Source organism: Scyliorhinus canicula, chromosome 15 (assembly GCF_902713615.1).
Source record: "Scyliorhinus canicula chromosome 15, sScyCan1.1, whole genome shotgun sequence".
NCBI classification, from domain to species: Eukaryota; Metazoa; Chordata; class Chondrichthyes; order Carcharhiniformes; family Scyliorhinidae; genus Scyliorhinus; species Scyliorhinus canicula.
The window spans coordinates 139,719,078-139,788,131 of record NC_052160.1 but is presented as its reverse complement, the minus strand read 5'-3'; the positions used below and the strand labels follow the sequence as shown (position 1 = coordinate 139,788,131).

The 69,054-nt window shown below is 46.8% G+C and overlaps 2 protein-coding genes across 2 annotated transcripts; one reads left to right on the top strand and one right to left on the bottom strand.

Moving 5' to 3' along the window:
- Positions 1–13,266: 13,266 nt before the first annotated feature.
- Positions 13,267–28,469, top strand: LOC119978021 (pepsin A-3-like). Its single transcript, XM_038819347.1, has 9 exons — positions 13,267–13,425; positions 15,373–15,535; positions 17,007–17,124; positions 18,610–18,728; positions 21,848–22,047; positions 23,168–23,287; positions 25,765–25,909; positions 26,145–26,243; positions 28,030–28,469. Exons 1-9 carry the CDS (start codon positions 13,280–13,282, stop codon positions 28,174–28,176), a joined length of 1,257 nt encoding a protein of 418 aa, XP_038675275.1. The 5' UTR covers positions 13,267–13,279; the 3' UTR covers positions 28,177–28,469.
- A 6,814-nt stretch (positions 28,470–35,283) lies between these two features.
- Positions 35,284–50,064, bottom strand: LOC119978024 (pepsin A-like). Its single transcript, XM_038819350.1, has 9 exons — positions 49,984–50,064; positions 48,657–48,816; positions 47,035–47,152; positions 45,848–45,966; positions 41,228–41,427; positions 40,126–40,245; positions 39,167–39,311; positions 38,113–38,211; positions 35,284–36,413 (listed from the first exon to the last, which is right to left on the bottom strand). Exons 1-9 carry the CDS (start codon positions 50,037–50,039, stop codon positions 36,264–36,266), a joined length of 1,167 nt encoding a protein of 388 aa, XP_038675278.1. The 5' UTR covers positions 50,040–50,064; the 3' UTR covers positions 35,284–36,263.
- Positions 50,065–69,054: the final 18,990 nt, after the last annotated feature.

Sequence of the window (69,054 nt, the reverse complement as noted above, 5' to 3'; positions counted from 1 at the left end):
TGTGTGGCTGAGTGTGTGTGTGTGGCTGAGTGTGTGTCTGGCTGTCTTTTCTCTCTCTAGATACTGACTGATCTGCCGCTTGTTTCTAAGATTTATTGTCTTTGTTTGAAATTAATAGCATTTCTTTATTGTCTAAATCGTCTTGTAAAAAAGGTGAAGTCACGGGTTTACAGAGTAGGCTGGATTCTCTTAGTTACGAAGATGGACTCCGTTATTAAAATATTTTATTCAGGCATTTTCATAAAAACAAATCAAAGCAGAAGAAAAATCGTACAAGATTATAAATAACCAATACCCATTCCCCCCCCCCCCCCCCCCCCCCCCCCCCCCCCACCCCCCCGCACCTGCGGGAGATGTTCACAGACTCGCTAGCTAGGGGCACACTGCCACCCACGTTAGCACAGGCCTCAATCTCGCTGATACCTAAGAAAGACAAAGACTCAACGGAATGTGGGTCATACAGACCCATATCTCTACTGAACGCAGACGCCAAAATACTGGCCAAAATCCTAGCCAAAAGGCTAGAAGACTGTGTACCTGAGGTGGTCACAGAGGACCAGACGGGCTTCATCAAAGGTAGACAGCTTACCTCGAACATCAGGCGCCTACTGAACGTGATAATGACCCCCTCCGGGGAGAGAACACAAGAGATGATTATCTCCCTGGATGCAGAAAAGGCCTTCGACAGAGTCGAATGGAAATACCTCATAGAGGTACTGGAGCGGTTCGGGTTTGGAACAGGGTTCACCACTTGGGTAAAGCTCCTATACAACGCTCCCATGGCAAGCGTACGGACCAACAATACCAACTCCCAATACTTCCAGCTGCACAGGGACACCAGACAAGGATGCCCACTGTCCCCGCTGCTGTTCGCACTAGCAATCGAATCGCTAGCAATCGCGCTCAGGGCAGCAAAAAATTGGAGGGGGATCCGAAGGGGAGGCAGAGAGCACAGAGTCTCACTCTATGCAGATGATCTGCTCCTCTACATCTCGGACCCACAAAGCAGCATGGACGGAATCATCGCGCTCCTGAAAGAGTTTGGAGCCTTCTCGGGCTACAAACTCAACATGAGCAAAAGTGAGATCTTCCCAGTACACCCGCAAGGGGGGGGGGGGGCAGCACTAAAGGGGCTGCCGTTCAAACAAGCCCGACACAAATTCCGCTACCTGGGGATCCAAATAGCCCATGACTGGAAAGGGATCCACAAATGGAACCTCACCAGCCTGATGGAAGAAGTAAAAAAGGACCTGCAAAGATGGAACACACTCCCGCTCTCCCTCGCGGGGAGAGTCCAGACGATCAAAATGAACGTACTGCCCAGGTTCCTCTTCCTGTTTAGAGCCATTCCGATCTACATCCCCAAGGCCTTTTTCAAAGCGCTGGACAAACTTTCATTCCGTTCGTATGGGGGGGTAAAAATGCTAGGATCCCAAAGAAGGTCCTACAAAAAACAAAATCCAGGGGGGGGGGCTAGCCCTCCCGAACCAACAATTCTACCACTGGGCGGCAACAGCCGAGCGAGTAAGGGGATGGATCCAGGAGCCAGAAGCCGAGTGGGTACGTGCGGAGGAGGCCTCCTGCATGGGGACCTCCCTCCGGGCCCTCGCCACGGCAGCACTCCCATCCCCACCCAAACAACACTCCAGCAGCCCAGTGGTGACAGCCACCCTCCAATCCTGGAACCAACTGCGGCAGCAATTTGGCCTGACCAAAATGTCGGACAAGGCTCACATCTGCAACAACCATAGGTTCACACCAGCACTGACCGACGCCACCTTCAAAAGGTGGAGACAGGACGGGGGGACACTGACAGTCAGGGACCTATACACGGATGACAGAATCGCAAAACTGGACGAACTGACAGAGAAATTTAGACTAACCGGGGGGAACGAGCTACGGTACCTGCAGCTCAAAAACTTCTTACGAAAGGAGACAAGGACGTACCCACGACCGCCACGACAGACACTACTGGAAGACCTACTGGACGCAAGTATCCTAGAGAAAGGGAACTGTAGCGACATGTATGGCCGACTGGTAGAAAGGGCCGACACCGTACTGGACGTAACAAGAATGAAATGGGAGGATGACCTGGGGATTGAGATAGGGTGGGGACTCTGGAGCGAAGCACTGCATAGGGTCAACTCCACCTCCACGTGCGCAAGGCTCAGCCTGATGCAACTAAAAGTGGTACATAGAGCCCACTTAACAAGAAACCGTATGAGTAGGTTCTTGCCGGAGGTGGAGGACAGATGTGAACGGTGCCAAAGAGGTCTTGCCCCAGACTTGTGGAGTACTGGACAGCCTTCTTCGAGGCTATGTCCAAAGTGGTGGGGGTGAGGGTGGAGCCATGCCCGATAGTGGTGGTCTTCGGGGTTTCAGACCAGCCAGTTCTATTCCTGGGAAGGAGGGCAGATGCCCTTGCCTTTGCCCCCCTGATCGCCCGCCGTAGAATCCTGTTTGGCTGGCGGTCAGCAGCACCGCCCAGAGCTGCAGACTGGCTGTCCGACCTCTCGGAATCTCTCCAAATGGAGAAAATCAAATTCGCCATCCGAGGGTCAGACGACGGTTTCCACAGAACGTGGGAGCCATTCATGCAACTGTTCCGGGACCTGTTTGTGGCCAACGAACAAGAGGAAGAATAGTCGGGTGGCCAAGAATCAGGGGAAAATGGACGGGAATCGGGGGAATGTAGCCGGGGGGGGGGGCTACGGGTTTGTTATGGGGGTTTGTTCGCATGGTTTTACGCTTATTTCTTTTTCTTGTTAATTTATTGTTTTTGTATTGGAGGGGAGGGGTTACTGTTTTTCTCTGTTGTGATAAAAATTTGTTGTTGAAAACTTGAATAAAAATTATTCCAAAAAAAAAATATTGGCTGGCGTGTTTCGATGGTTACCTGGCGTCCGCAAGCAGCCCCCCCACCATGGCACAGAAGCTTCACATCCTCCACTCCAGCGTGGGCATGGCGGCCTACGTGATGATAGGGGAGGAAAAAGATTATGACGCGGCCATGGATAAGGTGAAAGGACAGTTTCTTAAGCCGGTGAGTGTTCGCCCGACATCTGCTGGCTACCAGACAACAGCTCCCTGGTGAGTCCTTAGACGATTTTTACCAGGCCCTCGCTGTCCTGGGGAGGAATTGCTCCTGCCTCCAAGTTTCAGCCATGGAGCACATGGAACTTTTGATTAGAGATGCTTACGTGGCTGGGATGCAGTCAGCCGTTATCCGCCAGCGGATGCTGGAAAAAGACGACCTCAGCCTAACTGAGGGACGGACTCTCTCCACCTCCCTGGAGGTCGCCGACTTAAACGCCCGTGCCTCTGTCCCCAGCCGCACTGCGGCGCCCTGGGCCTCCTGGCACGCTTCCCCACCGCCATCCGCCGCTCCCGACCCCCCTCAGGCCTGCGCCGCGGGACGCCCCGACAAGTCCGCGGGGCCCCGATGCTATTTCTGTGGGTTCGCCAAACACCCTCGCTACTACTCATACCACCAGTTCTCCCCCCCCCCCAACTCTCATTGACACCCCCTCCGGCTTCTTTCTCTGTAAGGGGTGAATGTGGTGGTATGATTAACATAGCTGCCTGCCATTGGTGCAGAACACCGGCTTACCATTGGCCCTGATCGGTCATGTGTCTCTCGGCCGATTGGTTGAGACCAGTCATGTGACGGCTCCCCGATTGGTCAAGAGGCTGAGTTAACCCCGCCTCCAGGGCGGGGTATAAATACCCATTACTCCCGGTGGTCGTCCATTTACTGTAGTCGCCGCAGGGCTAACATCTAGCTGATTAAAGCCATACTTTAGTACAGCAACTCGTCTCGCGTTCAATTGATGGTACATCACCCCCCAAAATGTGTAATAAAAGTCCACCGGAAACCCATCCGGACCCGGGGCCTTCTCTGCCTGCGTCACCCCCATGCTTTCCATCACCTCCCTCAGCCCGATTGGGGCTCCCAATCCCTGTATCAACTCCTCGCCCACCCTGGGAAACCCCAATCCCTCCAGGAACTGCAGCATTTCCTCCTCCTCCAGCTGCAGCTCCGACTCAAATCATCGCCTCCAAAACGCCTCCCCCGGTCCACTCGCAAATCCACCCAGTGCGGCAGGTAGCCGGGGTCCACGATCGCCGGATACGCCCAGCGAACCAACCCCGTACTGCAACGCCCCATCGAGCACAAGAATGTCGACCCAGGAGCAAACCCAGTGCACACGTGAGAAGTTTGAGAATTCCTTTGCCCTTGGTCTCACAAACCTCCACGGGTCCACCCCCTTCCCCGCCCAACCTCCCCCCCTCCCCCCTCCCCACACCACCACCCCCACCCAGGTGCTCCAGAAACCCCTTCATCGGCTTCACCACAGCCGGCACCTTCATCAACATCGGGCTCAACTGGTCCAAACTCGGCTCAATAACTGTGTTCAAATCCCCGCCCCGTCACCCCCAACGCCCTATAATTTCGCAATTTTGCGATTTCGACGTCAGACAACAAAGAACTCCGTCCTTTGTGTCCATGTTTACTGTATAAGACTTCAAAAACTTCCCAAAGATAATTGATCAAAATGTGTGATGCACCATCAATGGACACGAGACGAAGATGAGATCCAAACTTTAATGCACAAGATGTGTGACCGGCAGCAGGCGTACAGAAGAAAGTCCGACTGCCGGGAAGCACGGGTTCTTATACCCCGCCTTGTAGGCGGAGCTACCTACCTCTCAGCCAATCGGCTGAGAGGCACATGACTTCCTCAGCCAATCGGCTGAGAGGCACATGACTTCCTCAGCCAATCAGCTGAGAGGCACATGACTTACCCGGGCCAATGGGCAGTGAGTCTTCTGCACCAATAGCAGCTCACTTCCAAGGTACGTTATACCCCTAGTCATACTACCACATTCACCCCTTGTTGAAAAAGAAGCGGGGGAGGGGAGAAACACGGACATGAGGAAGGGATCGTGTCACGTGAGACTGGTATTATGACTAGAGATGTTTAGGTTGTACCGTTTCATTGATGGCTGCCCACTGACTGGTAACTAATGTGCAAAAGAAAACAGCAACTGTGTACAGTGTATAAAATTGGGGGGGAGAAAAAAAATGGGGAACAGGCAAGGAACAAAAAACACAATAGTCCATCCGCAGGCAGAAGTCCACCAATAGGTCACATCGATTCAATCAGTCGGGTGGGCGCCTTCGATGTCCTGCTTGACCTGCGCAACGGTGCCGGCGACGTCGGAGCGGTGGTCGTCCGTGACTCCGGGAGCGATGATCTTGTTCCTGTGTCCGCACCCCTGGTTGGAGCTAGCGGGGGCCAGGCCGGGGGAGGGGATTTCTGTCCGCTGGGCTGTGGGGGCGTCGGTGGGGCCGGGGGTGGGGGGGGGGGTGCTGGGGGCAGTTGGGGTTGGAGGGGGGGGTCATGGTGCTGGGGGGTGTGGCTGAGAACCGGCGGGTGCCAGGTAACGAAGGGAGACCGTGTCCTGTCGGCCGTCGGGATACTCCACGTATTGCGGGTTCGCATGGAGTAGCTGGACTCTTTCGACCAACGGGTCCGACTTGTGCACCAGCACGTGCTTCCGGAGTAGAATGGGCCCGGGGGTAGCCAGCCAGGTCGGGAGCGGCGTCCCTGAGGAAGACTTCCTGGGAAAAACAAGAAGACGTTCGTGAGGCGTTTGGTTAGTGGCGGTACAGAGAAGTGACCGGATGGAGTGGAGGGCGTCTGGGAGGACCTCTTGCCAGTGGGAGACTGGGAGATTTCTGGACCGTAGGGCCAAGAGGATGGTCTTCCAGACCGTACCATTCTCCCTCTCTACCTGTCCGTTACCCCGGGGGTTGTAACTGGTCGTCCTGCTGGAGGCGATGCCCCTGCTGAGCAGGAATTGACGCAGCTCGTCACTCATAAATGAGGATCCCCGATCGCTATGGATGTATGCCGGGTAACTGAACAGGGAGATGGTATGCAGGGCTTTGATAATGGTGGTTGTGGTCATGTCGGGGCAGGGGATGGCGAAAGGGAAGCGGGAATACTCGTCAATCACGTTGAGGAAATACGTGTTGCAGTTGTTGGAGGGGAGGGGACCTTTGAAGTCCATGCTGAGACGTTCAAAGGGGCGGGAAGCCTTTATAAGATGCACTTGTTCAGGGCGGTAGAAGTGCGGCTTGCACTCCGCGCAGATGTGGCATTCCCTGGTAACTGTCCTGACCTCCTCGATGGAGTAGGGCAGGTTGCGGGTCTTCATGAAATGGACAAAGCGGGTGACCCCCGGCTGGCAGAGGTCCGCGTGGAGGGTTCGGAGGCGGTCCACTTGCGCGTTGGCACAGGTGCCACGGGACAGGGCATTGGGAGGCTCGTTTCGCTTCCCAGGGCGATACAAGATATCGTAGTTTTACGTGGACAACTCGATCCTCCACCGTAAGATCTTATCGTTCTTTATCTTGCCCCTCTGTGCATTATCAAACATGAAAGCCACTGACCGTTGGTCTGTGAGGAGGGTAAACCTCCTGCCGGCCAGATAGTGCCTCCAATGTCACACAGCTTCGACTATGGCCTGTGCTTCCTTTTCGACCGAGGAGTGGTGGATTTTGGAAGCGTGGAGGGTACGGGAGAAGAAGGCCACGGGTCTGCCCACTTGGTTGAGGGTGGCCGCCAGAGCTACATCGGACATGTCGCTCTTGACTTGAAAGGGGAGGGACTCGTCGATAGCACGCATCGTGGCCTTTGCAATGTCTGCTTTGATGCGGCTAAAGGCCTGGCGGGCCTCTATCGAGAGGGGAAACGTGGGGGACTGGATAAGTGGGCGGGCTTTGTCGGCACTTTGGGGACCCACTGGGCATAATATGAAAAGAATCCCAAACAGCGCTTGAGGGCTTTGAGGGAGTGGGGGAGGGGAAGCTCCATCAGGGGGCGCATGCATTCGGGGTCGGGGCCTATCACTCCTTTACGCACTACGTAGCCGAGGATGGCTAGACGGTCGGTGCTAAACACGCAATTATCCTTATTGTAGGTCAGGTTAAGGAGTTTTGCGGTACGGAGGAATTTGCGGAGGTTGGTGTCGTGGTCCTGCTGGTCGTGGCCGCAGATGGTGACATTGTTGAGATATGGGAAGGTTGCCCGTAAACCGTGTTGGTCAACCATTCGGTCCATCTCCCTTTGGAAGACTGAGACCCCATTCGTGACACCGAAAGGAACCCTTAAAAAGTCGTAGAATCGCCCATCCGCTTCGAACACAGTGTACTTTCACTCACTCGCGCGGATGGGGAGCTGGTGGTAGGCGGACTTAAGCTCCACCGTGGAAAAAACCTTGTACTGCGTGATGCTGTTGACCAGGTCGGAGATACGTGGGAGAGGATACGCGTCCAGCTGTGTAAACCTGTTGATGGTCTGACTGTAGTCTATGGCCATCTGATTTTTCTCCCCGGTCTTAACCACCAGCACTTGTGCTCACCAGGGGCTGTTGCTGGCCTCGATAACCCCCTCCTTCAGAAGCCTTTGGACTTCAGACCTGATGAAGGTCCGGTCCTGGGTATTGTATCATCTGCTCCTGGTGGCGACGGGTTTACAATCCGCGGTGAGGTTTGCAAACAAGGATAGGGGATCGACCTTGAGGGATGCGAGGCTGCAGACAGTAAGGGGGGGCATAGGGCCGCCGAATTTGAATGTTAAGCTCTGGAGGTTGCACTGGAAATCTAACCCCAGGAGTGCTGCTGCACAGAGGTGGGGAAGGACGAAGAGCTTATGGTTTTTAAACTCCCTCCCCTGGACCGTGAGGACCGCTATTCAGCACCCCGTGATCTGGACCGAGTGCGAACCGGAGGCCAGAGCGATTCTTTGTTTCACCGGGTAAACGGGAAGTGTGCAGCGTCTTACCGTGGCGGGGTGGATGAAACTCTCTGTGCTCCCGGAGTCCAGCAGGCAGCTTGTCGCATGGCCGTTGAGAAGAATCTTCATGGTCGCCGTGGACAGCGTGCGGGGCCGTGACTGATCCAATGTTACTGAGGCGAGTCGTGGCAGGAACTCCGATTCGTCATCCGGCAGCGAGTGGTCACTTGCGGGGTCCTCGGTGCCGATACAAGATGGCGGCGCCCGTCGGCCGCACGTGGTGGGGGGTGAACAAAATGGCGGCGCCCAGGGGTCACATGTGGCGTCCGGCGCCCAAAATGGCGGCATCCAGGGATCGCATGTGGCGTCCGGCACCCAAAATGGCGGCGCCCGGGATCACTCGTGGGGGCAGCGAGGTCCGCGGGCCGCACAGGGCCCTTGAGGAGCGTGGGGGGGGACCCACGGTCGCTGCTCGGGACTGCAGCGACTGCCTTGGACTGGCAAACGGCCGCAAAATGGCCCTTCTTGCCGCAGCCTTTACAGGTTGCGGTGCGGGCCGGGCAGCGCTGGCGTGGGTGCTTGGCCTGGCCGCAAAAGTAGCAGCGGGGCCCCGTGGGTTTATTGGGGCACCCTGCGTTGCAGGCCTGGGATGGGGAGTCCGAATCTGTGGAGGTGAGGGGGGTCGCGTTCCATGCTGCCCAGGGGGCCGCCACGCGGTCGGGAGCGTAGGTGCGGGCGTTGCGATTAGCGACATCTAGAGAGGAGGCGAGGGCCTGTGCTCCGGCGAGGCTTAAAGTTTATTTTTCTAAGAGTCTCCGGCGTATCTGGGAAGATTGCATACCCACAACGAAAGCATCTCTGATTAAACTTTCGGTGTGCTCGGCCGCAGAAACTTGTGGGCAGGCGCAGTTTCTCCCCAGAACAAGGAGGGCCCGGTAGAATTCGTCTAAAGACTCACCGGCGAATTTCTGTCTCGTGGCCAGTAAGTGCCGAGCGTAGACTTGGTTCACCGGCCGGATGAAATGTCCCTTATGCAAGTCTATGGCTGCATCATAGTCTGTTGTGTCCTCCATGAGCATGTACACGGCGGTGCCAACGCACAATTGGAGGTGATGTTGTTTTTGTTACCTCGCCAGGTGGTTTTCGGCTGTGCTCAAGTAACTATTGAAACACGCCAGCCAGTGTTTAAATGTTGCTGTTGCATTTGTGCGGGCTGAGTCGAAGCTTGAAACGAAGCTCCATCCTTTGAAAATTTGTGTATTAAATTGATGCACCATCAATGGACACGAGACGAAGATGAAATCCAAACGATAGGCTTTAATGCACAAGATGTGTGACCGGCAGCAGACGTACAGAAGAAAGGCCGACTGCCAGGCAGCACGGGTTCTTATATCCCGCCTTGTAGGATATAGCCAATCGGCTGAGAGGCACATGACTTCCTCAGCCAATCGGCTGAGAGGCACATGACTTACCAGGGCCAATGGGCAGCAAGTCTTCTGCACCAATAGCAGCTCACTTCCAAGGTACCATAATACCCCTAGTCATACTACCACAAGGTGAAAGGGAGGGAAAAATTGAAAACAATTGACATCACCAGGACAAAGGTGCTGGGAAAAACATCACACCTAAAGGCTGACAAGTGCACGTCCCCAGATGGCCACCATACTAGGGTCTTAAAAGATTTGTCTGTCGAAGTAATGGGCGTGATTCTCCGTTCTTGTGGCTAAGTGCTGACGGTAACGGAGTATCCGTGGTGTTTCACGATGGAAAATCCATGCGAAAACCTTACCGATTCCGGTACCGGTGAGGGACTAGCACCGGCGCTGCTTGAGAAACCCGTGGAATGCACAGAAAGCAGTCGGAGAATCGCTGGGTCCCGGGCAGCGTATGCGCAGGATTGACAACCTGCAGCAGCGCACGCCTCTACCCCCCCCCCCCCCCCCCCACACACGCACCGATCATGCAGACAATGACGCTGGCCATGCTGGATGCATACCCGCCTACCCTGACCCTAAAGCCACCTTCTGGTCCCCCCCCCCCCCCACGCCTATCCCCCCCAGCCCTAGCAGAAGCACTCCGGCCAGCGGCAGCAATCTCGGCCAAGTGTGGCAGAACGCTGGACACTGTCCTCAGCCAGTAAGTCGGGTTCCTGACGGCTGGGACCACACGGGGCCCGTGCTGTCGGGAACCTGGCTTATTGGAGGCAGAGCATGTTGGGTGGGCAGCTGATGACGCGCCAAATGTCTTGTGACTGCTCGTGGTACGCATCCCGATGATGGCGATTTGGAGTGGGCAGATCATCACAAACCACGTCAAACCTGTGCCTGCCATTCTCAGACCAATCGCCATTCTCGATTTCGGCATCAAGCGACAGAGAATCCCGCCCAATGAATGCATTGGATATAATCTTCCAACATTCCTTAGTTTTGGAAGGATACCAGTTGTAGGATCCCTTCCTGTTGATTCTTTTAGTTCCTATTCCTTTTATTTTGCCTTTGTCATTTTTGGTCCATGGATTGTTAATGAAGATATACCTCTAAGTCGAGCAGAGGAACTAAGGAGCTCAAAGTGTCCAAATAGTACACTGTGCTGTAACGTTTTGTGTGTCAGGCAGAACAACTCAGACTTTATGGCACCCAAGAGAGTGGAGGCATTTGTTTAGATTGGTTGACCAATGGATTGGCAAAGGATAGTATTCTGCCCGGCAACTGACAGCGATTGGTTCCTGTCAGGTAGGGCTGTTTGGAGAGAACCCAGGAGAAGCCATGAGATCCTCAAGGTGGAAGCAGCTCTCTCTCTCTCTCTGCTCTGCTGACTACGATCTGAAGGTAGCAGCTTCTAGACCCTAAGAGAAGAAGCAGTCTCTCTCTCTCTCTCTCGCTCTCTCTCTCACACACTCTCTCTCACACTCTCTCTCTCTCTCTCTCTCACACTCTCTCTCTCTCGCTCTCTCTCCCCGTCTCTCTCTCTCTCACACTCTCTCTCTGTCTGCCTGCTATTCCTGTGAGCCGACAGTGAAAACCATTACAAGCTGAAAGAAAAGATAACTTACCTGAAAGCTGAGACTGAAGAAGTAACTAACTGGGAGACGTCCATCCGACACAAAGACTCATCCTTTTACTCTCATCATTATATTGCACCCCTCTTTCCCCTCTGTGTTTGTTTGTGTGTGTGTGTGTTGAGGTCGGGGCGAGTTAAAACTGGAGGGGGGGGGGGTGTAGGAGATTAGTTAGTAGTTAACCAGCTGCATTTGTTGTTTATTTAATTATTGTGACTGTTAACATGAAAAAGTTAATTGTGAATAAATTTACAAACCTGGTGACTGTAATTACTGGGCAGCCGAAGACCTCGGGTGATTCAAAATAAAAGTTAATTTAAAACGTACTGCAACTCTGGGTCAAGTAGGGCTGGAATTTCCTGCAAACTGGCCCAGGGTGTTGTAAAACAGTGGATTGGAAAGTAAATAATGTAATTCTTTTATTGAAGAAAGGACGGAGGCAGAAAACATAAGAACATAAGAACTAGGAGCAGGAGTAGGCCCCCTGGCCCCTCGAGCCTGCTCCGCCATTCAATGAAATCATGGCTGATCTTTTGTGGACTCAGCTCCACTTTCCAGCCCGAACACCATACCCCTTAATCCCTTTATTCTTCAAAAAACTATCTATCTTTACCTTAAAAAGATTCAATGAAGGAGCCTCAATTGCTTCACTGGGCAAGGAATTCCATAGATTCACAACCCTTTGGGTGAAGAAGTTCCTCCTAAACTCAGTCCTAAATCTACTTCCCCTTATTTTGAGGCTATGGCTCCTAGTTCTGCTTTCACCTGCCAGTGGAAACAACCTGCCCGCATCTATCCTATCTATTCCCTTCATAATTTTATATGTTTCTATAAGATCCTCCCTCATCCTTCTAAATTCCAATGAGTACAGTCCCAGTCTACTCAACCTCTCTCCTAATCCAACCCCTTCAGCTCTGGGATCAACCTAGTGAATCTCCTCTGCACACCCTCCAGTGCCAGTGCGTCATTTCTCAGGTAAGGAGACCAAAACTGAACACAATACTCCAGGTGTGGCCTCACTAGCACCTTATACAATTGCAGCATAACCTCCCTAGTCTTAAACTCCACCCCTCTAGCAATGAAGGACAAAATTCCATTTGCCTTCTTAATCACCTGTAAACCAACTTTTTGCGACTCATGCACGAGAACACCCAGGTCTCTCTGCGCAGCAGCATGTTTTAATATTTTATCATTTAAATAATAATCCCATTTGCTATTATTAGAAAGCAGGTAACTACAGGCCAGTTAACCTAACGTCTGTCCTGGGGAAAGTTCTTGAAAATTATTAAGAGGGCCATGTCAGGACACAGAGAAAGTAATAATCTGATTTATGCAATGGAAAGCATGTTTAGCTAATTTACTTGAGGGTTTTTTAAAGGAAATAACAAGCAAGGTAGATAAAGGAGGACCTGTAGATGTGCTTTACTTGGATTTCCAAAAGGCATCTAATAAAGTGACACAGCAAAGGCCACACCACACAATAAGGAAACATATTATCAGGGTTACAAATTAGCCAGCTAACAAGAAGCAGAGAGTGGGGATAAATGTATATTTTTCGGGTTGGCAAAGCAGTGGAATGCAACAGGGATAATGCTGGGGCCTCAATGTTTTACAATCTACCTCAATGATTTGGATGAAGGAAGCAAAGGTGTGGCAGACATTGCCAGTTTGGCAGATGTCCTTGAAAAATCTTGGTAAGTTGCTGCAGGTCAAGTTGTAGCGAGAAAACAACATAGCCATTGTGCAGGTGGTGGAGACAGCGTCCACCAGGGTGTTTGGCTCTTCTGTTTATCGCATCAATGGCTTTTCAAAACGTGTATCACTCAATACAATCCTTAACAAAGGATTCTGGTGACAAGGACAGCAGGCTCATTCAGAGCCAACCATTGCATTTCTGACCCTTACAGAACAGAAAAAAGGTTATGGAACTACATGTGGTCTAGTCCAATACACGAATCACCAAATCTTAAACGATTGTTGATTACAGATTGTGTGCTCCGTGTTTATACCGTCCTGGTGCCATCTCCACACTGTGAGTTTCCCCCACTCAATGGACAACTTACACAGCAGCTGACCTGCCATATACAAATAAGTTCAATGTCACCCAGACAGTAATTCATTGCTTATCAGTACCTGAGGCAAAATGTACAAGCTCCAACACCCCAAGTAACTACACTAATCATTTCTCATGGGTTTGTAAATAGAGTTTTGATTCCATTATCGGTTACAATTGCATTGATAGATGCCATTGACATTTAATCATGTGATAAATTGTAACTTTCCCAAGTTTGATGTTACTTAAATTGGAAACAATATTTGTTTTTCCAACAAGGTCATCATGATTGACGTTTCCCATTATGGAAAAACTTTTAATTACCTGATCCAAATCTGTCGACCACGGAATGGATTGATCCTGATGACTATAAAAGCAGCAACAACCAGAACCCATTCACATTGGAATTTGACATTTCCTTGTGGTTTCCTTCAACTATTCGAAGAGGCAAAAATGAAGTGGTTGCTCATTGCACTTGCGTGCATTCAGCTCTCTGAATGTATCGTCAGGTAAGGTTTTTATCTATTATAAATTTTGAGTACCCAATTGTTTTCTTCCAATTAAGGGGCAATTTACAGGTCCAATCCACCTACCTTGCACATCTTCTTGGTTTTGGGGATGAGACCCACGCAGTCAGGGGGTGAATGTGCAAACTCAACTTGGACAGTGACCCAGAGCCGGGATCGAACCCGCGTCCAAGGTGCCGTGATGCAGCAGTGCTAACCACTGCGCCACCGAGCTGCCCAGTCAGCTGGGAATTTGTGAGCAGCCTTGGTTTTGAAGTTTGGATATGTGTTGAATGTATCCTCACAGAAGAAAATAATGCTATCAAAACACTTGGTGTTTGGTTTGAACGCTTCAATTATGTATCTCTCTCTCCGACCATTCGGAATGTAGGAACAGGAGTGGGCCATTAATCCCCTCGTGCTGGTTCTGCCAGTCAATGAGATTGTGGATGATCTCCATATAGCGGCCTTTGACTTATTCCCTTAATACTGTTGGGCAACAAAATTCTAACAATCTCAGATTTAAAATATACAATTGATCTAGCAGCCACTGCCAGTTGTGGAGAAGAGTTCCAAACGTCTCCCATCCTTTGTGTGTCGAAGTTTTATCAACTTTCAGTCCTGAAAGGTTCAGCAGCTGTAATCTGTAGACTATTCCCTTAGACCGTGACACCTCAAACAACGGAACTGGTTTCTCTCTATCTACTCTATCTTTTCCCCTTAATATTCTGAAAGGTTTGATCATATTGCTTCTTAATCTTTTAAATTTAAGGGAATGAAACCCTGGTGTGTGCAAGGCCCTCTCATAATTAATCACGTGGAATGCAGGTGTCATTCTGGTAAATCTATGGTGATTGATGAAGGACCCTGAGATACCCTCAATTACACCTCGAGAGAGATGGTTGGTAATACAAAGGCTTTAATTAGCAGAGAACCGGACAGCTATCGAGAAGTGTGTTCACTGCACACTGCCCACTGGACATTACCTTATATATGGCTCCCTGGGGGGTGGAACCGGAGGCGGTGTACCCCAGGGTTCCAAGCCCGGTCTTAAAGGGATCATTACATTAAAGGTGCAGTAACCATTCATCACAGACCCTCCTTCTCAACGTTGCCCCTCGGCTGAGGTGTGGTGACCCTCAGGTTAAATCTCCACCAGTCAGCTCTGCCCCTCAAAGGGGAAAGCAGCCTATGGTCATCTGGGACTGTGGTGACTCTGTCTACCTCTACCTCTAACCTACATCCAAAGATGTGCAGGTTAGGTGGATTGGCCATGATAAATTGCCCTTAGTATCCAAAATTCGATGATTAACCTAGGACAAAAGTTCGGCACAACATCGTGGGCCGAAGGGCGTGTTCTGTGCTGTATTTCTCTATAATTCTATAATAACACTCCGGGTGTGAGGGATTTGAATATCGAAACATGACTTCTACCCCCATGTATTGTAGTCCTATAGACATAATGGTCACCACGAGCCTTTTAGATTATTCTCTGTACCTGCTTGTGACTTGTTCACAATAGTAACAATGCCTGGGTGTTTAATGGGCCAATTTGCTGTCGGGCCCAATGTTTCACTCAGATGTCTGCCCAGTAATAAAATGGCTACGAAAGCTCAGGAAATTGGGCGAAGAAGCTTCCATTAGCTTTACCCTCAGTCCCTTCTGCCAGGGACGTTGCAACCAGCTGCTTCTTGTCGACTAGATTGCATGCACATTATTTATGTTGTAGTCTCACTAAGGCAGCCAATTTTGAATCAGTTTATATATGTACATACATCATATGTTTTCTGTTTATTGTAAATGCTACTTTTGTTTACCAATCACAACATAGTACACAGAAGGTTATAGCTTGTACACATGAAACTGAAAGGGGTAGAAAAAGAAATTTGGTTTGATTTAGAATGACGTATCTGCCTGAATGTTGATCCATTTTCACTCTGATCCTTGCAGAGTGAAACTCTTTAAGGGTAAATCTGTCCGCGATGTCTTGGCGGAGCGTGGTTTACTCGAGGAGTTTCTGAAAGAACACAAAGACAATCTCTACTCAAGATTCCGTGGAGCATCCAAGGGGCAGTCGTTCGCTTCAACAGATTCACTAGTAAACTACCTGGATGTAAGTAATCTGTACTGTTTTTAAAGAAGATCAGTTTACAGAATAGAACTGAAAAAGTCACATCTCGGTGGTGTTTATTGCATTCTGCCCTTTATTAACACTGCCATGTGTACCTGAAACCCAAAAGTGCAGCAAGTGTTGAAGTTGGTCATTTCGCGATGGATATATATTAGCACAGCCCTGAGGGAGTGCTGCATTGTCAGTGATACCCTCTTTTAGAATGGACATTAAATCAGGACCATGTCTGCCCTGTCACATGGATGTAAACAATTCCAAGCCACCTTTTGATGCAGTGCAGGGGAGATCTACCCAACAGTTATCACTGTACCAAAGTTACTAATAAAAATCTGCTGGTCATCACAGTGCTGTTTGTGGGATCGTGCTGTGCGCAGATTGGCTGAGCTGAGATCGGCCATGATTCTATTGAATGTTGGAGCAGGCCCGAGGGGCTGCATTGCTGACTTCTGCTCCTCATTCTCTTCATGGAGAAGTTACAGCACAGAAGGAGGCCGTTCGGCCCATCTTGACCATGCCAGCCTGAGGACACCCAGGTGCCCTTTCTAACCCCACCTACCTGCACCCGGTCCATAGCCCTGTACCTTACAGCACTTAAGGTACAGATCCAGGTAATTTTAAAAAGAGTTTAGGGTCTCTGCCTCCACCGCCAACCCGGGTAGCAAATTCCAGACTCCCACTACCCTCTGCGTAAAAAAGTTCTTCCTCGTGTCCCCTCTACACTTTCTGCCACTTATCTTGAATCTATGTCCCCTGGTTCTAGAATTCTCCACGACGGAAAATAAATCAATCCTGTCCACTCTATCTCTTCCCCTCATAATTTTGTACATCTCAATTAAGTCACCCCCTCAGCCTTCTTTGTTCGAAAGAAAATAATCCCAACCTATCCAATCTCTCCTCCTAGCCATTCTGTCCTGATTGTCATCATGATTCTTACACCATAACAGTGACTACACTTCATAGATACTTTACTGGGCTAAGTGTTTCGGGATATCCTGAAGTTGTTCGGTTTAAATACACAATTTCTTTTGTCATTACCAGAATCATAGAACAGGTAATGAATCTGATTAATTCAGTTTCAAAATCTCTAATGAAACTGACAATAGCCACTCGCCATTCCGACACATTTATTACAAAGTTTTTAAGCTGCCTCACTACGTGAACCTGTGGAATATTTGCTAAAAGTGGCAGCGCCACCTTTCAAAATCTTAGTTTGACATTTGAAAACCAAAGGAGTTTGTTTTAATTAAACTCTGAGGACAGGAACATTTTAGCTGGTTGGAAATGGATGTAAAACTGGTTCCCATTTTGGTTGGTTAGTATGCACTCCCTAAATTATTCTTAGAAAGCTCCAAAGATTTAAGCAGGTCTGACGTGCATGAATCTCTACTGCACTTTACTATCTGAGAAACAGACACATTCCTAATTATACATTTTTCTTCTAATTTCCTGACAGCTGTCGTACTATGCAACAATCAGCATTGGGACTCCACCTCAGAGTTTCATTGTCATCTTTGACACTGGCTCTTCAAACCTTTGGGTTCCATCGAATTACTGCTACAGTTATGCCTGCAGTAAGTACTTCCAGATAATAGCAGAAGTTCTCACAATAGCACATGTTGGCTTTTTTTGAACGCATAACGGTTTACAGAAGCTTGAGCTGATACAGTTATTCTTCTTGACTTAGAGTTGCTTCATTGTGAGCTGATAGTGCAATTGTTAAACCCTGAATCTCCACTTGGCTGGGTGGGAAGCAGCTGATCGGAGAGGCGGGAAAACTTCAAATGAGCAGCACAGAGAACTCCTGAGATACTGTCAGGATTCAGCGGGGAGAGAGGAGCAGCAGCGGGGAGAGAGGAGCAGCAGCGGGGGGAGAGGAGCAGCAGTGGGGGAGAGGAGCAGCAGCGGCGAGAGAGGAGCAGCAGCGGGGAGAGAGAGGAGCAGCAGCGGGAGGAGAGGAGCAGCAGCGAGGGGAGAGGAGCAGCAGCGGGGGGAGAGGAGCAGCAGCGGGGAGAGAGAGGAGCAGCAGCGGGGAGAGAGAGGAGCAGCAGCGGGGGGAGAGGAGCAGCAGCGGGGAGAGAGGAGCTGCAATGGGGGGAGAGAAGCAGCAGCGGGGAGAGAGGAGCAGCAGCGGGGAGAGAGGAGCAGCAGCGGGGAGAGAGGAGCAGCAGCGGGGAGAGAGGAGCAGCAGCGGGGGGGGGGAGCAGCAGCGGGGAGAGAGGAGCAGCAGCGGGGGGAGAGGAGCAGCAGCGGGGGGAGAGGAGCAGCAGCGGGGGGAGAGGAGCAGCAGCGGAGAGAGAGGAGCAGCAGCGGGGAGAGAGGAGCAGCAGCGGGGGGAGAGGAGCAGCAGCGGGGTGAGAGGAACAGCAGCGGGAAGAGGAGCAGCAGCGGGGAGAGAGGAGCAGCAGCGGGGGGAGAGGAGCAGCAGCGGGGGGAGAGGAGCAGCAGCGGGGGGAGAGGAGCAGCAGCGGGGGGAGAGGAGCAGCAGCGGGGGGAGGGGAGCAGCAGCGGGGGGAGAGGAGCAGCAGCGGGGAGAGGAGCAGCAGCGGGGGAGAGGAGCAGCAGCGGGGGGAGAGGAGCAGCAGCGGGGGAGAGGAGCAGCAGCGGGGGGACAGGGGCAGCAGCGTGGGGGAGAGGAGAAGCAGCGGGGAGTGAGGATGATGGGTGTGTGTTAGACCCAGTCCTATAGCAAAGCCCGGTCTCCAGCCATCTCAGATTTCCCTCACATTGGGCCAACTTCTCGCTCTGTTGGGACCGTGTGGAGGTTGTAACGACCACCCCATGTTAAACGAATCCACACACAGGCATCTTCACCCCAACCCTACCCCACCCACCCAAACATTTATCCTTGACCCTGAGGGACCAAGAAGGAATCACCACAACCAATGCTAGCTTTTTATTCCATATCTATTTTTAATGAGTTGAATTTAAATTCGTCAGCTGTTGTGCTGAGATTTAACCATATCTCTGTACCATTAGTCCTGGTCAACCTGTTGTTATATTGAAATGAACAGAATCATCTACTGAAACTGAGTGGATAAAATGTGTTTTTCTTGTAGAGGATCATACCAAGTTCATTCCACAAGACTCCTCAACATTTCAGATGGGCGAAAAATCTGTTTCCATTCGATATGACACTGGCAGCATGACTGGTATACTGGGATATGATACTGTCAGAGTAAGTCAAACTAGCTGATTGCCCATCTCATTGCCCCGATTGAATTCAGCTTCATAGATTGTGTTTCTTTATCCTTTTGTTGGATGTGGGCATCGCTGGTTAGGTCAACATTTATTGCCCATCCCTAACTGTCCTTGAGCATCTGACCGACGAACAACTGCCTGCCCTTTGTATTTCAGCGTCCTTGAGTTATGATGAAATGAAATGAAATGAAAATCGCTTTTTGTCACAAGTAGGCTTCAAATGAAGTTACTGTGAAAAGCCCCTCGTCGCCACAATCTGGCGCCTGTTCGTGGAGGCTGTTACGGGAATTGAACCTTGCTGCTGGCCTGCTTGGTCTGTTTTAGCCCTGTGCTAAACCAGCCCCTTTTAGCCCCTTTTATACACAAGCAATCCATTGGCTTTTCTGATTGATTTTCATACCTACCTACTGGCTTTGAATGATTTGTGTTGTTGGGCTCCTGAGTCACTCACCTCTACCATTCTTAATTCCTCACCATTTGGGAAATATTCTTTATCTTTTGCCAAACATGCCCACACTGAACTCAGAATGGCCATTCACTTATTCTATTTATGTTCCTTTGCAAGAATGACCTTCTACTTGCACTGCGTACTGTCACTCCTAACTTTATGTCATCAGCAGTCTTATACAGTGATCAATTCCTTCATCTGAGTCATTTTTGTAAGGGGGCAATGAAGAATCCACACCATGTTTTAGAGAGAAACAAAGCTTATTTTATTTAACATAGTCCCCTACTGGGCCTTCTGTAGTCGGTGCCTGACTGGCCGACTCTATTTATACAAAGACACATGGTCCTTGCTAAGGGTCCGCTGTCTACTTATCGAGGGAGCTCATATTCTACAAGCTCCACAGGACAGTCGATCATCCCTACCCCGTGAGACCCGCGTGGGTTATAACAGTCATCATATGGCAAAAAACTGAGGTCCCAGAGCAGATCCCTACCACATTCCACCTTCCACATACATATCCTTTATCTCCACTCTCTGCATCCTACCTACCAAACCATTTCTAACCAAAGCCACATGTCCATCTTCAAAGAGTGGTCTTACTTTTGCCAATAATCATTTGTTTGGAACCTTATCCAATGCCTTTTGAGGTGCCCCTGATGTAAAATCGCTATTATCTACCTTTATCTACCCTTATGGTCACCATAGAAACCATCCTATCGGGCTGCATCACAGCCTGGTATAGCAACTGCTCGGCCCAGGACCGCAAGAAACTTCAGAGAGTTGCGAATACCGCCCAGTCCATCACACAAACCTGCCTCCCATCTATTGACTCCATTTACACCTCCTGCTGCCTGGGGAAAGTGGGCAGCATAATCAAAGACTCTCCCACCCGGCTTACTTATTCTTCCAATTTCTTTCATCGGGCAGGAAATACAGAAGTCTGAGAACACGTGCAAACAGACTGTAAAACAGCTTCTTCCCAGCTGTTACCAGACTCCTAAATAACCCTCTTATGGACTGACCTGATTAACTCTACACCCCTGTATGCTTCATCGATGCCGGTGCTTATGTAGTTACATTGTATACCTTGTGTTGCCCTATTATGTATTTTCTTTTCTTCCCATGTACTTAATGATCTGTTGAGCTGCTCGCAGGAAAATACTTTTCTCTGTATCTCGGTACACGTGACAGTAAACAAATACAATCCAATCCTACTCAAAAGATTTGGCAGGTTTAGACAGATATACCTAACCTTTAATAGAGGCACATTGGCTCTCTCTGTCCAGTTCAGATTTGTTTAAGTGCTGGGTCACACATACCATAGTGACAGACAATAACTGGGTGCACTTTGAAAGTAACTCATTGGCTGGGAAACATTTTGGGATATCTAAACAATTTCTGAAGGTGCAGCATAAGAAGAGGTTTCCTGGGGCAGCACGGTGGCGCAGTGGTCAGCACTGTTGCCTCACGGCACGAGGTCCCAGGTTCAATCGCAGTCCGTGTGGAGTTTGAACACCCCCCCCCCCCCCCATGTTTGCGTGGATTTGGGCCCCAGAAGCAGGGTAGGTGGATTAGCCATGATAAATTTCCCACTAATTGGAAAAAATTAATTGGGTACTCGAAATTTATTAAAAAAGAATTTTCTCTTCTTCTTTAATTTGCAAACATTGTCAAGTCCACAATCTTTGTCACGTTGCCCTACTCGAGCTTTTGAGGCTAGTGTAAGAGCACGTAATTAGAATTGACGAATTCAGTGCAACTGCCAACTATGGGTGCACGCCTGATGCATGTGGTCATGAACTCGGATGCCACCTGGGAGTTTGGAAGGTTGTTCGCGTTCCCCCTGACATCTTCTCCATATATTGTGCGACAAAAGCCAGTTGGAGTCCAGAAATAGTTAAAGTCAGAATATCGTTTATTTACAGTGTGCAAGGGAAAGATTCAAGTCACAAAATTTCTCACTGAGCAGTTGCAATAACACACATTTATACACAATACAGCTTCTTGTGGGTGCGTACCAAAGGTTATTTTGACTGCTCTTGGCCTTCAATGTGTTCCCATTGAGCACATCCCATCATATTCTCACAGCTCGTGGGAAAGTGCGAAATGTTAAAAATAAACAAACACAGCTACAGTAACTTCATCGCTAACAAAACGTATCGAGAATAATGTGTAAGATAAAGCTTCTGGACAAATACAGCAAATGAAACAGCTTTCAAAAATGTATCTCACTTTACAACTCAAAGTAATCGTGCTCACCCTTTATTTCTCACATCACATATCTTCCTCAGCTCCTGGAGGAAGACACGACGTTCCGGAAACTCTTTAAAACTCTTCAGTGGGATGGGTTAGTGGGGCCCACATCTGCCCATTTAGAGACAGCAGTGCCTCACCTCACTCGATACATTAGTGCCCAATGACTGAGACATAGCAGCAGAAACCTCCAGAACAGAGTGTTTATGTCCCTATCTTCACATTCCAAAGACATTCACCTAGTGAGGAGCAGCCTGAGGCTCTATACCTTCCAAGGTCAATTTTAAACAGCAGAGACCAAGAAGGTGGCAATACCCTAATGTGTTCATATGTTAACTTGACCTTCTTACAGGACGATCTACTGTAAATATTTAAACTGTCTTTTTTTCAATTAGGTTGGCAACATTGATATCACCCACCAAGAATTTGGTTTAAGTATCACTGAGCCTGGCAATTTCCTTTACTACGCTAAATTTGATGGAATTCTGGGATTGGGATATCCAAATTATGCCGTATCAGGCGCCACAACTGTTTTCGATAACATGATGTCCGAGAATCTGGTGGAGCGGCCTCTCTTTTCTTTTTACCTGACTAGGTGAAGTATTTTTTAACATTCACTGATGAATCCCTTCATAAAGAGCTTCCAACATAACCTGCACCAAACTTGCCCTTTTCTTCAACCTCTCTCTATCAACACTTGGATTTTTCTCTGGCATAATTCAATAGGCGATACAGCATTGGGAAATTAAGTAATTGGATGCCCGTAGACAGAACTCCACCCCCCCATCTGCACTGCAGCAAAGTTTCTTCCAGCTCCCTGCCCCATCTGTCAGGGATTTTAGCTGCCTGACTGTCTGTCACTCCGTGTATTCAAATGATGGTGGGAAGGCCGGGGTCAGGGAAACCAGCCAATTTCCCTCCGTTCTGCTTCGGGACCATCACCAACAGGGAATCCAGATATGGCAGCAGTACATCATGGGGCAGAAATAGGAAGCAATAAAAGCTCTGTTGGCAGAGTGAGGGCGAGCAGTGGTCCCTTTGGGCTCATCGTTTCTCCTGGAAGGCCACAGCTCAGTTTGAAAAAAATATTTGATGTCTTTGAATTGCTTATGCCCCCTTTAAGAATCCCCTTCTGTTTTGCTCCAGTTTTCTTCCCTGGCTTAGCTCTGACTATCATTCTTCGGCCCATCCCGCCACCCTCGGCAGTGAACCCACTCTCGAATTGATTCCATCCATGTAGACTTTAATGAATAGAATCCTATGCAGCACAGAAACAGGCCATTCGGCCCATTGTGCGTGTGCTAGCACTTTGAGGGAACTATCCAATTAGTCTAACTCCCCTGCCCATCCACCATAACCCTTTTCCCAACATATGCCCAATTCCCTTTTGCAATTTACTCTTGAATCCGCTTCCATTTTCTGCCCAGGCTGTTCCCCATTCCCCATCACAACAACAAATCAAATAAATCTGACCAGATCACGATGCAAACATTTAAAACCTTGTGGATTCACACTGTGCTGTGGTAGGATATAGTTGCATCCTACACTTTAGTTGTCAAATTCTCCAGACATTCCAGCAAGCTTTCCAAGAGGTTAAGAACAATTTTCAGGCACATATTTGACAAAAGGCTAATATGATGTGATCGTAGAAGCTGACAGAAATTCTGAACCTGCATACTTCCAGATTTAATTCATTTTTAACCTTTGATTTACAGAGAAAACGGTCAGTCTGGAAGTGAAGTTGTATTTGGTGGAGTTGATCCAAACCATTTCACAGGTCAAATTAACTGGGTTCCCGTCACCGTACAAGGATACTGGCAAATCCAACTCGACGGGTGAGTAAATGCCTATTAACAAATGTTACATGTTCGCGATAGAATTCAGCTGCAAAAATGTGATTTGTGCCAAAACAATTTCCAATGGAAAAGAGGCTAAATGTTGCACAGTGCTTGCTGGGTCGTTTAACATTACAGGCGTGTCAAAGAGAAATATCAGGAATTAGCTGGGAAATGCATAATCCAGAGTTATTCAGGTTCAAAGCAAGTACTGGCCTGTACTCCCTGCTCCATTGTGATCTCATGGACTTCTGCCCCTACCTCCTGATGATTCTCTACACCTTCCCTATCCACCTGATTGGACGATCACGCAGCATGATCAATACCTATCTCACCCTCAACCCCCCCTCCCCACTCAACAGATATTGATCCAACTGCTTGTAAAGACAACATCCCCAATTAATGCCGGGGCTGCTTGAATGCAAGTCAACTACAACCAGGTTTGTTGTGCAGTTTTGCCACACAGCAACATCCAAAGGCACTCTGAAGGTTAAGCAGTGGATGAAGTGATGAAGGATTAGATTGGATTTGTTTATTGTCCTGTGTACCGAGGTACAGTGAAGAGTGTTTTTTTGGAGCAGCTCAAACAGATCATTAAATACATGAAAATAAAATAAAAGAAAAAGAAAATACAGAATAGGGCAACACAATGTCCACAATGTAAATACATAGACACCGGTATTGGGTGAAGCACACAGAAGTGTAGTATTAATCATGTCAGTCCATAAGAGGGTCATTTAGGAGTCTGGTAGCAGGGGGGAAGAAGCTGTTTTTGAGTTTGTGCATGTTCTCAGACTTCTGTATCTCTTGATGGAAGAAGTTGGGAGAGTGAGTAAGCCGGGTGAGAGGGGTCTTTGATTCTGTCGCCCGCTTTCCCCAGGCAGCGGGAGGTGTAGATGGAGCTAATGGATGGAAGGCAAGTTTCTGTGATGGACTGGGCTGTGTTCACGACTCTCTGAAGTTACTTGCGGTCTTGGGCTGAGCAGTTGCCACACCAGGCTGTGATGGAGCCAGATAGGATGCTTTCTATGGAGCATCTGAAAAAGTTGGCAAGGGTTAATGTGGCCATGCCAAATTTCCTTAGTTTCCTGAGGAAGTATAGGCGCTGTTGTGCTTTCTTGGTGGTAGCGTCGACGTGGGTGGACCAGGACAGATTTTTGGAGATGTGTACCCCTAGGAATTTGAAACTGCTAACCATCTCCACCTTGGCCCCATTGATGCTGACAGGGGTGTGTACAGTACTTTGCTTCCTGAAGTCAGTGACCAGCTCTTTAGTTTTACTGGCATTGAGGGATAGATTGTTGTTGTTACACCACTCCACTAGGTTCTCTATCTCCCTCCAGTATTCTGACTTGTCGTTATTCGAGATCCAGCCCACTATAGGCATGTCGTCAGCAAACTTGTAGATGGAGTTGGAACCAAATTTTTCCACGTAATCGTGTGTGTACAGGGAGTAGAGCAGGGGGCTAAGTACGCAGTCTTGCGGGGCCCCCATATTGAGGACTATTGTGGAGGCGGAGTTGTTGTTTATCCTTACTGATTGTGGTCTATGGGTCAGAAAGTCGAGGATCCAGTTGCAGAGGAAGGAGCCAAGTCCTAGGTTTTGGAGCTTTGATATGAGCTTGGTTGGGATTATGAAGTCGGAGCTGTAGTCAATAAATAGGAGTTGTTGTTGCCGAGATGCTCTCGGGATGAGGGAGATGGCGTCTGCTGTGGACTGGTTGTGGCGGTATGCGGATTGCAGTGGATCAAGGCGTTCTGAGATGCGCTTCATGATCAAGCTCTCGAAGCACTTTGTTACGACTGATGTCAGGGCCACCGGATGGTAGTCACTGAAGGATGGGAAAGAGGGAATGAACTAAAGGCACAGTTAAAGAATTGAGTTTTGAAGAGACTTTTGAGGATGAAGAATGTTTTGAAACAGAATTCCCAGCAAAACAATACGACAGAGACTAGCCCGATAGAACCAACAAAGAATGCAGAGTAATTGGCAGGCACAGCTGACGGCATGTGCTTTAGTGTTGGAGAAGATCACAATGATTGAGATAAGCAAGACAGAGTCAAATGCAAACCAGAAAAGTGAGAAACATCATACATGAAATGAAAATCGCTTATTGTCACGAGTAGGCTTCAAATGAAGTTACTGTGAAAAGCCCCTAGTCGCCACTTTCCGGCGCCTGTTCAGGGAGGCTGTTACGGGAATCGAACCCTGCTGCTGGCTTGCCTTGGTCTGCTTTCAAAGCCAGCGATTTAGCCCAGTGAGCTAAATATTGCAAGACAATAGTTGAAAATGTACTAAAGACAAAGCAGCCGTACTGAGAGATTCAAAAACACAATCCGAATGCGATGTCTTATATTTACCTCAAGTGGAATAACCATCTTGATGCATGATGCACACATTTGCGCACATTAATCTCAGTTGTCAATTAGATTTCCAAAACAGGTCACCTAACTATGAATGTCCTTTTACTTCCTAGTGTGAAATTAAATGGCCAGATGGTGGCTTGCCAAAGTGGTTGTCAGGCCATTGTTGATACTGGAACCTCCCTGATCGTTGGATCTGCCGCACCTATTCAGAAAATTCTGCACGCAATTGGCGCCGGCCCAGAAAATGATGCATGGGTAATTTGCATTGTGTTTTATCATGGGAAGGAGATAATTCCATCTCAAATCTTAAAGTACACAAGTGTCTTCTATTAAAGAAGATTCAGATGCATTGATAATGATCTTTTACACATATGCTAAAACTAAGTAAATTCTCAGAGCTAACGTTTGGTCAATCATTTAATTTAAACATAGATGTGAGCTGCCCCTTCAGATTATACCACTCTTAACTTCTTCTTTCTCTATCCTACAGTATTATGTTTACTGCAATTCCGTGTCCAGCATGCCCGATGTGACATTCGTCATCAATGGAATTGACTATCCCATTCCTTCTTCTGCTTATGTGCTCAAGGTATGCTTTAACCCTTAAGCTGCTGGAATTCCCACAGCACCGTACACCATCTCCGGGTTACTGGGTTTAGAACAGATTTCAGTGCAATGGCATAGCCCAGTTTTTACAGTGAATCCTAACGTCAGCTGACTCTGTTCGGGAACAGTGTGTGGGATTCTCCGGTCTCCGACATTGAAATCGTGTTCGATGATCGGCCGAAGAATCGATGTTGGTGCCGAAATCGCAGGTGACGCCTCTTTTTCGATGCTCCGCCCCCACCAAAAACGGCGTACTTTAGGAGTACACCGCACGCCGTCGGTCCCGTGTGGCATTTATTTTCGGGAACTCGGCGTAGCAGCTGCGGACTAAGTCCAGCGTAGCCACAGTGGGGGGTGGGGGGTGGCGCGGGGGGAGCCGATCCGCGGGCCGAGGGGGCTTTGCCGGGTGCTGGGGCAATGGTGGGATTGGTCCAAGGCTGGCGGGCCTGGCCAAAGGGGGTCACTATTTGGCAGGCCGACACCGTGCTGCACGGTGCGAGCACTGCCCTGCGCATGTGTGGCCACGGACCCGGCAATTCTCCGGCTGTATCCGCAACTAGAGCCAGGGGCTCTCTGCTGTGTGCCTGCTAGCCCACTCCGCCAGTCGGAGGATTGGTGGCCAATTTGCGGAGTTTGTTCGGTCGATAAAAAGCCACCGTTCTCACGCCGGCGTCAGCGCTTAGTCTCAGAATCGGAGAATCCAGCCCAGTGTGCTTCTTAAAAATATATATGTTTATTTAAACCGGAACATATATGAACATATACACACAGTCATTCAACAAACATAACCCACTCCCCACAATTTGACATTTTGTTCCTCGCTTTCTCCCCTGAACACTTCCCCAACCCTCCTTTCCCACACACTGGAAACAAACAAGCCCTCAAACAGGCATCAGAACAACTTCCATCGTGGCCAGAACCGCCCCCCCCGCCCTAGAAAGAGCACCACACGTCTACCCCTTCTTCGCAACCCGGTAACCCCACCCAACCTTGTTGGACGCTAAATCCAATTTACCATGGCCAATACACCTAACCTGCACATCTTTAGAGTGTGGAAGGAAACCGGAGCACACGGAGGAATCACACGCAGGCACGGGGGAAACGTGCAGACTCCGCACAGACAGTGACCCAAGCCGGGAATCGAACCTGGGACCATGGAGCTGTGAAGCAACAGTGCTAACCAATGTGCTAACGTGCCACTGTGATGAACTGTTCATTCATCCATATGGCAAACGTGCAACGTGGTGATATGAATATTTTCAACAGGGGCGTGGTGGCGCAATGGTTAGCACTGCTACCTATGGCGCTGGGGATCTGGGTTCAATCCCGGCTCCGGGTCACTGCCTGTGTGGAGTATGCACAGTCTCCCTGTGTCTGCGTGTGTTTCACGCATACAATCCAAAGATGTGCAGGGTAGGTGGATTGGCCACGCTAAATTGCTCCTGAATTGGAAAAGAAAATTGGGTACGCTAACTTAATTTTTAAAGTTGAAGGTTTTCTGCTGGATTTTCCCTTACCGCAGACTCTTTCCTTTCAAATTAATTCATTGTGCAAAGTGCTTTGGTATTTTTTCCAAGGAAACATCAGGGTGATCTGCTCATCGTGAAGTTTGGGGCAAGTCCTTTGTTTCCTATCTGTCAAATAAGTATGTTTGTATGTAATGCAATATGTTTGCGTGTAATACCGCATGCTGCAAAAGCAAGTGTAATCTTAGAAGCAAACAAATGTAGGAAAATCGGCTGATTTGTTCTTTATTACTTTACTTGCAGAAAACGTACAAAGGAAAGAACTATTGTGTGAGCGGTTTTGAGAAAATGAATGACGACCTCTGGATTCTTGGAGATGTTTTCATTGGAGTCTACTATTCCATTTTTGACCGAGGCGGAAACCAAATGGGTTTCGCCAAGGCTGTCTAATTTATTCATCCATGACGTTGTTTAAGTTGCTTCCTTTTCCTCTCTCCAAATCACAACTACGAACATCGCCTGAATTCCTCACAATCTCCAAATGCAATGGCCAATACAGTAGCAGCACAAATGGTGAAAAATATTATTAGTAATTATTTGTACAGATGAAGATGACATTTGTTATTAAACCAAACAAGATAAAGGTTACCTGTTTAGCTGTGTAGCGTTGTACTTTGCAAATGATTATTGGAAAGGATTAATGGAGAATATTAATAAATGAACATTAAAGTATCAGAAATGCATTAATAGCTCTGATCTCTTTTTTTGATACGGGTATTGGAGGAGAAAGAGATGCTGTCTAGTTTCTGCTTGCATTAGACATGTGTGTGAGGCTGTATTCTCTGCACCCCGATGGCGAAATCGCGTTCGGCGACGGGGCGGAGAATCCAGTTTCCTGCATGAAATCGGGACCGGCACGGTTCGGCGATTCGCCAACCCCCTAATAGCACGTATTCGGGGAGTATGCCGTGCAAAGTATCCAGCACCTGAGGCCATTGCCAGAGGTCCACCCCGCTACTCTCCGCCCCGACTAGCCGAATTCCTGATGGTGTAATTCTAACATGGTCCTGCCGTGGACTCAGTCCATTGCCGCCACAGTCGGGAGGCGGGCCGATCGGGGGGTTGGGGGGGGGGGGGGGCATTGTTAGGGAGTGGGCTTTTAATGTGCGGGCGGTCCGGGTCAAGACCTCAGCAATTTCCCATCGGGGGCACTATTTGCGTGGTCCATGTCTGCGGTCTGAGTCTGCCATGGACCACGGCGCGCCCGTTAGAGGCCGCCGCCATGCGCATGCACGGCTTCTGACCGGGAAGTGCGGGGAGGCCGTACTGGTAGCTGGAGCTGTGAGCTCCAAGACAGCTGCCTGCTAGCCTCCTGCAAGGCGGTGAATCTGTGGCCTTTTGACACCAGTTTTTCCTGTAATAGGGATCACCCCCCCCAGGGACCACCGGCCTAAAGGAACCCCATGCACAGACCACAGTGTGTGTATGTGTGGCTGAATGTGTGTGTGTGTGTGGCTGAGTGTGTGTGGCTGTGTGCGTGTGTGTGTGTGTGGCTGAGTGTGTGTGGCTGTGTGCGTGTGTGTGTGTGTGGCTGAGTGTGTGTGGCTGTGTGCGTGTGTGTGTGTGGCTGAGTGTGTGTGGCTGTGTGCGTGTGTGTGTGTGTGTGTGTGGCTGAGTGTGTGTGTGTGGCTGAGTGTGTGTGTGTGTGGCTGAGTGTGTGTGTGTGGCTGAGTGTGTGTGGCTGTGTGCGTGTGCGTGTGTGTGTGTGGCTGAGTGTGTGTGTGTGGCTGAGTGTGTGTGTGTGTGGCTGAGTGTGTGTGGCTGTGTGCGTGTGTGTGTGTGTGTGGCTGAGTGTGTGTGTGTGGCTGAGTGTGTGTGTGGCTGAGTGTGTGTGGCTGAGTGTGTGTGTGGCTGAGTGTGTGTGGCTGAGTGTGTGTGTGGCTGAGTGTGTGTGTGGCTGAGTGTGTGTGTGGCTGAGTGTGTGTGGCTCAGTGTGTGTGCAGTGGCGGACTGGCCAGGGTGTCAGCTTGCCCGATGGCAAGTGGGCCCCTGATGAAGTGGGCCCCCTGTATCAAATAAAAATGCAATATAGAAACAAACACAGACAACTGTTTTAGTAATAAAAAGGAATAAGAAAAAAAGAGAGCAGGACACAAATAAGCAGAGCCTGAAAAGGAACGAAGCAGGGGAGGTAGTGGAAGGATGAGGAATAGGGGGGGCCGGGTCGGGCATAATTAAGGAAATTCCATGTTTTCAGCAAGAGTGTGTGAATTTAAAGATAAAGTTACAATTCGTGATTTGAGATGGTCGGCAACTTCAAAGGATATCAAGCAGTAGTCTTTGTTCAGCCGGTACATCGGTCCGGGGCCCGGAGAGCCAAGAAGGGGCCCGTGAATCTCTGAAGGGCCCTTAAAAATTATAATTAATTAGACAAATAAATCTCCAACTTCTTTCCTGAGATATGTATTCAAACTTAATAAAATATAATTGTTTTTAAAAAGAGCAATACCAAATAAAAATACAATAAAGAAATAAAGAAATAATCACTCAGTGTATGAAGGAACGAAGCAGTGTAAACGGATGTGAAAAGGAGTGGGGGAGGGGGGGGGGGGGCGGAGGGAGGGGGGGCTGGTTCACCCGGGTCGGACATAGTTGGAAATCCACGTTTTCAGCAAGAGTGTGTGAATTTAAAGATAAAGTTACAGTTCGTGATTTGAGATTGTCGGCAACTTGAAAGGATATCAAGCAGTACATAGGGTCGTGAGGTCACCGAAAAGGAGAAGCGGTACCTTTGACCGTGAATCATGAGGTCAAAGATATTGAAGTGATAAGCCATGATCGGTAAACTCAAAGGTTTGCGACTTGTAACACTACAGTGGTATCAAACTGGACATGTTAACTTTGGTCGTGGGACCATTCTTAATGTCTTACTACAATCGGACCAAACTTCTAAGTTTCAACAGTTGTCTCAGTTGCTTGCTGGTGTGAACACTGGACAGTGGATTGTCTCCTCTTCTGAAGCTGCATAGGCCACAGTAGTATTGACTAATGAACATAGCCTATTGAAGTGATAAGTATAATAAGTTATATTATATTTTTATATTATAAGTATAATAAGTATAATACTTATTATAAGTATAATAAGTTATATTATATTTTTTATCAAGTAGGGGTTTATCTGGCGTTCCTTCAAGTTATTCTTGCAATCATCAATATTATTTTTTCCCAATGTGGGCTATTTTTAATTAAGTTTTTATTTCAGGAATATTACCCCTACCAGCATGGAAAAGAAAAAGCATAAATCTGGGTCACTAAAATGCAAAGAACAAAAAGAAGCAGAAAGGAAGGAATCAGCCAAGCGTTGCAGGCCTATTACAGAGTTTATAATACCACAAGCACAATCCACATCAATATCCAGTTCTACAACAAATAATCAAGAAGCAAGAAACAATGCTCATGGTGATGATGCAATGGCATGTGAGTTACAAGAACAGAGAAGATCTACTTTGAATGTAGAGACAAATACAAGTGCATCCATTACTAATCAACCCATGCCCAATGTTTCTTCTGGCTTCCTTGTTCTGGTATCTGTACTGCCTGTAGTTGCAACATCTGAACACATAGCTTCAACTAGTGACAGGGAATCAGATATTCCTTCAAGCATAAATGACTTGGTTTCTGAAGCACATCCTGTAAATGAACCTACACAAGAAAATGAAAGATCAATTACTGGAATCTTCCAATATCCATCACGAGCAAAGCTAAAACAGTTTTTTGCTGAACATCCACTTCAGCCACTTGATGATCTGCCATTTGATGCTCGTTTATATGAGAGGAAAATAAACATCATAAAGATGTTAGGCAAGCAAGCACTTCCTTTTCGAGGTCACAGAAATGAATCGGCCTACACTCTAGATAATGAGGTTCTGAATCATGGCAATTTTTTAGCTACAGTGCAATTGATGGCAAAATATGACCCCATTATGGCAGCTCACGTTTCTGCAGTGCAAAACAAGTCTAAACAAAGAATCAAACGATTAGAGCAACAAGGAAAGGCTCAAAGTAAAGGCCGTGGTGGACTTGTTACATACCTGAGTAAAACAACTATAAACATGTTAATCAAAATTATGAAGAATATAATACAAGAAAGAATTAGTCATCAAGTTTCTCAAGCAAAATATTATTCTATTCAGGTTGATTCAACACAAGATAATTCATCCATCGATCAGTTTAGCATTATTATTCGGTATGTGCTTAAAGGTATTATCCGTGAGCGACTACTTTCAGTTGTGCCAAGTAATGATGGTACAGGACAGGGACTTTTTGGTCTATTGATTGAAACATTACAGCATCTTATAATTGAACCCCAAAATGTTTATTTGATAGCACAGATGCCGCTGCAAGATACCATGGCCAGTATAATGGTTTACAAAGTAAAATTGCTGATGTGGCTGATCAACATGTTCATATATGGTGCTATGCCCATGTCTTGAATTTGGTGATAACTAAAACAACAAAATGTTGTATGCAGTTTCTTTTTTCAATTTGCTCCAGAATATAGCAACTTTTGTGAAAGCATCATACAAGAGAATGGCTGTATGGATAGACATCTAGGACAAGAAAAAATGAAATGATTAAAGCTAATTGGTGAGACCAGATGGTCAGGAAAATCCAATGCAGCAACAACTATATTTGATGATGCCGCTGCCAGTACTTTCGTAAATCTATTGACATGCTTATCAATGATACAAGATTCAGAAAAGTTTGATGCAAAAACAAAACATGAAGCAAATGTTTAACTTCAAAGTCTTCTAAAGTTTGAAACCATATTGACAGCATTTACTTACTTGTATATATTTCAAACTACAACCCCGTTATCAAGTTATCTACAGACAAGTGGTTTAGATATGTTTACTGCATGGAGTTTGGTAGATTCAGCTACAACAAAGTTGAAGGAACAGACAAGAACATTTGATAACGTTCACAGCAAGGCTTTGGAATTTGTAAATAAATGTAATGACAGGATTTCACAGATGAATATGGATGAAAATCAAACATTGGAAATTGATGCGTTGGAAACAGCATTGCCAGTTAAGAGGCAGAGGAAGAAGAAAAGAATGGAAGATGAGCTTATTGATGATGAAAGAAATTCCTCAGATTCTCTAGCTGATTTTCGAGTAAATGTGTTTAACCTAATAATGGATCGCATTGTCCAGTCACTAGAATCACGCTTTGTACAACACAAACAGTTGTATAAAGATTTGTCCTGCTTGGACCCAGCAAAGTTTAAAACTATTGCAGAGAAGGGCCTTGAAGATGAAGCATTGGAAGGTATTATTAAGCTGTTTCCACAAGATCAAGTAATATTGGGAATTGTTTTCTTTTGCTTCAAACATTGATGTATTAAAGCTATTGCTTAATGATGGTGAGAATATGGATTCCAGTTGCAACAATTGTAAAATTTTCAGCACTTGCCCATCGTGTGTACTAAAAGTTCTGGCATCCAACAGACTTCATGACAAGGCATACGATAACCTTTATGAACTTTATAAAGTCATCTGCACACTATCAGTTACTCAAGTCCAATGTGAGAGGACATTTTCAAAGCTAAAGATCATAAAGACAAGGTTAAGAAATTCACTGTCTGAGGAGAATTTGGAATCCTTCATGTTGCTAAACATTGAAAAGGAATTGTTAGATGAATTGGATGCAGAAACAATTATTGGCAGATTCGCACAATCATCTAGCGAACACAAACGATTGCTCTTAATATAGTGGACTGCATGCAATGCTCTATTGTGCTTTTGAACTATCTGTTAATGTGTAAATTGTGCAGTAAACTATTTAAAAATATCAACCAATTATTTAAAATTTTTAAAAATAAATAAATAAATCAATTATAACATTCTGTATTTACATTTGGTATCTACTGCCAGTAATATGTACAGTACATGTACACTGTAATTACTAAGAAAGACACATTTTTTCCACAAAAGTTTTAATTGTACCCTTTTTTCCATATGTATTTTTTGAAAATTTTATTTATTCATTATGAAAATTAAATGATAGCATTGTAGTTGTGGGTGGGCCCCTATTTGTCTCCTGGCAACCAATATTTTTAGACCCAGTCCACCACTGTGTGTGTGTGTGTGGCTGAGTGTGTGTGTGTGTGGTTGTCTATTCTCACTCTAGATACCAACTGACCTGCCGCGTGTTTCAAAGATTTATTGTCTTTGTTTGAAATTAATAGCATTTCTTTATTGTCTAAATCGTCTTGTAAAAAAGGTGAAGTCACAGGTTTACAGAGTAGGCTGGATTCTCTTAGTTACGAAGATGGACTCTATATTAAAATATTTTATTCAGGCATTTTCATAAAAACAAATCAAAGCAGAAGAAAAATCGTACAACATTATAAATAATCAATACCCACCCCCCCCCCCCCCCGCTCCCCACCATCACCCCCTTCTCCATCCTGCCTTCCCCATTTTCACCCCCTTACCTCCCTCCCTCACTCCGTCCTTACTCACCCCTCAATCCTCCTTAAAGAACGGCTTCCACCTCCGAGCAACTGACCCCCTCAAGACCAACTTGACCTTCATTGTAGTAGTTCATTATATTCACAATGCCCCCCCACCCCCCACCCCACCTCACACCCACACCTTAAAACCCCTCCTGACCCGCGGGGTCTTCCGCACCCACACAAACCCAGAAATCAACGCATGGACCTTTCTAAAGAATGCCTTTGGGGCAAAGATTGGGAGGTTCAGAAACACGAACAGAAACCTTGGCAGCCTCATCATTCTCACTGTCTGCACCCTTCCCGCCAGTGACAGCGACTGCACATCCCACCCCTTAAAGTCCCCCTTCACCTGCTCCACCAACTGGGTCAAAGACAACTTGTGCAACTGTGCCCAAACCCGCGTGAATGCCCAAGTATCTAAAACTCATCCCGACTACCTATACAGCAGCTCTCCGAATCTCCTCTCCCACCCTCTAACCTCAATTGGGAACACCTCGCTCTTTTCCATGTTCAACTTGTACCCAGAGAACCCACCCAAATCCTCCAGAACCACCATCAAGCCCCCAATACCAACCAGTGGGTCCAAAATGTATAATAACCGGTCGTAAGTATACAGCGGGACCCTAGGGACAGCATGGTGACGCTTTGGTTCGCACAGCTGCCTCACGGCACTGAGGTCCCAGGTTCGATCCCTGCTCTGGGTCACTGGCCATGTGGAGTTTGCAAATTCTCTCCGTGTTTGCGTGGGTTTCACCCCCACAACATAAAGATGTGCAAGGCAAGTGGATTGGCAACGCTAAATTGCCCCTTAATTGGTCTGAATAAATGTGCCGCCTGATATCGGGGCAGGTAATGTATCAAGTTGTTCCTGGTGGTCGCTTAAAACAAATGGCAAGTCCCATCCATATGTAAAAGAAATGGGACAATCTCAGGCAGCTCGCGAAGATTATTCAGAGGAGGCCGGAGGCTTAATGTGTTTGTAAATTAAGTGAAGTGCAGCCCACCATCAGAGCGAATGAAGACACTGACAACAGTGATATGCTTGCAATTCATCAGAGTTTATTGTCATTACATTCCTTAAGAAAGAAAGAAAAATTCCCCAGAAATGATTTGAATAAAATACCTGGTGTACACCAGAGATGAAACCTCATGACACAGTCTTAGGAAAAATCAAAATGCTGGTAACTGTCACAATCTGTTTAGAAACTGGCAGAGTGGATTTCCCGGCCCACATTAACCGGGAAAATTCTTTAATGATGGGCAACGCCACAAACCAACTTGCCAGCTGAGATGTGAAGGCAACGGCCATGAAATCATGTGATAGTTCTTGATTGTCGACTTCACGAACGATGAACACTTCTGTTCATGGCGGACGGAGAAATGTCATGTCTGACATATTCAAAATCACGAGGGGTCTGGACAGAGTAGATGGGGGAAAATTGTCCCCTTTCACGAGAGGATAGAGAACGAGGGAACATATTGAAAATCATTGACAAATGAAGCAAAAGCGATGGGAGAAAAAGGTTTTTCATGCCGCGTGCAGTGAAGTTCTGGAATGCATTGTCTGCGAGTGTGGAGGAATGTTCAATTGAAGCATTCCACAGGAGAGTAGACTGTTGTTTGGAAAGGAAGAATGCTGGGCCATGGAGAGAAGGTGGGAGTGTGGCATTAAGGGAATTGATGGTGCAGAGTGCTGCTGCCGACACGATGGGCTGAACTAACATCCAAGGCTGACCTTGCAAGATCATCCATTTAAAGTATATTCTGTTGATCCATTTTGTTGAAATGTGTGGGTCTATACGGTAAGGGTTCATTCAGATTTAATTGCAAGGTTTCAGCTCATTAATTTTATTTTAGGGATGTTCTTTGCTGCATCCCATCCATAATTAAATGGGCTTGAGCACCCTGGGACCAAAGCATTTGTAGGTTTTTATCAGAATTCTGCTTCAATCATTGACAACGAAGGGCCTCAAAATGGGATCAGAATGTACTTAAAATGAAATCCTGGAAGATTAAATTAGGCAATAGGGGCAAAGCCCATACGATTGTTTCCTCTGTCGAAGATGGAATAATACGCTCCAATGAAGACATCTCCCAGAATCCAGAGGCCTCCGCCAGAGCCTGGAAGGTACATGCCTTCAAATCCACTTGAACAGCTACCGCCATACTGTAAAAAATGCAAAGAGTGAGAGTTAGTTCCCCAGAACGACTTCATTGCAAATACTTTTTTTAAATTATAAATTTAGAGTACCCAATTATTTTTTCCAATTAAGGGTCAATTTAGCATGGCCAATCCACCTACCCTGCACATCTTTTGGGTTGTGGGGGTGAAACCCACGCAGACACGGGGAGAATGAGCAAACTCCACACGGACAGTGACCCAGGGCCGGGATTCGAACCCGGGACCTCAGCGCCGTAGGCAGCAATGCTAACCACTACACCACTGTGCTGCCCTTTCATTGCAAATACTGATTCTTTTGTCAGTATCGTCATCAAAAATGAAACTAGCTTCCATATTTTATTCTATTTGGATCACATGATGTTATCTCAAATTAATGAACTAAAAACAATTTCCCCTGCTCTTGATTTTTGTTTTGTCGGCTGTAGCCATCTGCACCAGTCAATTATCACCCAGTAACTTTCCAGGCTAAAGGAGAAACTAAAGTTTATCACTTGAAAGCACAGATGAGCCCTCACACAATTAACTTGTCAAGATGTACAATGGCCGAGAAAATAAATTTATTTCAAAGAGATTAGAAAAAGACGTTAATTGGCAACGTTCTTCAAACAAAAGTGAAGATTTGATGAATTTTGTTTGGTCACCGGTGATTTGAAGCTGGATGCTTGGGAAACATGTAGGGCGAGATTTTCCGACCATTCCACCAGGGGGAACCTCTGGTACCACCGATGGTGACTCTCCAATGCGGGTTCTCCATCAGCGCAGGGTGGGAACAATGGGAAACCCCATTGGCAGCACTGGGACCGTAGGTGGTCCACTGCCGGCCAATAGCGGCCCACCCCCACCACTCAGGGGGTGGGTGGGAAAAAAACCCATTGTGCCTCACACAGGAATAAGTACTCAAATGAATTTGGCTGAAGTTTCTCTGTAATGGAACCAACACAAATTTTAATAATTTGGTCCATCAGTCTCTTAATCTGTCCACCACTGTTCTGCACTACACACCTATGGGTGTGGTTGTGCCAACATAATTTGACACTATCAGGGACAAAGGCAGCCCATGTGATCGATAGCCCATCAGCACCCTTAAGCACTCATTTCCTCCACAAATGATGAACCACGGCAGCAGCGTGCACCATCGGCAAGATTCACGACAGCAATGTGCCAGGTCTTCTCCAACCACACGTTTCTAGCCTGAAACCTCGATCATTGAGAAGGATGAGAGCAGGGAGTGCACGCGACCACTATCACCTCCAGCTTCCCCTCCAAGTCACATGCCATCATGACTTGGACACATATTCCCATTCCTTCATTGTTGCTGGGTCAAAATCGTGAAACTCCTTTCCCAGCCGCACTTTGGGAATACCTTCACAACAGGTGCTGCAGTGGTTTATGAAAATATCTCATCACTGCCTTCGCAAGAGCAACTGAGGAAGAGCCATCAATGCCGGCCTTGACAGTGACACTCACATCCAAAGAATTCATGCAAAAATTCCCTGCCTTGCATTATCAATTAATATGAAAATTAATTTCCTCACTAACAATAGTATATTTATTTAATCCTACCATTTTGTACATCTTCATTGATTTATTCCTTAATTTCTCCTGAAATTAACTGACCAGCAATTTTATTGGATGCTGAAGTCAGAGAACACAGCCAAATCGTTCAAAGTCAACCAAAACATACCTGGATTGCGTATTGAGATGGAGTAAGGGGATAGTCGATTCCATTGATCGTGAAGACTACGTTTGGCATACTGCCCAAACTGTTGCAGTTGATGGTGTACTGTGAAAGAGGTGAAGTATTGAACAATGATCGTGAGCAAAGTGTTCTCAGAGATACTGCAAGAAATACCTGTGTAGCTGGTAAAATTGATAATGGAATACTACCCACTGCCACCATATAGAAACCGTGTATGCCATTGTGATAACCCTCACCAGGACGACCGGGTAAGTGGCTGATTGATCTCCCCTTGGGCTTCGTAGAATACGAGTTCCCATGGTGAGCGGGCGGAGGCTGGCCCAGCTGGGGCTCGTCAGCCATCGTGGCACTGCCAGGGTGTCCAGGTGGCACAGTCAGGGTAGCAGTGCTAAGGTGCCCGGATGCCAGCGGGAGATCCAGGGTGCCAACCTCTCCTGTTCCTTGGAGCGAGATTGCCAATTGTTGGTAAATTAGGAGTGTGGTTTCTGCTGAGATGCCATGCCGTGAAGGAATTTGATCAAGACAGCCCCAACTCCTTTCACATCAGGTCCTTACAGCAAAGGCTTGAATTTCTTTTGTCCCTTTATTGTAGGTGAGGTTCAAACTTAAATGTGAAATGTGCAAGACAGGAGACAAATTCATCTCATTACCCATTCTCCCACCCCGCCCTTGTACATTATTGTGCTTCTAAAGAGTGGTCTGTGATACAAATAATGGAAGAGAATGACAATGCCTATTACTGTTTGCTGCATTTAGATTTAGTAGTTGAGGCTCCTTCATTAAAAGGAATAAAGGGTTTGGGCCGGAAAGTGGAGCTGAGTCCACAAAAGATCAGCCATGATCTCATTGAATGGCGGAGCAGGCTCGAAGGGCCAGATGGCCTACTCCTGCTCCTAGTTCTTATGTAAAAGCTTTATATAAAATATCTGAACTCTGAAATAAGTAAAGCATCAACTTCTAAATGTGACAAAATGAGAAGGGCACCAGCAGCAACTCCTGAGGTTGATTTTAAAATCTGTGATGTTCCATAGAAGCTTACCTCGCCATAGTAACCTTCAGTGGCGCCGATGGCTTGCTGGATAGAGCTGATATCTGAACTGGGGCCAGTGAGCAGAGAAGTCCCTGTGTCAACGATGGCCTGACAGCCTCCATTACAGGCCACAGCCTGTCCATTGACTGTGATGCTGAAAGAGGAAAAGCAGTTATACTTAACTGAACCCATTCTCTCCCGAAATCTCTCAGCCTCTCTACTTCTCTCTCCTCCTTTAACCTGCTCATTAAAATCTACCTCTCTGACCAATCATTTGCTTACCTGTCCCACCTCCTTATAATAATATCAGAACATAAAATATGAGCAGAAGGCATTGCCACTGTTTGAACCTGCTCACCCATTCAACTAAATTACAGCAAACCTTTGACCTCAATTCCAGCTTCCCGTACTATCCCCATAACCATCATTTTCTGAATAGCCAACAAGCTTATCAAGCTATGTTTGGATATACTCAGTGACTGAGCGTGTGCAACGTTGGGTTAACGCCAAAGATTCTCAGCTCTTTGAATTAAGAATTTCCTCGTCCAGTCCAAAACAGCTGACCACTTATTCTAAGACTTTAACCCCTAGTTCTATACTTTCCAATCAAGGGAAATATCTACTCTGCCTAGTTTTATGTACCCCGCCGACAATGGATAACAAATCAAACATTCGATAATCGGCAAATTCACCAAGATCTCTGAGGGAGTGCTCTTATGCAAACTTTCACAACAGGTTTGCCCTCGGATGTATTGACCCTTTACTTTCTGGATTTAAACAATGGTCCAATCGTGGTTTGGAAGGTGTCCTTTCATTGGCTCGTTTCATGTGTTTCTCGCTAACTGCTGAAAGCTGTTCCACAGAACTCTACTGTCACTCGAATATTTCCACATCAAACGTGTGATTTGCAGTGTTAACTGCAATGTGAATGTGGCAGAATGCATGGCAGTTGTACAATGGCCATTTACCTGTCCACACTGATTTGCCAGTAATCTTGTCGACTGACAGGCACCCAGTTGATTTGACCTCTGTAGTGGTATGGATCAATTCCACCAAAAACAACTTCACTTCCGGACTCATCATTCTCTCTGTAAAACAATTCAACTGGAATGTTAATTTCAGCAGTGGCCTGTCTGATATTGAATGAATAAAACAGAAGTTCAGAAATTCCTGAGCAGCGATATGTTTCATTTTGGGTTTGTACAATGTGGTGTCATTAACCATTGAAAATCAGACCAAAGTCATTGTTTTGCTAAATGAAAAAAAAAAACGCATTTGATCCTCTCTGTGTCGGTGTGAATTAGGTATCATTCTTTCCAAAATCCCTGAAAGATATTTTTATCCAATTTCCCATCTGTAACTCAATTCATAAAATCTAAAGGAGTTGAATTTTTCCACAGCGAACCAATTGATGTCCTTAGAACTTAGCCAGAAGATGGAAAGACTGGCTGATATGAAAACAATTCATTAGATTGACTGGAACAATGCAAGGGGGGGTGGCACGGTTATCACTGCTGCCTCACAGCACCAGGGTCCCAGGTTCAATTACGACCTTGGGTGACTGTGTGGAGTTTGCACATTCTTCCCTTACCTGCGTGGGTTTCCTCCGGGTGCTCTGGTTTCCTCCCACAGTCCAAAGATGTGCAGGTTAGGTGGATTAGCCACGCTAAAATGCCTTGTAGTATCCAAAAGGTTAGGTGGGGTTTTGCGGATAGTGTGGGGTAGTGGGCCTGGGTAGGATGCTCTTTCAGAGGATTGGTACAAACCTGATGGGCTAAATGGCCTCATCTGCACCATAGAGATTCCATGAAAGAAGGGCAAGGAAAGACAATAGCATATCTATTTTCTATGTATTCTCCGCTTTGAAGAAAGAAGGTTCTGTGGTCACCCTAAGCAAATCCCCCATGTTATGCAGGATGCTACATCATGTGGACGGATGAATTAGGAGCAGGAAAGGGCCACTTGGCCCCTCGAGTCTACACCACTATTCAGGAAGACTATGGCTGATTTGATTGTAGCCCCACTCCGTTGTTACTGAGATCAAAGTGCAAAAAAGTTCAGAACACCTACCTGGTCAGGTAAAAAGCAAACAGGTCCTGTTCCACCAGATTCTGGGACATCATGTTATCAAAAAAAGGTGTGATGCCGGATGCTGCGAGGTCTGGATAGGCCAATCCGAGAATCCCATCCATTTGATAAGCGGAAAATGCGTTCCCAGGTTCAGTTTCAGTTAACCCAAATTCCTGCTGTGTGACAGCTGAGTATGCGACCTAGAAGAAAGAGGAACGCTAACTTGTTGTCAGGCATTATTAAACCGAGAATCATCAATAAACAATATTGGGCTGGATTCTCCGTCAGCTGATGCCGGAGTCGGGAAACACGATTGGGTGGAGATCCGGCTCTGGCGCCGGAATGGTGGTGGGTGCCGGATTCAAGCCAAATCACAATTCTCCGTCGCCTCAACAGTGGAGTCAATTCGTTCCACTCCGCACATGCAGTAAACACCGTTGACATATCATTAGCGGGCCTGACCCGGTATTCTCCGGGGCCTCCGCAATTCTCCGCCTCCACCTGGGGAAAGTTCCCGACGGCGAGGATCCCTCGAGCTTTTATAAATTGTGAAACAGGCGCCGTGGCTCCTCCGCGAGAGAGAGGGGCTACGGGAAGCGTCCAACATCACCATAGTTTGCTGACAGTTGTGCCACTTGCCAGGGGAGCTTTTGACAGGGCCGGGGGATATAGTGCGGGACGGCCAGGAGGTGGCCCATTGGGGTGGGAGTGGATGGGCACGGAACACCATTGCCGCAGCCTGCAGGGCAGCCTTGCAGCTGCTCATGCCGCTGACTGCCCGCTGTGAACACGGGTCTTATGGGTGCCTCCCCAGGCCAACCCTTCAGCGCCCTCTAGCCCAAGCCGACCCACCAATGGGATGAGTGCACTCCAGCCCAACCAGTGGCATCTTGTTGACTGGGATGAGTGTGCGTGGAGAGTGTAATGCGTATACGCAGCCACAGCTTGCAGCCTCCTGAATGTCAATCACAGACTCGGCGAATCCCGTACCATTTTCCATTGGAATCGATTGTGCTCCACACGGCGCTGGTGCTAGCCCCTGAACAGTCGCTGAATCGGTCCAGGTGCGGCGCCAGTTTTGCTGTCATGGAAGTCCACAAATCCAGCCCGGCTTCAACACTTAGTCCCAGGAACTCTGAATTCCGCCCATTGTTGTCCGGGTCAGGCATGACTTTAACTTAATGAATGCAACAATTATGAGATAGCCCAACAGGATGAAACTGTTGCTGTTCCTCAGGCTGATACATTACAAAGCAACAAAGTATAATTCTGACTTTTATTGATGCAGGGATGGAATATAAACACTTGTGTCTGAACAATCCTAACCTCACAGGAACCGTATCATTGCCTGTGTAACAAACAGTGCGTGTGTACCCTACATGGGATCCAGGGTGGACATGACGTGCCTACTAGGAGAATCAAGGATCTATCTACCTCTGCCTTACAAACATTCAAAAACTCTGCTACCTTTTCAGGAAGCACTCACAACCCTCAGAGAAAAATATTTTCCACAGCTGGCAATGCCAAGGTGCCTAGGTGGCATCTTGCCTGTGCCGGGAATTGGGCCCGGGAGTGCCCTGCCCTTCTGAGATAGGGTGAAGGCAGCTCAAGGAATGCCCAAGCGGTAAGTCCGGGAGTCGAGTTGGGAAGGTTGAGAGATCGGAGCGGCATTTAAAAATGGCGCCCCGATCTCTTCCTGCACTGACAACCTCCTCAGTGCAGGAAATGAAGTTAGGTGTAGCCCGGTGGGACTTACGTCGCTGAGGCTCGAAAAAAGAACAGAGTCCCGTTCAATAAGGCAAATGGAATGTTGTCCTTCATTGCTAGAGGGATGGAGTTTAAGACTAGGGAGGTTATGCTGCAATTGTATAAGGTGTTAGTGAGGCCACACCTGGAGTATTGTGTTCAGTTTTGGTCTCCTTACCTGAGAAAGGGCGTACTGGCACTGGAGGGTGTGCAGAGGAGATTCACTAGGTTAATCCCAGACCTGAAGGGGTTGGATTATGAGGAGAGGTTGAGTAGACTGGGACTGTACTCGTTGGAATTTAGAAGGATGAGGGGGGATCTTATAGAAACATTTAAAATTATGAAGGGAATAGATAGGATAGATGCGGGCAGGTTGTTTCCACTGGCGGGTGACAGCAGAACTAGGGGACATAGCCTCAAAATAAGGGGAAGTAGATTTAGGACTGAGTTTAGGAGGAACTTCTTCACCCAAAGGGTTGTGAATCTATGGAATTCCTTGCCCAGTGAAGCAGTTGAGGCTCCTTCATTACATGTTTTTAAGGTAAAGATAGATAGCTTTTTGAAGAATAAAGGGATTAAGGGTTATGGTGTTTGGGCCGGAAAGTGGAGCTCAGTCCACAAAAGATCAGCCATGATCTAATTGAATGGCGGAGCAGGCTCGAGGGGCCAGATGGCCTACTCCTGCTCCTCGTTCTTATGTTCTTATGTTCTTATGTAATAAGGGGTTGTTCTCTGTGCTACAAGCGCTGGTAAATATCCCGCTAAACACGCACGTCACGGTACTCTATTTCTGTTCCGTTAAATCCCGCACGCCACTCGTTCTATCTTGCTGGACAGAAAATGGCCCATTTATGCTTACTCTCTGTCTTCTGTTAGGTGGCCAACCTTCTATCTATGCCAATATGTTACCATGAGCTCTTATTTTCCGCCAGGAAATGTGACACCCTTTCAAATGCCTTCTGAAATTCACAGTACAGTACATCCACTGTTTCCCCTTTATCCATAGCAATCCAATAAAAATGGTTAGACATGACTTCCCCTTCATGAAACCATATTGACTCTGTCTGATGAATTTATCAACGTGCCCTGATAGAACATCTTTAATAATAGCATCTGACATTTTCCCTGTGACAGATTCTAAGCCAACTGGCCTATAATTTCCTGCTTTCTGTCTCTCTCCCTTTTTGTATAAAGGGGTTACATTAGTTGATTTTTAATCTAATTGGACCTTCCCTCAATCGAATGAATTTTGGAAAATGAAAACCAACACATCAACTCTCCCACTGAGCACTTCTTTCCAGACCTGAGGATGAAATCCACCAGGTCTCGGGCACTTGCCAACCTGCAGTTCCAACAGTTTGCCAAGTATCACTTCATTGTTCTTTTTTGACGTTCCCCCATCCCTGCCAATTGCTGATTTACCGCTTTTTCTGGGATATTACTTGTATTCTCTTTCGTGAAGAATGATGCAAAATATATGTTTCATTCATCAGCGTGTCCTTACTTTCCATCGTTAATTCTTCGAAATCTCTTTCCAAAGGGGCAATGCTCAATTTGTTGACTGTTTTCATTACAAAATATTTATGTAAACTCCTGCTATCAAAATTATATTTCTGGCTGGATTTCTCTCATTCCCTGAATTTTCCCTTCTTATTTAGCTTTCAGTCACTTGAATGTTGAGGATATCAGAATGTCTAGGACAATGCTGGTAACAGGCAGGCTTATCGGCTGCCAGCGAGGACGGGGAATTTGGCGCTCAGACGAAACACCATTCGCCGCAGCGGGAACGGGGGATCTCGCCGGTGTGAAGGAGCGGAGAGAATCAAAGTCGACCACTCGAAATCCTCCTGCAACTTATCATGTTCAACTTTGTTGACCACCACCTTCATTACCATTGTCTAATCTGCAATTTCAGCAATGTTGAAAATGTTGGGTCTCTGATTTTTGGCTCTTTTTTTCCAGGATACGTTGCTGCTGAACCCAAATGAACTTTCCGTTTTATTGTCGGGCTGCTGGCAAGGCCTGCATTTATTGCCCATCCCTAATTGCCCTTGAGAAGTTGGTTTTGAGGCACCTTCTTGAAGCCCTGCAGTCTGTGTTGTGCAGGTACATACACAGCGCAGTTAGGGAAGGAGTTTCAGTATTTTTAGCCAGCTACATTGAAGGAACAGCGATGTAGGTCAGGTGAGGACGGCCTGTGACTTGCAGGGGAACCTGCTTCCCTTTGCCTTCTGGGGAAGGGGGGGGGGGGAGAGGCTGATGGTTCAGAAGTTGCTGTTGAAGGAGCCTTGGTGAATTGCTGAGGTGCATCTTATATATGGTGCACACTGCTGCCCCTGTTTGGGGGGGGGGGGGGGCATTTAAGGTGGTGAATGGGGTGCTGATAAAGCAGGCTTCAACTTACTGAATGTTGAAGCTGCACTCATCCAGACAATTGAAGAATATTCCAATATATTCCTGACTTTAGTCTTGCAAACGGTGGACAGACTTTTGAAGAGTCAGGAGCGAAGTTACTAGTTGCAGAATTCCCTGCCTCTGATCTGCTTTTGCAGCCACAGTATTTATTTGGCTGGTTTAATAAGGACACGGGGATTCTGCACAGAGTTGAAATAAGAACAAACTTTTATTTACACAACTGATATATACACTTCCTGGTAGACCCCTACCGGCTTCCTGCTTGGTCAGTGCCTTACTGACTGACCTTCTATACACTGGGTAATTGAGATTTCTGGTCCAGATTTCTGGTCATTTTGAAGACCTGGATCTGACAGCGGACGGTATTAATATTCAGTGAACTCATGCCTGAATGGACCATATCAGAATTGTGACAGTGTTTTGTATTGACACTATTAGTAAAAGTTACAATATACTCACAGTGACTGTGTCGTAGCCCAGGACTCCAGTCATGCTGCCATAACCGTACTGAACAGACAATGGTTGGCCTGTTGCCCGATAAGTTGAAGACCGACTTGGTGCGAATTTGCTGTGGTTTTCTGTAAAAATGGTATAGCGTTGAATGCTTTGTTTATTTTATTCCCCGACTAGCACAGATCCTACCAAAAATATTCTTTCTAATTCTTTGTTTGTAGTCCTATTTGTTTCTGTTGAATTTTACACCCATTTAAGTGTGGGATGTTGGTGCTGCCGAATGAACCACTTTACATGTCAGCAACCAGCATTATTCGCGAAAGCAGACAGGGTTAAGTGCAGCACGGGTTGGATGTCGAGGAAAAGGCCTCTGCTGTAATACACCATTGTACCATTTTTCATTCCCTCAATCACCATATAGTTACTCTGTGTGAATTTGCCAGTTAATTTCATACTTGGGCAGCATTGTCCTGTGCGTTCATGATTACTAAGAAACAATTCGGATTACCCAAGTTAATTTCATGTAGGACACCTTTGTACCATCAATGTGAAATTGCATAATGTCTGTCACAACCGCAGGACATGCCAAAGTGCTTGACACCCAATGAGGTGTAGCGTGTTGTAGTGTAACACAGCAGCCAGCATGTACACAGACAGGCTCCCACCAAAACAAAGTGATTATGGTCTGATAATCTGTTTTGGTGGTGTTCGTTAAGGGTTAAATATCGACCAACACACTGAATCGTCGCTGTCTTGCTGCTCCTACCAGGAGTTCTGTTGTTGCGGTATGTCACCAGCATCTGTCTATCACTGTACTCGCTCATCCACCGCAGATCATCTGCAATTGCTCCGAGCTGCCTGTCATCCAACTACACCTATATTGACCCCTCTTTCTGCTGTCCTCTGCTCTGGCCTCTGGCAGAGATCTCTGTAGCTCCCAGCTCTGTTCAAATAGCCAAAATACTGACATTTTCTTTTCTGGCGGTCACTTTTTAAATGTATTTTTCCTCTTGCAATTGACGGGACCGGAAGACACTGCGGGTGGAATGGGCTGGAAAACCCTGAAAATTGAATCAATTCGCTGAATTTTCAGATGATCGGGACCCACTAAATATGTCTGAATCAATAGCCAAATTGCTCATAATAGGATAAAATGCGAAATGAGCCTTGGGAAGATGTTTATGAATACGTACCACATGCCGGGCTGGAACAGTAAACTGATGTGACCCAAAGGTTGGATGAGCCAGTGTCAAAGATGACGGTAAAGCTTTGTGGTGGGGTTCCAATGCTGATTGCTCCGTAATAAGACATCTGTAGGGATAGTTTGATGGATGAAACAAGATAAGTTAGAGCTTATTGAAAGTTGCACAGTTGCATTTCAGTACTTGTGGCCAGAACGGGACATTTTCCTGTTCCCATGCTTAAGTCTATTGAACTGTCCAGGTGAAGTTCATAGGAACAAATTAGGTTGGAAGAACCAGTATGTGCCGATACTGGAATCAGCCTGAATTTGCTCTGTATGCTGCACCTGATAATCCCCATCACAGGAACAAGCATCGTGCAATGAAGAATGGAGGGGGGGGGGGGTTTGTTCTGTGTTTGAGCCCAGCATTATTTTGCAAGATAGACCAATGATACCTATTGCTTTGGCCACATTGCCAAATTCAGGCAGTTGCTGTCTTTGTAAAACTGCAAGTCCATCATAAGACCACAAGACCATTAGACATAGGAGCAGAATTAAGCCACTAGTCCTTTTGAATCTGCTCCGCCATTCAATCACGGCTGATATTTTCTTATCCCTATTCTCTTGTCTTCTCCCCATAACCCCTGATCCCCTTATTAATCAAGAACCTATCTATCTCTGTCTTAAAGACACTCAGTGATTTGACCTCCACAGCCTTCTGCGGCAAAGAGTTACACAGATTCACCACCCTCTGGCTGAAGAAATTCCTCCTCATCTCTGTTTTAAAGGATCATCCCTTTAGTCTGATGCTGTGTCCTCAGGTTCTAGTTTTTCCTACAAGTGGAAACATCCTCTCCACGTCCACTCTACCCAGGCCTCGCAGTATCCTGTAAGTTTCAATAAGATCCCCTCATCCTTCTAAACCCCAACGAGTACAGACCCAGAGTCCTCAACCGTTCCTCAAATGACAAGTTCTTCATTCCAGGGATCATTCTTGTGAACATCCTCTGGACCCTTTCCAAGGCCAGCACATCCTTCCTTAGATACAGGCCTAAAACTGCTCACAATACTCCAAATGTGGAGTATTTCACAGGCTTTGCAACATTAAATGTCTATGGTTCCTTTGATTACATATGAATTAGGAGCAGGACAAGGCCATTCAGCCCCTCGAGCCTGCTCCGTCATTCAATGAGATCATGTCTAATCTGATTGCAGCCTCAACTCCGGATTCCCGCCGTCCCCCGTTAACATTCCCCCCCCCCCCACTTGTTAGTCAAGAATCTATCTACCGCTGCCGCAGAATATTCAATGATTCTGCTTCCACCCTCTTTGCAGGAAAAGAGTTTCAAAGACTCACAACCCTGGGAGAGGAAACATTTCTCCTCCTCTCTGCCATAAATGGGTGACCCCCCATTTTTAAACAGTGGCCCCTTGGTGCTAGATTCTCCTACAAGAGGAAACATCCTCTCCACACCAACCCTGTGCAGACCCCTCAGGATCTTATGTCATATGATGTCATCACATGTAATTTCCTGCATGATCCTGACTCCCACTGGGATTGGTGCAGTTATCCCGAGTTCTTTTCTTCAATTTGTTCTTTTTGTCTCGACCTAAATATTCAGGATTACTTACGTCCATGGAGTTTGAAAGTGGCTCTGTACCCATGGACTGGGTGTTGAAGAGCCTACCATATTTGGCATATGGATTGCGTGGGTGATTCTTCAGAAATTCCTCGAGAAGTCCACGATCTTTAAGAACTTGGCGGGCAGATTTCCCTTTCCTCAAGGGGACCCTGCGAAGATCAACAAGACACATAGTAGGAGCTGAAGCAATATTCTGAACAGCCTGCGCTATCGGCTTTTTCATTAAAGCAATAAATGTAAAGTAGCATTGTAACAATGGTTAGGAATATCAGAGTCACTTGCTTCAAAACAGCACGCTAGCTGGAATGGTTCCACCAAGATCAAATTGTTACATTGGGGAGGAATCAGAGCATTGGACTAGGGGAAGCTGGGGAGTATGTCGAGGCCCGGGGGGGGGGGGGGGGGGGGGGGGGGGAGAGTGGGGGGGGGGGGGGGGTTGGAGGAGGGGGGGTTGCTGGGGGGACAATCAGTCATGTGGTGTTCAAAATCTGGAGAAGGGTTTCGGGAAAGCCCAGGGCAAGAGGGGGTCAAGGACTCTCGGTAGGAATTGGAAGAGCAAACTTGCTTCTGGATCATGTGGACAGTTAACAGGCAAGACTCTACCTTTCTGGGCCTCTGCCTCTTGCTCCAGTTCATGGCAGGTCTGGATCTGACCACTGACATGTGACCACCTCTCACTCATTCAGACTTCAAGATAAAATGACCTATTTGACGACCGATGATGTGATTGGAGTTCAATCTGCATATTTAAATAGGATCTCACCTATACTTTTCTCTGCAACAGCCTTGGATGGAGATTGTCAGGAGCAGGTAAACAATCAATAAATGAAAGGTAGGTTGATAAAGATACGTTGGATTATTTAAGAGAACATGAGGATAATGGGGAAATATTTAATCCGGAAATGATGAAAAGGAAATGGAACCAAAAACCATCAACGACTGATCCTAGTACAAAAGCAAAATCCTGCAGATGCTGGAAATCTGAAATAAAATTGCACAAAACATTTAATAGAAAATGCAAGAGAAAGTAACAATACATAAGAATGGAAATTTGGCTGCATAGGTACAGGTGAAATGAAAGGCCCAAATCTCCTGTTCTCCGGATGGTCACAGACAGAACGTATGACCGAGGGTGCGCTTCGGGACTCTGTGGAATCTTCACACGCTGACCCACCTCAGTTTCAACTTCCAGTGGGCAACTCTCCCTACATTCTGTGACCCTCCACCAATGTCCCCGGCTCTTGGCGAGAGTTGGAGATTTCGGGCAGTTGCATGGTGCATACCTGCCCTTTCATTCAAACTGCCCATTTTCCTACCTGATCAAGCATTCAGAGAGCTGGAGGCAAGCAAGAGTAATCAGCAGCCACTTCATCTTGTCAGGTACCTGTCCAGGTGTCTGTGACATTTGTGAACATTCAGGCCCATTTTATACTGTTCTGCATCGACCTCTGTCATTGTTCAAAAGTCAAATAATATAGATCGTTAAAAATATCACAAGATCATCGTAACTAAGTCCTGATGTAAGGGCACACAGATTGCACATTATATTTAATAATCACCAGCTAATATTTTGGTGATTAGACATTGTAGGTGTCAAAGAGTAAGAACTGATAAGAAGGCCATGTGTATATTTGTAAAGTGAGATAACATTGAGTTCTTGTGGTCTGAACTTGTTCCATAAGCTGGTCACATTTAGCTCTTGGAATGTACGACGATTATAGAAACCTGGAACATGTTTCAAGCATAAGGTACATAGGTGGCAGATTGTTCCCTATTTAAAAAAAGATTAAAAAGAAAAATAGCTGCATTTTATAGCATCTTTTGTCTCAGCCAATTTCTTACATTTGGGCAAAGTCACTCTTGTAATGTCAGAAACATGGGAGCCAATTTGTACACAGCAAGATCCAGCAGGAAATGTTAAAGAAAATGATATTCCTGTCTCAGAATTACAAAGTCAATGTGCAGAGTGGATGGGGAAAGCCCCTAATCCATCTCCTTGCTTGCTCCAGTTCAAATTCTACATGGAATCCACTTCATGGTCCCCACAAAATAAACATGCTCGGTCCAAGCTGACAAGGACAAGGTGTTGGCCTCTTGGCGGAGAGCAACATCTCAGAAAGATGGCACAACATGCACATTGACACGCATGCTGCAGCCTGGAGCTATGCATGGTGATAGACGTAGACATAGAATTTACAGTGCAGAAGGAGGCCATTCGGCCCATCGAGTCTGCACCGGCCCTTGGAAAGAGCCGAGTGATGGTAAAGGATCCAATTTCTTTCCAACACATGGCTGACCAGACATCTCTCTCACTTTGCCTTTGCTGTGTGTGAGAATGATTTACCAAATTGACAATTGACCTGTTTTGGCCACATTATGAATGCACCGTCCTCAAACCTCACGTCCCGGAGAGGGAACTAAAACCAGAGCCTCAGACTCGGAGGCAGGGACACAGCCCCCTGCCCCACACGGTCTCCATTCCTAGTCAGCTATCTGAAGTTATTTCCAACTCTGAAGTTCCCCGAAAAGAGCTGGATTGCTCATGATCAAAATTGTCCTCTCACAAAGTCATTCCACCAATTATTCTCCCATGTTCCCGATGCACTGCGATAGATGAGTGATTTGCATTTGAGAGAAATTACCAATCCTCTTTTATATGTCTCCATTCTTATTGATTCTTCATTTTAATTTCACTTTCTAATCACTGGTCTGGGTGAGTTAAAGCAAATGTAGCCCAGGAAGGAAGGATTGATTATATTCCGCCAATAGTTTTTTTCAAATGACTCAACCAACCAAAGTTCGATTTAAAAAACAAATGAAATCACAAAGTACGTCGAGTGTTTAATTCTCCTGATGTCTTGATCAACATCCTTCCCTCAACCATCCCCATTAAAAATAGATTGTCCATTTGTTAATTTGCTGTTAATGGGATCTTTCTGGGGCGGGATTACTGGCTGCATCTGTGTGTGTGTGATGACAGCGACTGCATTTCAGAAAACAATTAATTGGATGGGAAACAATTTGACAAACCCTGAGGATGTGATAAATTGGCAGGTAAATTTAAATCCTTTCGTTTTGGGCAGTGAACAGTTTGGTAAAATCTCCACCAGTAAAGTTAGTGAAACTTAGTGCAAGTGAGCACTGTCCCCTCTTGCCGATAATTGTCCAAATTGGACTCTAAGGGACATGGTGGGAGAGGAAAAGGACGAGTTTCCTGCCAGCTGTATTGGTGGATGTTGGTGCTGTATAGTTCGTTGCACAGCTCATTAAATACTCATCCGTGGGAAAAGTACGCTGCCAGGTTGCTTCTGATTGTCTCACCATGCTGGGACCTCACCACTGCATCGCTCCGGGCACCATACTTAAAGCTTAATCACGCGAGGGCGGCACGGTGGCGTAGTGAGTAACACAGCAGCCTCACGGCGCTGAGGTCCTAGGTTCGATCCCGGCTCTGGGTCACTGTCCATGTGGAGTTTGCACATTCTCCCCATGTTTGCGTGGGTTTCGCTCCCACAACCCAAAGATGTGCAGGGTCAGTGGATTGGCCACATTAAATTGCCCCTTCATTGGAAAAAGGAATTGGGTACTCTAAATTTATCAGAACAAAGCTTAATCGCGCACACCAGGACTGAAGCAGAGCGAGGAGATAGCCTCAGAGCCAGTCAGCCACTGACATAGAATTTCAGGGAGGCAGTGACTTTCACCACACTGGCAACAGATGCCCTCCCGGTCCCCCGTGGCACCAAGTCATGAAGAATGTGGTATATGTGAGCAACTAAATCACTGGACAAGTGGAGGCATTGGCGACATTGTCTCTCGCATATCTGGAGGAAAGACAATAGCATCCTGTGCGCACTGGGCCTTGCACGGGCCCTATGAACAATGTTTCCGAGGGCCTCAACCACAGCATGTGGATGGGTCCTCTGCTGCCCCCTGCTCCGGAGGGTGAATGTCCTGTTTTTGGCGGGCTAGGTATTGCCATCGTCATCTACTTTTCCTTCTCTCCTGACTGCATTCAATAATGGTGGTTAAATCAATGCAGCATCTATCTCCCTGATTGGTCTTCTCCCTGCAGCACACATAAGAGAAAGGCCTGAGTCAGCATGAGGCTCCAAAGGTCTATTTCTTCCCGTGATGACTAACCAGTCACTAGTAGTTAAAGAACTTGGTAACAGTGCAGGCAAATAACTGAAATCAGGTTGTGTGCATGGTGCGCTTGAACACTATCCTTCCCTCTAGCCTTAAGATAAGGACACTGGACTCGTTACCATTTCATGTTGTGCCAAGTTATGAGATTAATTGAGGAGGGTGGGGTCATGGCTGTCATTTTTCATGGATGCTCCTTCTCGCAGAATGATTGTGACCAGCACGTGAGACATGACAAGTCGTCCAATTGTCCTGACTCCCTTCCTGCTCTGTATTATAATCCCAAAACAGATTCCAACACTGGCGAGGAAACTGGACCAAAACCCCAATATATTATTTTATTTGTAAGGCTGTGTGGAAAGAATGATTTCTTTGTCCTTATGATGCTTTCTGTTCCTGCTTACAACGATATCCGCCATGGGGGGGAGGAGAAAATCCCACCCGGTTCTCACCTGACTCTTAAATAAGAGGCACTGAACGTAACCATAAATTGGACCCTTTGCTGTTGTGGCCAATTAGAAGGTACAGGTTGCATACTTGCCGACTGCTCCCATTCACAAAGGCTTCCTGGTTTCTCAACAGATTTCCCAATTACCCTTCACTCAGCTATGCAAAAAGAAGGGAACTTAAACCCTGATTTTGACTGGGGAGAGAGGAGGCAGACTTGACAATCTTTCTAAAAGCAATCACAATAAAAACAGACCTAAATATGGTCAATATTATTTGTTTCACTGAGCTTATGATGCCATTTGTTGGATTGATTGGCAATGGAACTATAGAGTGAAAACATTTCCAAACAATAATGGTCTGTTAGCTCAGTTATTTATCTTATGTTGGGACATCAGGTGAGAACTCCAAACAATTTTCTTTTAATTGTGAGGAATGCATACTTCACCCAGGAGTGACGACTCTGACCAATAGGTATCCTTTACATTGAAACAAATGTTAATTTAAACATAGAATTAGTTACATTAGCATCAAATAATTTTTTTTTAATGAATTGTCAGTTGAACCGTTCTTAAATAAAAGAAAAAAACAAAACTTACTACCTACACCAACCACTAATTTCAACTAAGCAATCCAATACTGTTCAAATGCCACTTATAAATAAAGTTAATAAACAGGTTACTTTGCAGACCTTTGGGGAGAGTTTGTTTCAAGAGCAGAATCAGTACACTTCTGCTCTATCTAACAGCATTTGGAAAAACTGATGTTCAACTGTAACAGGCTGTAAAACTACAGACAGACCTGGCTCCTCCCATTAATTTCATCACCTGTATCCCCCCCCCCCCCCCCACTAAGTTCCATTATTTGCTTAGGTAGGACTAAACATCACCCTCTCATACATGGGGCGAAATTCTCCCAAAGGGAGACAAAGTGCCGACGCTGGAGTGAAAACTGGAGTGTTTCACTCTGGCGTTGGAGGCCGCTCCTCGCCCCCTATTCTCCCCCCCCCCCTTGGGGGCTAGGAGCGGCGGCGCGTCAATCTCACGCGCCGGGCCTTGACGCTTGCGTCAAAGCAGCGCCAATTTGAATGACGCAGCCGGCGGCGCCTGAATGACGTCACTCGCGCATGCACAGGTTGGCCGGCGCCAATCCGCACATGCGCGGTTGCTGTCTTCCCCTCCGCTGTCCCGCAAGACATGGAGGATTGATCTTGCGGGGCGGTGGAGGGAAAAGAATGCGTCTTTCAGAGACGCCGGCCCGACGATCGGTGGGCACTGATTGCGGGCCAGACCCCTCCTGAGCACCCCCCTGGTGTTCGATTCTCCCTCTGCCCCCCACAGGCCCTACACGCGGCGGTTGCGCGCTGTTCACGCTGGCAGCGACCAGGTGTGGTTGGCACCGGTGTGAACCGGTCAGATTCGGCAGGCTGCTCGGCCCATCCGGGCCGGAGAATCGCCGCTTGACCGGAGCGGCTGTTCTCCGAGCGGCCTGTCGCAAAACGCGACACGCCGTTTTGGGGGGGGGGTGTGGGAGAATCACGTGTGGGTGCCAGGGCGGTGTGGCGTGATTCGCCCGGCTCTCCAGCGATTCTCCCACCCGGCGTGGGGTCGGAGAATCGAGCCCATTATCTGCACTCCAGGGAATTTCCAGCAATCAAAAGCTATTCCATTAGCTCTTTATCTGTAACCAGGTAAGTGGTTGCACAACTCTTTAATTAGAGACAGTAGTCCTAGTAGTGGTCACCGTTTGAATCTGGCACTGCTGGGACTACAGAGTCACTGATCAATCTGATTGGCTAGCATTTCTCTAAGGAGTAACCTCTTTCCCAGATGGGAGCAGAGGTCTTGACCTTAGGCAATTAGTGCTGCTTCCAGCGTAAAATGGCGATGGTGCAACTGACTTTTTGTTAGGTGAGATCCCGACTGGATATTTAACTGTCGGGATGCGGAGGAGCGCAGGAAGCAGGGAATATGGCGTCCACTTCAGCCCATTAAAGTTGCACACAGCTACCAGAGCGTCTGGTAGATAACAAAAACATTTCAATGAAAATCTATCAATGGTTATTGCAACAGAGATTCAATGGAGGTCATAAAGAAGAAATCTTCACTTGAAGAATTAAAGTTCTTTATGTCACACCAAATCTTTGTGGTGTCTAAATCTGATTAATTGGTCCTTTCACCTGCTGTCAAACTAGATTTTGCACAACCACCTCACAGAATATCCAGAACCTAACTTGGGGTGTGTGTGTGTGTGTGTGTGTGTGTGTGTGGGGGGGGGGGGGGGGGGGGGGGGGGGGGGGTTAGGAGAACACAGTTGGCAAAGTGTAGGATATACAAATTGCCCGAGTTAAAAAAGGGACATTTAGGTAACACCGGCCTGCATATTAATTGTGTTTGATGCTGCCTGACCCGTTTAGCGTTTCCAGAATTTTCTATTTTTATTGGTTACCTCTGGTAGAAAAGGTTCAGCAGCCAAGACTTGATCTGAAGCATTTCTCTTCCCTTGTTGGGTCAGTTAAATTACACTCAATGCCTTTGAGCAAGAAACAGTTAAATAATTTCCACCCCATAATGGAACCACAGGTAATGAAGCAAAGAAACAGTTGACAGTCGTGAATAAGGGCAATTATTCCTCCTAAATGGGAAAAAGGAACTGCTAAATGGGAAAAAGGCTCGGCTAGAGTGATGGAATAATATAATGTCATAAATTGCACCCTAAGTAGATGGTTTATATCAGAAGAATGAGGAGGAAAACTGAGATTGAAAACTTTGCTACATCTGTACATTTGCCTTAATGGAATGTGATTGGAGATACCAGCCAATCCCCTATGGTTTTTTTGTCAATAAGCACAATTTCCCTTTAAACCTCTGGAGCATGGGCGGAATGATGGCACAGGGGTTAGCACTTTGTGTTATTCCGACTTTGGGTGACGATGTGGATTTTGCATGTTCTCCCCGTACCTGCGTGGGTTTCCTCCGGGTTGTCCCCTTTCCTCCCACAGTACAAAGATGTGCCGGTTAGGTGGATTCTTCATGCTACAATGAGTGACCTTTCTATTCTTCCTATTAAAATGTGCTACTTTATAAAATAAAAGCAAAATACTGTGGATGCTGGAAATCTGAAATAAAAATAGGAAATGCAGGATTTGTGGGGGGGCGGGTACCTTGGTCACAGGCACTCAATGACCGGTCGATGGACCAGGCATTGGGAAGGAGGAGGCTGCTGAAAGCTACCCCTCTGCTCTTGCCTCTGATCTCCCTTCCACCCTGCCCATTCTGATGGCCTCCTCCATCTCATTTATGTCCAGCGATCCAATGCCAGTCCTCGGGCTGGACCTCAGAGCTGAGGCAAAACTGATAGGATGCGCTGGGCACTTTCAAAAGGCACGGGAGACCCACGCAAGTCCTGTTAAGTCCCTGAGCCCTGACTGAATTACAATGGGCTCAGGGATAATGTGGTTCCTTAGGAAGCCGTAGATAGTGGGATGGATTCCCGAGTCAGGTCCTTCCCGCCTCTAAATTAATCAGGGAAAGTTTTCCCGATGCCTGAAATATGACGTGGATACTCTGCGGGTACTACCCCCCCCCCCCCCCCCCCCCCAATTCTCCCTTACCAGCCCCCCCCCCCCCCCCACATGATGCCCACTCTGCTGATATCCTGATTTCAATCAAATCGTGCCCATTATCTCCCTTACATTTAAATGCATGTGATTTGACAAGGGGGTGTTAGCGATATTTATATTCTCCGATGGATCTTGAGGAATCTAAACCTAATAACACATGATGCACTGATACATTTCCAGTTGATGTATTTTTGTCTTTTTGTTTTTGCTGACAGGTGTCACACTATGGAAGAATCAGCATTGGGAACCCACCACAGAGTTTCATTGTCATCTTTGACACTGGCTCATCCAATCTATGAGTCCCCATTAATTTACTGTTCTGAACAATCATGTGGTCAGTAAATATTACCCTGCTGTTAAACACGCTTCTCCTCCTGATTATTCTTATTGTGAAGGGGAATTGTGTAACTAGAACAGGAAGAGAGTGATATTTCTGGGCCAGTAACAGCTGGATAATGTGCTCTGTGAGAGATCAGATCAACCCCGAAAATTTCACTGCGAGATCTCCAGGTTTGGAGAGGAATTTACAGAGTTCTGATTGCTTGAAGTTTTTAGCTGTGGTCTTTGTCTCCCTCTGGAGGTGGGTGAGTCTTCGGGTGGGTTCACACTGTAACTTTTACAATTAGGGTAAAACTATCGCTAACATTATATCTTTGACAGTGTGTTATAGATCATTGAGTTACTGCAGCAACATGCACTTTTATATACATGTTCTGACATGGTGCTATGATACAGTCCCATCACATTGCTGACCGGGATCTCTGTCTGTAGTGATGAACACTAATATGTATTGGAAGGATCTGCTGATAATCAGCGTGTTTGGTCATACTACCAATACCCCCTCCTTGGCTATCAACTCCTGGGGTGTGAATTGAACCCAGACCTTCTGACTGCCAACGCTGCACACTGCACCACAAGACGGGCACAGCGCCAATCTGTCGCTAAGGCCCAAAGTGACTCTGGAATGAAATATCTTGATGATGGTAGTCTCCAATCACTTTGATTATTGTTAAATAAAGTGCACATCCAACCTGGTGTCAATCCTAGTTATAACGTGAGAGCTGTTTGAAAATCTATATTATTCAAATTGGAGTTTGTAAAGAACAGGGATTCTATTTTGCTTGAAAGCAAAATACTGCAGATGCTGGAAATCTGAACTTAAAGAAAATTCTGCAAAAACCCAGCGGGCCTGGCAGCGGAGGTGGTGAAAGAAACTGAGTTAAAGGTTTGAGTCCTTATGACAGACCCAGAAATCTTTCCGGCATCTTCTGCTTTTATTCTAGCTTGCTTCTCCGCCCAAAATTCTTTCAGTTTTTAATTGGTGGGAAAGAAATCTATGGTGTCAAGACGTGCATCGTCCTCAAAGTTGTGTAGGATGGTTACAGGCAACGATTCAGACCTCGAAGCGGTAGCAGATTGAAAACCACAGAGAAAGATGTCACTAATGCTTAACAATGCTTATCTTCCATTAGTTAACTGAACAAAATCAATAATCTACAATGAAGTTGTATTTGCCTGAACAGTGTGCCCAATTGAAGATTTCCATAAGGTCACACATTGCGGTGTCTGCCGGCACCATTGAGGTCTTCCATGCCCAATGGGCAACGTGGGGTTGCATTATTAATCCCTTTAATCCCATTTTGTTTTGATGTTTTATGCTTTGTTTGAGATTCTGTTTATTTTGAAGTAGTATCCCTTTAAGGAACTGAGGGCGTGATTCAGCCAAAAATTGTAAAAAGTGCCATTTTGTGTGAGTTTGGTAGGGTGTTTCAGATTGGCAAGATTGGCGAGATCACGGCCTGCATTCACCTGCACTTCATACCAAAAATGGTTCCCCACGTGAATGTCGCCATGCCGCTTCCTCGCCGTCTGATTCTCAAGACTCATCCCTCAGCTGCTCACCGCTAACAAGGGGGCGCTTCTTTTAGACGCTCCCTCTGCACTCACTCCCCGTTGAGGAATAAGGACGGCAGTGCGGAGACCTGCTCCTCACTTTGGGGATACCGACCTGGCCAGGCTTCCCCATACAGTGGATGTTCCCCCGAGGGGGTCCAGCAGCAGGTTCATCAATGCCACCTGGGGGGCAGTGGTAGCTGCAATGAGTGCGGACAGCTTGACCAAGAGGTCCGCCGTCCAATGCCAGAAGAAGATGAATAACCTCCAACGAGATGCAAGGGTAAATTACCACCTCTCTCCTGGCATCAATCCCACCTGCCACTCCTCAATTTCCCACAGTTACCCCCCCCCCCCCCCCCCCACCCCCCTTACTAATCCACTGGCTGACCCCTCCTCAGAACCCCTAGCACCCACCAGCACAACCTCGTCATTTTCAGGTGTGGTGCCAACACATGCCACCTGCCATATACCTCAAAACCATCAAGCCTGCAGCTCAAAATGCCATCTCTTTGTCCCCGCAAGAGAAGATAGCCCATAATAAGAGGGAAAGGGCAAAGACGGAGTTCAGAGTCCCGGAGATTCGAGTTTTCGCTTCCTATGAGGAACAGGTGCTGGAGATCGAGGGGTTGCCCGAGAAGAGAGTAGTGGCCGACAGAGAGGCCAGCCTGCGCCAGACGTGGTCATGTATTTCATTGCTGTATGTCAGCTGTGTAAAAACTAGCTTCTTAGTGTCCCTGAATTATAATGGTGACTAAAGTTTCAAAGTGTGCCGAATTCTGTGATAATTGGTGATTGTAAAATATGTGTTTAAATGGAAGTTACCTCTTTGCCTCGCGCAAGTTAACTATTTCTTCAGAAAATCAAACCAGAAAATAGCAAAGCTCAATGTAAATTGGAAAGGCAAGTATTTGTTGGATTTTTTCCTTCATAAACGGAGAATTTAGCTTTAATTTAGTGATTAAATATGAATACCATTTGAATACTATAATGATTTGCTTAACAAGAATTGTAATTTTCAAATCAAATGCTGTAATTGATTTGAACAGAAAAATATACTTCTGACCATTCACGGTATTCCCAAGTTACATAGAATCATAGAATTTACAGTGTAGAAGGAGGCCATTCGGCCCATCAGATCTGCACTGGCCCTTGGAAAGAGCACCCTACTTAAGCCCATGCCTCCACCCTACCCCGTAACCCAGTAACCTTACCTAACCTTTTTGGACACCAAGGAGCACGTTTATCATGGCCAATCCACCTAACATATTTAAACTAAAATGCCAGGGGGGTGGGAACCTAGGCAAGGAGTCAGAGAAAGAGGGAGCAAGGACAAAAGCAAAAGGTAGAAAAGTGAATAAGAAAAGTGATAGGTGGAGACATCAAGGACAAAATTCAAACAGGGGAGGAGAGAAAAATATTGGGAGCAAGACAAACATTGTGAAAAAGACAAACGTAAAGTCTCTGTGCCTTAATGCACGGAGCATTTGCAATAAAGTGGATGAACTAATCGCACAGATAGATATAAATGGGTATGATATAATTTGGATTACGGAGACATGGCTGCAGGGTGAACAGGGATGGGAACTGAATATCCCAGGGTTCTCAGTATTTAGGAAGGACAGGCATAAAAGAAAAGGTGGTGGCGTGGCACTACTGGTTAAAGAGGATATTAACACAATAGTGAGAAAGGATATTAGCTCTGACAATGTGGAATCTGTATGGGTAGAGTTGAGAAATACCAAGGGGCAAAAAACATTAGTGGGTGTCATATATAGACCCCCAAACTACAGTGGTGAGGTTGGGAATGGCATTAAACAAGAAATTAGTGATGCATGTAATAAGGGAATATCGGGGATCATGGGTGATTTTAATCTTCACATAGATTGGGCAAATCAAATTAGCCACAATGCCGTAGAGGAGGAATTCTTGGAGTGTATACGGGATGGTTTTCTTGACCAATATGTGGAGGAACCAACTAGGAGAGCAGGCCATCTTAGACTGGGCACTGTGTAATGAGAAGGGAACTATTGCCAATCTGGCTGTACGAGACCCCTTGGGGATGAGCGATCATAACATGATAGAATTTTTTATCAAGATGGAGAGTGAAGTAGTTGATTCGGAGACTAGGGTGCTGAATCTTAATAAAGAGAACTATGAGGAAATGAGGCATGAGTTGGCCTTGATAGATTGGGGAGAGTTATAGTGGACAGACAATGGCAAACATTCAAGGAACGCATGGAGGAACTACAGCAACTGTTCATTCCTGTCTGGCACAAAAGCAAAGGGGGTAAGAGGGCCAATCCGTGGCTTACACAGGAAATTAGAAATAGTATCCGATCCAAGGAAGAAGCATACAGATTGGCCAAGAAAAATTATAGGTCTGAGGATTGGGAGCAGTTTATAATTCAGCAAAGAAGGACGAAGGGCTTGATTAAGAAGGGGAAAGTACAGTACGAAAGGAAAATTTCAGAGAACATAAAGACTGATACTGTGGGTGCGATTCTCCGCAAGTGCGGCGAGTCATAAAGGCTGCCGTGAAACTGGCCGTGTTTCATGGCAGCCTCCGCGCCCCCTCCCAGGACGCGATTCTCCCCCCCGGGCGGGGCTAGCAGCGGGGCCCCGTGAAGCACGGCATCGCGGGCTTAGCGACAGTCGCTAAGTCCGCGTGCCAAGCGTCACGCCGGCTGACGCGCACGATGACGTCAGCCGCGCATGCGCGGGTTGGACGGCTCCAACCCGCGCATGCGCGGATGACGTCATCACGCAGACGCGTCAAACCCGCGCATGCGTGGGCCGTTATGCCCCTCAGCCGCCCAGCGGACTGATCCTGCGGGGCGGCGGAAGAACAAATAGTGCGCGGGTATCGGACCCGCTGCCCGCGATCGGTGCCCACCGATCTCAGGCCCATGCCACCCTTGGCATGGCCTTGGTGCGGCCGTGCCAATCGGTGCCATGGTTGTCCGGGACAGCACTTTGCGGCCGTTTTCACGAACGGTGAGAGCAGGTGTGATTGCGTTCGTGAAAACGGCCGTAAAGGCCTGGGAACTCGGTCCATCAGCCTGGGGAGAATCGCTGTTCGCCGTAAAAAACGGCGAGCAGCGATTCGTGTCGTGGGGCGACCGTGGGGGGGGGGGGGGGGGGGTGGAGAATAGCGGGAGGGCGTGAAAATTGTCGGGAGGCCCTCCCGCTATTCTCCGACCTGTCGTGGGCAGCGGAGAATCGCGCCCTAAGAGTTTCTACAGATATGTGAAAAGAAAGAGATTGGTAAAGAGAAATGGCCCACTGCAGACAGAAACAGGGGAATGCATAATAAGGGACAAACAAATGGCTGAGCAATTGAATACATACTTTCGTTCTGTCTTCACAAATGAGGACACAAATCAGATCCCAGAAATGTTGGAGAAGGAAAGGTTTAGTGAGAGGGAAGAATTGAGGGAGATCAACATTGGTAGAGAAATGGTGCTGGGAAAACTGATGGGATTGAAGGCAGATTAAATCCCCAGGGCTTGAGAATCTGCATCCCAGAGTGCTTAAGGAGGTGGCTCTGGAAATAGTGGATGCATTGGTGGTCATCTTCTGGGATTCTATAGACTCTGGAACTGTCCCTGCAGATTGGAGGGTAGCTCACGTCACTCCGATATTCAAAAAGGTAGGTAGAGAGAAAGCAGGGAATTATAGGCCAGTAAGCCTAACATCGGTAGTGGGGAAAATGCTTGAATCCATTATCCAACATTTAGAAAGCAGCGGCAGGATCAGCCAGAGTCAGCATGGATTTATGAAGGGAAAATCATGCTTGACAAATCTGGTAGAATTCTTTGAAGATATAACCAGTAATGTCAACAAGGGGGAGCCAGTCGATGTGGTATATTTGGACTTTCAGAAGGCGTTTGGCAAAGTCCCGCATAAGAGATTATTGTGCAACATTAAAGGGCATGGGATTGGGGGAAATGTATTGAGGTGGATAGAAAACTGGTTGGCAGAGAGGAAACAAAGAGTCGGGATTAATGGGTCCTTCTCAAATTGGCAGGCAGTAACCAGTGGGGTACCACAGGGATCGGTGCTGGGACCCCAGCTATTCACAATATATATTAATGATTTGGATGAGGGAACAAAATGTAACATCTCAAAGTTTGCAGGTGATACCGAATTAGGTGGGAGGGTGAATTGTGACGAGGATGCAGGGATCCTACAGCAAGATCTGGGCAGGTTGGGTGAGTGGGAAAACCAATGGCAGATGCAGTATAATTTGGATAAGTGTGAGGTTATTCATTTTGGAAGCAAAAAGAGGAAGGCAGATTACTACCTGAATGGCTGTAAATTGGGAGAGGGGAGTGTGCAGCGGGACCTGGGTGTCCTTGTGCACCATTCGCTGAAGGTAAGCATGCAGGTGCAGCAGGCGGTAAAGAGGGTTAATGGTATGTTGGCCTTCCTTGCAAGAGGTTTCGAGTACAGAAGCAGGGATGTGTTGCTGCAATTGTACAGGGCCTTGGTGAGGCCACACCTGGAGTATTGTGTGCAGTTTTGGTCTCCTTCTCTGAGGAAGGATGTTCTTGCTCTCGAGGGAGAGCAGTGAAGGTTTACCAGACTGATTCCAGGGATGGCGGGACTGTCATATGAGGAGAGATTGACTAGGTTGGGATTGTTCTCGCTGGAGTTCAGAAGAATGAGTGGGGATCCCATAGAGACTTATACAATTCGAACAGGACTAGACAGGGTAGATGCATAGACAATGTTACCAATGATAGTTGTGCCCAGAACCAGACGTCACAGCCTGACGATTCAGGGTAAACCATTTTGGACAGAGATAAGGAGACACTTCTTCACACAAAGAGTGGTGAGCCTGTGGAATTCATTACCACAGGAAATGAAATGAAAATCACTTATTGTCACAAGTAGGCTTCAAATGAAGTTACTGTGAAAAGTCCCTAGTCGCCACATTCCGGCGTCTGTTCGGGGAGGCTGGAACAGGAATTGTTCCAATGCTAAAACTTTGAATATATTCAAGAGGCGGCTGGATATAGGCACTTGGGGAGAATGGGATCAAAGGCTATGGGGAGAAAGCAGGATTAGGCTATTGAGTTGGATGATCAGCCATGATCGTGATGAATGGCGGAGCAGGCTCGAAGGGCCAAAGGCTTCCTCCTGCTCCTATCTTTTATGTTTGTATCTATGTATGTATCTTTGGACTGTGGGAGGAAAACGGAGCACCCAGAGGAAACCCACGCCACACAGTCACCCGAGGCCGGAATTGAACCCGGGTCCCTGGAGCTGTGAGGCAGCAGTGCTAACCACTGTGGCAAAAGAACTGACGGGGTGGACTGGAGAAATGTTCCACAATGAAATTTGGTGCAAAGCTGCCGGCGTCATTAATGAGCTTCAATACAAAATTCTCAAATAACTTCATTTGTTGGCGGTTAATGTTTTACAGCCCATGTTAAATCCATTGAAACAAATATTTTAAACATTATGAATATTCTTGAAGAAAAGTTCTGACAAATTCCCACATTCATTTCCATTTGTGAGACCTTTACCATGTCAGTTCATTAATAAAAAATTATACGGGATCCTGTTTTCCTCGTCATGACCAGGTTTCGTTAGAATCAGGGAGTAACAAGATATCCAGCAACTCCCGGGACTTTGGGACCCAGCCTTAAATAGGATCTACAGCCAGAATTGTGGAGTAGATAATTGATCTTTTGATTTTAGCACCACGTTGTCTCATGGTGCATCTCCCCTTGGGACAGACTCTCAGAGCTTCTACACAGCGAGTTGGATCTCGAGGTTGGTTGGACACATGTTGCAAGATTGCACGAGGCAACAGTTCTTGAAGGGCTGCAGTTATGTCCTTTTAGGGGGAGTTTTCTGAAATTGTTCATTTGAAGAGAGTGAACTGTTGATAGCATCTTGTATGCCCATCGGCCCTACACAAGGGACACCAGCTTTCAACAGTAGCTCCTTGGAAATGACAGTCGGTAGTAAATGGAGAACAACTGTTTGGGAATTTCAACTTGCGTTAATGTCAATCTAGTCACAATCACTGCTGAAAACAGATCCCTGAGCACAACCAGGAACTGGATGGTACAGAAAAACATTGACGTGCACAAGACTCCAAAGTCTTGATCCAGGCATAGCAAGAACATTTCAAGGATAACACACCACGTGATAATTGCACAGGAGATTGCTTGCAGGACTGAAAGAGGTTATCTCAACCTAAAAGAATTAAAGGTTATTGCGTGAATGGTGGAAAATATTAAATCTGATGCAATGTTTCATTCATCTGTTGTCTCACTACATTTTGCACCACTGTCTCACAGAGAGTGTAATAACCCAACGCGGGGAAAACAAAGTTGGCAAAATGCAGGACCCATAAATGACCAACAGCTTTGGTAAGAACATCTTCTCCTCACATGTGCTTTTCTGAACTATGTCTCTGTCCTTGTTGGTTCAGTGCACATCATAAATATGCATTGAAGCAAGAAATAATAAGTTAATCATTATACATTTCAGAAGGGGTGATGTTTGACAGTCATGTGTCATAGCAATCATTGCCCCTGAATGGAAAATTAAAACCTTCTGGAACTTCTTGGCAACAGAACAATACCAGATGACCGATCGTAAACCAAGTGGATGGTTTCTATAACAAGGGTCAGCAGGCAAAGAGGGACAATATGTTATATCACACCTATTCACTTGCCACAGCCGAAACTGATAAGGATTACATAGACTTAGTGAGCGGGCAGGAACATAGCAGATGGAATTAAATGTGGAAAAAGTGTGAAGTAATTCACTTTGGTAGAAGGTTCAGATATGCAGAGTCTTACCTGGGTGTTCTTGTCCATAAGTTAACATGCCGGGGCAGCAAGCTAATAGGAAGGCTGGTGGAATCTTAGTCTTTATCGCAAGAGGATTTGAGCACAGGTGTGTCGAGGTCTTGCTTCAATTGTATAGGAGTTTGGTTTAGCCGCTCCTGGAGCACTGGGTGCAGTTTCGGTCCCCTTACCTCAGAAAATATATTATTGCCATAGAGAGAGAGCGCTATGAAGATTTACCAGGCTTGCCCCGGGGATGCTGGGACCATCTTGTGAAGAGAAAGTGGGAAAACGGGGACTTTTGAAGAATGTGAGGTGACCTCATTGAAACCTGCAGAATATTTAAAGGAGTGATTCCAGATTTTTATTGAATTCAAGTTTGATCATCTGCCAAAGTGGGATTTGAACTTGGATCCCGAGGCGACTAGTTCAGTGACAGTACCACTGCCTCCTCTAAAGCCAGGGTCTCGAACTAGGGGGCACAATTTCAAAGCAAGTGTGGGGAGACACTTAATATTGAGATGAGGAGAAACGGCTTTACACAATGGTCAGAATTCTCCGGCCATTCGCTGGCGGTGATATTCTCTGGTCCCGTTGGCAGCGCACCCCGCCGGGTTTCCCGGTGGCGTGGCGTGGTTTCAGTAGGAATTCCCACTGACAGCGGCGGGAACAGAGAATCTCGCCGCCAGCGAATGGCACGCTGCCTCCCGTTGCCGAGAGGCAAGCAGCTGGGGGACCGGCAAACCCAGCCAAGAGGTTTGTGATTGTTTGGAATTCTCTACCACAGAGGGCTGTGGAAATTCAGTCACGTTTAAGGTAGAGATTGATGGATTTCCGATTTCCAATAAGGTAGTGTTTGGGGGAATAATGTGGGTAAAAGGCGGTGAAGTGTGCAATCGTCCATGATCATGTTGAACATAGAACATAGAACGATACAGCGCAGTACAGGCCCTTCGGCCCTCGATGTTGCACCGACATGGAAAAAAAACTAAAGGCCATCTAACCTACACTATGCCCTTATCATCCATATGCTTATCCAATAAATTTTTTAATGCCCTCAATGTTGGCAAGTTCACTACTGTTGCAGGTAGGGCATTCCACGGCCTCACCACTCTTTGCGTAAAAAACCCACCTCTGACCTCTGTCCTATATCTATTACCCCTCAATTTAAGGCTATGTCCCCTCGTGCTAGCCACCTCCATCCGCGGGAGAAGGCTCTCGCTGTCCACCCTATCTAACCCTCTGATCATTTTGTATGCCTCTATTAAGTCACCTCTTAACTTTCTTCTCTCTGACGAAAACAACCTCAAGTCCATCAGCCTTTCCTCATAAGATTTTCCCTCCATACCAGGCAACATCCTGGTAAATCTCCTCTGCACCCGTTCCAAAGCTTCCACGTCCTTCCTATAATGAGGCGACCAGAACTGTACGCAATACTCCAAATGCGGCCGTACTAGAGTTTTGTACAACTGCAACATGACCTCATGGCTCCGGAACTCAATCCCTCTACCAATAAAGGCCAACACACCATAGGCCTTCTTCACAACCCTATCAACCTGGGTGGCAACTTTCAGGGATCTATGTACATGGACACCGAGATCCCTCTGCTCATCCACACTACCAAGAATTTTACCATTAGCCAAATATTCCGCATTCCTGTTATTCTTTCCAAAGTGAATCACCTCACACTTCTCCACATTAAACTCCATTTGCCACCTCTCAGCCCAGCTCTGCAGCTTATCTATGTCCCTCTGTAACCTGCAACATCCTTCCGCACTGTCTACAACTCCACCGACTTTAGTGTCGTCTGCAAATTTACTCACCCATCCTTCTGCGCCCTCCTCTAGGTCATTTATAAAAATGACAAACAGCAACGGCCCCAGAACAGATCCTTGTGGTACGCCACTCGTAACTGAACTCCATTCTGAACATTTCCCATCAACTACCACTCTCTGTCTTCTTTCAACTAGCCAATTTCTGATCCACATCTCTAAATCACCCTCAATCCCCAGCCTCCGTATTTTCTGCAATAGCCGAACGTGGGGAACCTTATCAAACGCTTTACTGAAATCCATATACACCACATCAACTGCTCTACCCTCGTCTACCTGTTCAGTCACCTTCTCAAAGAACTCGATAAGGTTTGTGAGGCATGACCTACCCTTCACAAAACCATGCTGACTATCCCTAATCATATTATTCCTATCTAGATGATTATAAATCGTATCTTTTATAATCCTCTCCAAGACCTTACCCACCACAGACGTTAGGCTCACCGGCCTATAGTTACCAGGGTTATCTCTACTCCCCTTCTTGAACAAAGGGACCACATTTGCTATCCTCCAGTCCTCTGGCACTATTCCTGTAGCCAATGATGACCTAAAAATCAAAGCCAAAGGCTCAGCAATCTCTTCCCTGGCTTCCCAGAGAATCCTAGGATAAATCCCATCCGGCCCCGGGGACTTATCTATTTTCACCTTGTCCAGAATTGCCAACACTTCTTCCCTACGCACCTCAATGCCATCTATTCTAATAGCCTGGGTCTCAGCATTCTCCTCCACAATATTATCTTTTTCTTGAGTGAATACTGACGAAAAGTATTCATTTAGTATCTCGCTTATCTCCTCAGCCTCCACACACAACTTCCCACCACTGTCCTTGACTGGCCCTACTCTTACCCTAGTCATTCTTTTATTCCTGACATACCTATAGAAAGCTTTTGGGTTTTCCTTGATCCTACCTGCCAAAGACTTCTCATGTCCCCTCCTTGCTCGTCTCAGCTGTCTCTTTAGATCCTTCCTCGCTTCCTTGTAACTATCAAGCGCCCCAACTGAAACTTCATGCCTCATCTTCACATAGGCCTCCTTCTTCCTCTTAACAAGAGATTCCACTTCTTTGGTAAACCACGGTTCCCTCGCTCGACCCCTTCCTCCCTGCCTGACTGGTACGTACTTATCAAGAACATGCAATAGCTGTTCCTTGAACAAGCTCCACATATCCAGTGTGCCCAACCCTTGCAGCCTACTTCTCCACCCAACACATCCTAAGTCATGTCTAATGGCATCATAATTGCCCTTCCCCCAGCTATAACTCTTGCCCTGCGGGGTATACTTATCCCTTTCCATCACTAACGTAAAGGTCACCGAATTGTGGTCACTGTTTCCAAAGTGCTCACCTACCTCCAGATCTAACACCTGGCCTGGTTCATTACCCAAAACCAAATCCAATGTGGCCTCGCCTCTTGTTGGCCTGTCAACATATTGTGTCAGGAAACCCTCCTGCACACATTGTACAAAGAACGACCCATCTAATGTACTCGAACTATATCTTTTCCAGTCAATATTTGGAAAGTTAAAGTCTCCCATAACAACTACCCTGTTACTTTCGCTCTTTTCCAGAATCATCTTCGCCATCCTTTCCTCTACATCCCTAGAACTATTAGGTGGCCTATAGAAAACTCCCAACAG

Bases quoted from the DNA above. Each gene is read 5' to 3' on its own strand.
- LOC119978021 (XM_038819347.1), top strand. From the start codon at position 13,280: ATGACTATAAAAGCAGCAACAACCAGAACCCATTCACATTGGAATTTG. The intron at 18,729-21,847 runs GTAAGTCAAACT...TTTTTCAATTAG, and splicing joins TGGGATATGATACTGTCAGA to GTTGGCAACATTGATATCAC. The intron at 25,910-26,144 runs GTAATTTGCATT...TCTATCCTACAG, and splicing joins GCCCAGAAAATGATGCATGG to TATTATGTTTACTGCAATTC.
- LOC119978024 (XM_038819350.1), bottom strand. From the start codon at position 50,039: ATGAAGTGGCTGCTGATTACTCTTGCTTGCCTCCAGCTCTCTGAATGC. The intron at 45,967-47,034 runs GTACGTATTCAT...CCATTTTTACAG, and splicing joins CTGTTCCAGCCCGGCATGTG to AAAACCACAGCAAATTCGCA. The intron at 36,414-38,112 runs GTATGTTTTGGT...CATTTTTTACAG, and splicing joins CATCTCAATACGCAATCCAG to TATGGCGGTAGCTGTTCAAG.